This window comes from Magnolia sinica, chromosome 3 (genome assembly GCF_029962835.1).
Source record: "Magnolia sinica isolate HGM2019 chromosome 3, MsV1, whole genome shotgun sequence".
Classification (NCBI taxonomy): domain Eukaryota; kingdom Viridiplantae; phylum Streptophyta; class Magnoliopsida; order Magnoliales; family Magnoliaceae; genus Magnolia; species Magnolia sinica.
This window is the reverse complement of record NC_080575.1, coordinates 106,213,852-106,285,940: the sequence shown is the minus strand read 5'-3', so window position 1 is coordinate 106,285,940 and position 72,089 is coordinate 106,213,852. Positions and strand designations below refer to the sequence as shown.

At 40.3% G+C, this 72,089-nt stretch overlaps 2 protein-coding genes, 1 long non-coding RNA gene and 1 other non-coding gene across 4 annotated transcripts; all 4 read right to left on the bottom strand.

Moving 5' to 3' along the window:
- Positions 1-18,758: 18,758 nt before the first annotated feature.
- On the bottom strand, positions 18,759-46,413 carry LOC131239040 (probable leucine-rich repeat receptor-like protein kinase At1g35710). The gene is made up of 5 exons (XM_058236601.1): positions 46,242-46,413; positions 21,113-21,583; positions 20,969-21,040; positions 20,342-20,758; positions 18,759-20,252 (listed from the first exon to the last, which is right to left on the bottom strand). The coding sequence occupies exons 1-5, from the start codon at positions 46,411-46,413 to the stop codon at positions 19,273-19,275; spliced, it is 2,112 nt and encodes a 703-aa protein (XP_058092584.1). The 3' UTR covers positions 18,759-19,272.
- LOC131241573 (small nucleolar RNA R71) lies at positions 27,034-27,140 on the bottom strand. The gene has a single exon (XR_009169133.1). It is a non-coding gene; the product is annotated as a small nucleolar RNA R71 (small nucleolar RNA).
- Positions 46,414-48,057: 1,644 nt separating the features above from the next.
- On the bottom strand, positions 48,058-51,786 carry LOC131240570 (uncharacterized). The gene is made up of 3 exons (XR_009168813.1): positions 51,711-51,786; positions 48,602-48,703; positions 48,058-48,468 (listed from the first exon to the last, which is right to left on the bottom strand). It is a non-coding gene; the product is annotated as an uncharacterized LOC131240570 (long non-coding RNA).
- Positions 51,787-53,344: 1,558 nt separating this feature from the next.
- On the bottom strand, positions 53,345-67,844 carry LOC131239039 (MDIS1-interacting receptor like kinase 2-like). The gene is made up of 5 exons (XM_058236600.1): positions 67,763-67,844; positions 66,785-66,844; positions 62,823-63,293; positions 60,756-62,468; positions 53,345-53,460 (listed from the first exon to the last, which is right to left on the bottom strand). The coding sequence occupies exons 1-4, from the start codon at positions 67,842-67,844 to the stop codon at positions 61,033-61,035; spliced, it is 2,049 nt and encodes a 682-aa protein (XP_058092583.1). The 3' UTR covers positions 53,345-53,460; positions 60,756-61,032.
- Between the last annotated feature and the right edge of the window lie 4,245 nt (positions 67,845-72,089).

The following is a 72,089-nucleotide window of genomic DNA, read 5'->3' as shown; positions in this document are numbered from 1 at the left end:
TGGAAGCTGGATTACAGAAGATAACACGCTTCATATGCAGTTTACGGACAACAATTCAGGACAGAGTTCAGATGCACGCGGTCAGGACCGCGGATGACGTGGTTCAATTGGCAGGTAGGGCGAGAATGCAGCTTTCAAGAGTCCCTAGTCAGCCCCCTATTACAAGTCGCACACAAGATTTAGTGTTGGCCAAATGAAAGGAACCAATAAGAGGGCATCTTCAACCTCTTACAACCGCAAACTGTGATACAGCGAGTGGTCCATATAGGCTTCAATGTGCAGCACCCATGCTGTTAGATGAAGAATCAATTAGAACTATCTATCTAGTTTTCCGTGCTCTATATGATTCAAAACACACACCCATCAAATGATTTTAGACATCCAATTGATGGCTTTCAAAGCGATTGTTTGAAAGAAAGATAATTGACATCCATAGCGTCTAATTAAAGAAAAATGTTACACAGAATTTTCTAAATCCGTGGGATTTCTAGAGCATAGGCCTGAAACCACGTACTGTAATCACGGTTTTAAGGGACAACTCTAGCTCACTCGCTTGATTTTGAATCAAGTTGCAATTCAGAGAACCTGGTAGTGAATTGGCTGGTTAGGCAAAGTCACCAATATTTTCTGCGCAGACAACTTCTGAATTGAATCAGATGCGACCCAGCGGATCAAGTCCACCCAGCCAAATCGTCAAGCCAACCTGGACATTTTATGGACCATACATAAATAATTGTGTTGTCCGATCATATTCCATTGTTTCCTGTAACGGAGCCACCTGAGTTTTGGATTGGCATAATTGTTTGCCTCTGGTCATAACACAAAGAGGCATGATTGATGAACGTGAATCAAGGTCGCGAACATGTCACCGTGGACTTACTGAGCATGATAGTTGCATGCTCTACCTGCAATAGGTGTTGCACAGGATTTTAGTCCCTTGGATGGCAATGCCCCAGTCCTCAATCGCAATTTTGCAGATCCCTTACCCAAGACCCCCAAGTAAAATGAGAAATGAAGGTCGCACCTGCTCAACTGAGGTTTGAAACTGCCCCCAATTCATGCATAGAAGTGGGTCACATGTGTAAAATCAGATCCACTTACCACAAGATCATCACTGTGTGAGTTCCATGCATCTAAAATTACGAAAATATATTGAACACATGATTTGAACCATTGGACTTTTTCTAATAACCATTCATTTCATTTCGATAGTATTACCCACCTGATGATCAATCGGCCATGTTTTTAAGACATGGAAACCATGTATTGTTAGGACAACCTGAGGAGTAGCTACACTCTCACGTGAGGTATCTAAAACGATACAAGTGAAGTCATGCAATGGCAATAAGATGAGCTTTGATGGAAAGAGGCAAAGACAACTTTTGTTTTCCCCTCCTGTTGGGTACAACTCCCAAGAAGACTTAACTGGACCTCCCAATATCTCAAGACTTCTGAGGCTCATTTGGATAGCTCACTATGACCTTAATTATAAATTATAAAAATGATGCATTATAGCATAATGCTTATGTTAATAAGGGAGCGTTTGGATAATAAGTTGGTTAAGATAATTAAGCTATTTATTGCACAAGTAACTTATTTTAGTTTCTACTATGTTTGGCAAACAGCATACTAGCTTCTCCTCTCCTTTGTCTGTCTCCTCTCCTCTCTTCAGTCCAAATCAGTGATTGAATCTTAGAATCATCACGCACCTCTCCTTTTTCCTCATCCACTGATCGGATGGTTAAGACAATCAATGCCAGACTTTTAGAGTCAAGTGTCCTTTTTGTTGGGTGAGTGGGCCCATGAATTTATGGGTTTGATTCTGATTGTAAGCTAATTTGTTTGGACTTTTCAAGCTTAGTCTATTATAAGGTTTTATTTTGCCTAGCCCACGCTTAATGAGACCATTAAATTAGAGACAGCTATGGTCCTAGACTTTGTCAGCCCATAGGACGGATGGCCAGTACTAGGCAGTCACGTACCATGAGTCCTGTAGATTCAGTCAAATGTAAGACTTACATCAGCTGCACCACAGGGAAGAGGGTTTTTCACCATAGGTAAAGGTGTAAAATCATTCCTGAAAGATTTTAATTCACACGGTTTAGACAACATGAGTATTAGGAGAATTTACTAATCCTGTTATGAAACCTCAGATGAGTGGATTGGATGGTCTATACACACAAAAGTGGACACCACATGTAACTTGGAGTATTATAATAATGAGACCTCTTATCTCAGTTATTTCCCATGGTATGTACCTACGGTTGAATCAGCCTGATTTTTGGCCATGGTCCAAATAAAGAGCAGCACACTTGATTGATGGATCGGATCTCATCCACATGAGCTTGAGCCAACCAACAGGAAAGAGTGTTCAAACATTCAGAGGGTCACAGGGTGTTCATGACAAATCTATTCAGTCCATCTATTTTCTTATTGAATCCCTCATAAATAAGGCCGGCTTGAAGCTCAAGTGAGCCACATCACAGGAAACAGTTAGATTTAGCGCTAGCGTCCATACTTGAAATATCTGGGGGCCATTTTGAGCTTCGGATCTGCCTCATTATTTAGCCCATTCCCTCAGATTGACATAAAAATGGATGGATTGAATGAATTTCTCATGAACATTAAGGTAGTCCCCAAGTACATTTTGAGTTAGGATGGCAACGTCAATCAAGTCCGGTGGGCATTTAAGCATAAGGGGTGGGCCGGCCGGGTTGCTTGACTGATGGTGGGGCAAACAATCACATTGGTGACAAATACACTCTATCTATGTAGTTTTCCACCTCATTTTAAGGCATGGACCCAAAAATGAGGCCCATCTAAAGCTCAAGTAGGCAAAACGAATATGAAAGTATGGGAATATAATTAATGTGAGAGCAAGAGGTTGGTGGACATTTATGTCTGAGGGTGAGAGTTGCTAGACTATAGGTAGGATCCACAATAATGTTTGTGAAATCCGCTCAATCTATCTATTTTGCCCCCTCATTTTGAGGCAATTGACAAAAAATAAGGCTGATCAAAAGCTCAAGTGGGCCAAACAAACATGGAATAGTAGAATAAAACTACCACCATTGAAACATTAGTGGGGCCAAACGATAAAAACAGTGGATGGAATGCTTACCATTAAAACATCTTGGAGGCATCTTGGGTCCATTTTGAGCTTTTAATGTGCCTCATTTTTAAGCCCGTGACTTAAAATGAGCTGCGAAAATAAGATGTATGGGCCAATTTCTTAGAAATATCAAAGTGGTGTTGTTGTCAGATATCTTAAATCTAATTATCATGGCTCGATGACATTGAGCAGGCTTTGATGTCATCGAAGCCAGTTGATGCCATCGAGTATTTTTCGATTTTCACCTCTGGTCGCTAGATAGATTTGGTCATTCTTCGATGACATCGAAAGATGCTCGATGACATGAAAGTTTTGTGCACAAACTTTGCGGAAACGCAGATTTTGCGAAATTTCTTTTCGATTTTGTTTGAGATTCTTTCTAAAACTATATATATGGGTGTAAACAGGATTGAGAAGTATTCTAAGGCTTCTTAAACTATTTCGAAGGGTTTCTAAATAGTTATAAGGTTTCAAAGGGTGTAACAAGAGTGAGATTTGAGGATTGATGAAATTGGGTAAGTCTTCTCTCTTTGTAATTTCTGCTTTCATAGTAGATTTTTATCGCTTTGTGCCATGATTTTTTCCCAAAAGGGTTTTCCATATTAAATTATTGTGTTCTCTTTGTGTTTGCTTAGTGCTTTTGAATTGCAATCCTAGATTCATCTCTGTGTGATTCTACCGTTTTTCCTAACAAGTGGTATCAAAGATATCATCAGGGCGTAGGCTTGATCTGCAGGATTAGTATTAATAGGAAACATTAGGTATGACATTGAGAAGTACTCAGGTAAAAATAATTTTGAGTTATAGAAGATCAAGATGATCGGTTTCTTAACCAAGCAAGGTGAAGATGGTGATCTTGAGGAGTGACAGTCGACTATGAGTGATGATGAATCTTGATAAAATTAAAATGCCTTATCCTCGATTCGTTTGTGTCTCATGGATGATGTTCTCTATAATGTTTTGAGAGAGAAAACTGCAGTTAGTTTATTGGCGAAGTTAGAGGTTATTTATGCGAAAAAATCTACTGCAAATCGCCTACACTTGAAGCTACAGTTGTTCACCTTCAAGATGACAGAAGGTGGAAATGTAGAGGCCCATATCATTTACTTTAATAAATTGATTTGCAAGTTGCTGGATATGAAGGAAGTGGTAAAAAATGAAGATCAGGCATGCATGTTGTTGAATTCTCTTCAAGGATTGTATGAGTCATTCTGTGACACACGCATACTTATAGACTTCATGTGCCATGATCTAGACTGTCATTTTAGGCTTATGGACCGTCTGCAGTTTGTAACAAGATTTTCCAGATTGAGTTATCCCAGGCCATCACTCTGTGAGTTCCATGCATAAAAAATCATGCAAATATGATCATCATTGAGGGCACGTGATTTGAACCTTTGGTCTTTTTTTTTTTTTTAATAACCATTCATTCCCTTTCAATAGGTGGTCACACCTGATGATCACATGGGCTAGTTTTTCAAGACATGGACACTAGGTGTTGTTAGGACAATCTGACAAGCAACGCCTGTCTCACATGAGTATGTCTTGTTTTCATGGGCGAGGTACTCGAATTACCAATCCAAAAGTAAACAGACCCGAGTTAAGTCATGCAATGATGATAAGATGAGCTGTGATGGAAATAGGCACAGATAGACTTTTGTTTCTCCTTTGAGTTGGATAAAGCTGATGTAGAGTGGGTCGCAGACACTTTCATTGCAAAGAGGACCAGAAAAGGCATGATTGGAGGCGAAAGTGATCATGACTGTCAAAATCTTTAAAGAGTCGTATTTCACAAACTGAAATAAGTTTTTCGACATATCATATATGATTTTGGGGTAGAAGAAGCTACTTTAGACAACAAACTCTACTACGTTGGGTTGCCCATGCTGGTTTTGCCTAGGGCTGTACATCGAGCCGAGCCGAGTCGAGTCGAGGTGGGCCAAGCTCAGCTTGACTCGTCCATGCTATACTCGAGTTCGAGCTCGAACTCGAGCTCTTGGCTTGTTTGCCAAAGCTTTCGAGTCGAGTTCGAGTCGAGCTAGTGGTTCGAGTCGAGTCGAGTTTACCTTAGTAGGGTAAGGGAAAGAAAAAGAGGGAATGGGGACGGGTAGGGTCGGGTAGGGTTTTTTAATAAAAACTTTTAAGTTTTAACTTCTTCTTTTTTACTTAAATATTATATATATATATAATATTAATATAATATATATTATTAAAATATATTACTCAAGCCGAGTCGAGCTCAGGCTCAAGCTTCGAGTCGAGTCGAGTCAAGTTGAAATACACCATGGTCGAACTTGGCTTGAGCTCAATTCGAGCTTTAGTAAACAAGCTTGACTCGCCTTGAGTCGGCCTTTCAAGCCGAGTCAATCCGAGCTGAGTCGAGCCGAGTCGAGCGAGCTTTTCGAGCTAGCTTGACTCGTGTACAGCCCTAGTTTTGCCAGATTCCATCATATCGATAGTCAAAAGTCCATTTTCTTTTTGATTTTACTATAAATAAATAATTAAGTTTTAATTCGATCATAGCGTTTAATCTTTTGACTTTTAAGAGTCATGCCCAACATGAAAAGGGCTTACAAAAATTAGGAGAATAACTTGATTAGGACAAATGGGACACTTATTATTTTTGGCCGAAAACCATAAGCTTACTATTTATAGTAAGTCATGGTGGTTGAGTTGGAGTTTGAGTCTAAACTTCATCCTAGGGTTGAGCTCATTATTTAAAGGACTGTAATTTCATTTAACTTTTTTAAATCATGAATCAATTTATTTTTGAATTTATTATAAATCATTTCTATTTTATCCCTCATGGATTCAAGGAAACTCTGTGAGGAATCTAGAGAGCTCAGTGGCTTCAGAGTAGTTATTCTTGAGGAAGACGGTGATCGATGTCATCACATCCTTTATTGCATCAATTGGTACCAGAGCGAGGAATAGACTTGGGCCGATAACAACTAACGATGGAATGGACCAAAGACTAAAATTTTGTGGTCGGTGATCCAAGGATTCATTATCTATCAGGAAGAATGAAAGTTTTCCACTAGAAAAGTCAGTTGACCATTCAAGGACTGCAGGTAACTCTTAACTATATTGCGGATGTACTAATTTTGCTCCGATCCCAAGACGATGCTCAGCCACTTGTGATCATTTGCGACACAATCCCAATTTTTATAGAGTGTTTTCGGAGGTGAATCGTTGAGCTACTCCAAATGAGTCGAGCTCCAACGACGAGGATGTCGGTGCCCGACAAGCGATTCATGGAGATGATTGAATAAAATCGTACTAAAAGAGACTATCGAGATAAAGTTGAACTTTCTACTTTTTAAGAATTATTGCGTATAGAAGAATTCCTCAATTGGTTAGCCGAAGTAAACTGGTATTTTGATTACAAAGACATGCTGGAGCATAAGAAAGTAAAATTGGTTGCGTTCAAATTAAATTCTGGTGCTTCTACATAGTGGCAGCAATTACAACTCTCATGTACATAACATAATAAGGCATCTATCCGATCATGGCCACATACGAGACGCCTTCTTCGATCATAATTCCTCCCCATTGATTACGAGCATGTATTGTTTCAGCAATACCAAAATTTCCAATAGGGGAATATTCAAACTTTCATATATTACACCGAAGAATTCCATCGGTTAGTAACACAGAATGACTTGTTGGAGGCTGAATTGCAGAAGGTAACACAGTTCATATGTGGTTTACGATTGGCAATTCAGGACAGAGTTCAGTTGCACCTGGTCGAGACCACAGATGAAGTGGTTCAATTGGCATGTAGGGCAAGAGTGTAACTTATAAGAGTCCCTAGTTAGCCTTATCCTTCGACTCAGCCCCCTATTATAGGTCGTACATAAGATTCAGTAGGAGGGCGTCTTCAACCTCCTACAACCACAAACTATGACATGGGGAGTGGTCCATATAGGCTTCAACATGCAGCACCCATAATAACAGGTCTGAGTAATATTCTAAATACTTATAGTCAGCCAAATTTGAACAATTGTTACTACCGTGGCCAACCGGGCCACTTATCAAACACTCGTCTTCAATGCCCCGCAGCCCACTTCGCCATTAACGAAGAGGGCACTGAAGGCATTTGAAACACTGGTTAAGATCATAATCTAAAGGTATTATGCATGCATGATGATTTATTTCCACAATTTTTAGAAACATAGGAATTGTAGGCTCACATCATTTTCACGTACTCTCTTCCTCTATGTTGTTTTCTCTCATCTCCCATCTCTCTCATCCTCTCTCCAGTAGACCCCACAGTCCAAATCAGTGATTGAATCTTAGAATCAATACGCACAATCAATGCTAAAGACTTTTAGAGTCAGGTGTCCTTTTTGTTGGGTGAGCGGGGCCATGAATTTATGGGTTTGATTTTGATTGTAAGCTGGGCTTTTCAAGCCTAGTATATTACAAGTTTTTATTTTGCATAGCCCACGCTTCAGGAGACCCTTAAATTAGAGCCAGCAATGGTCTTGACCCTGTCAGCCCATAGGACGGATGGCCAGTACTCGGCCTCAGTTCATGCACTGCGTTGTGCTTTATTTTTACCCTAAAACTATTAAGTATGCACATGGTTTAGAAAACATGAGTATTAGAAGAATTTAATAATGTTGGTATGAAATCAGATGAGTGGATTGCATGGTCTATACGCACAAAAGTGGACATCACATATAACTATAATAATGAGACTTCTTATCTCAGCTATTTCACATGGTGTGTACCGAGGACGCGGATTAGATACTGACAAGTTCAGTAGCCAAATTGCTATTGAAATGACGTCACCAAGCTTTGTGCACCACACCATAATGCATGTGTTGCATCCATACCGTCCAACCATTTGTAAGGATCGTTTTATGGCATGAGAAAAAGAATGAGATTGATCTAAAGTTCAAGTGGACTCACCATAGAAAACCGTGGGATCAGTCACACCCACCGTTGAAACATTTATAGGGGCCCAACATGATGTATTTTTTAGATCCAACCTATTCATAAGTTAACATAGAGATAGATGAAGTGAAAAAAAAAATATCAGCTTGATTGGAAACTTCCGTGGCCCCTAAGAAGTTTTGAATGGTGGATATCACTGTCCCCACTGTTTTCTATAGTGGGGTCCACTTGAACTTTAGATCTATCTCATTCTTTTTCTCATGCCATAGAATGATCTCTCCAAATGGATGAATGGTATGGATACAACACACGCATCATGGTGGGTTCCACGGAGTTTGGTGATGTTACTTCAGTAGCGATTTGGCTACTGACCTTGTCAGTATCTAATCCACGGGGTGTACCGACGGTTGAATCAGCCTGATTTTTTGCCCGGGTCCAAAGAAAGAGCAGCACACCTGATTAACGGGGTGGATCTCATCCACATGAGCTTGATCCAACCAACAGGAAAGAGTGGAGATTGAACATCTCCTGTTGAAACATTCATGACGAAGACACAGGTGTTCATGACAAATCTATTCAGTCCATCTGTTTTCTTAGTGAATAGCCAAAAATGATGCAGACCGAAGCTCAAGTGAGCCACATGACAGGAAATGGTGAGATTGAACGTCCACCCTTGAAACATCCTAGAGCCATTGTCAACTTCAGATCTGCCTCATTTTTTGGCCCATTCCCTTGGATTGACTGAAATATGGATGGAGGGAATATTGGACTTCTCACGAACATTAAGGTAGGCCCCAAGTACAGTTTGATATAGTATAGCAACATTAATCAATGGGCCAACCAGAGGTCCGGTGGACATTGAAGCATATATGGTGGGGGTTGCTTGACCGTACAATGATGTTGGTGACAAATCCACTTTATCCATCTATTTGCCACCTCATTTTAAGGCATGGACCCAAAAATGGGGCCCATCTAAAGTTCAAGTAGGCAAAACGACTATGAAAGTATGGGAATTAAACGTCCGGCTGATGAAATAATCACAGAGTCGCATGATGTTTTTGACAAATCTTTGGAGTCCATTTATTTTGGCAGCTCATTTTATCGCATGGCTCTAACATGAGGACGATACCAATCTCCAGTGGGCCCACGATAAGAAACGGTGGTATGGAATGCTCACCATTGAAACATCTTGAGGCATCCTCGGCCCATTTTCAGTTTTTGATCTGCCACATTTTTAGGCCCACGACCTAAATGAGCTGGAAAAATAGATGTACCAGTCAATTTCTCACAAACATTAAAGTGGCCCCATGTACAATCAAGACTAGGTTAACACGACAATCAATGTGAGAGTGAGAGAGATTGGAGGGTGAGAGTTGCTTGACTATAGGTGTGGTCTACAATGATGTTTGTGACAAATCTGTTCAATCCATCTATTTTGCCACCTCAATTTGGGGCATGGGAACAAAAATGAAGCTAATCCGAATCTCAAGTGGGCCAAACGAACATGGAATATGCTCGGATTTTACTTTTAGATTCAAGTCTCCTCTTTTGCGGGGAGCATCAAGATTTCAAAGAGTGAGCCCTAGAACCATATGAGTTTTGGCTCAGATTCTACTATTAGAGTCAAGTCTCATCTTCTATTAAGAACATTGAGTTCCAAGCAATGGGCCTCGGGACTGGATTGGCATGGGCCCATTTTCTACTTTATAGTCAAGTCTCCTCTTTGTTGATATGATCTGGAATTTGGACATGGATTTTAGAGTCAAGTCTGCTTTTTTACATTAATGTTGCCAAATTCTAAGTAGTTGAGCCTCGGACTTGATACAAGCCCACAATTTTTACTGTTTTGTTTGAGCTTGTCATGTCAAAGTCTAAGTTTTTATTTTACACAGCCCAATCTCATGTAGAACAATAAATTAGGCTGGCAATGGGCCTGTGACTCTAGTCAACCCTTTAGCAAACTAACCAAGCTTGCTTCTAACTTGGGCTCAGGTGTACTTATTGGGTTATGCTTTGGTTTCAGCATGAAAACAAAGGCTATTAAGGTAAATAAATCAGGCTATGGCTGACTCATTCCTATATCAAACCGTTTCTAGGACGCAAGTGAAGTGTTAAGAAAAAGTTCCAATTCCCAAATATTACAAAGTTATTAATGGGCTTGAAATACAAGCCCTTAAGTAAATGGGTTGAAGGAGTGGTGCTTGGGCCTTATGATTTGTTATCAAGTGGGACTACATGTTAAATTCTAAATCCAATTAGTAAACGGAGGTTGATCGGGTCGGGTCCATGGGTTGTACCTCTGTTTGGGGTTTGAATGTTTGATATGTTTTGTAGAGGGCCACTAACCCCAAACTAGTCCCTCCCTCCACCACTCCGCATAAATTGTGGATGTGTTTGATCTTTGTAGAGGTGATGGTGATGATGACAAAGAGGAGATGAGCTCTCCAAGATGCCTTCCTATCATCACTTCGAGTACCACGACACCCAAGCTATATACGTCGCATTTTTCAGTCACCCTCATCGTATATGCAAGCTCTGCAAGAAGGAAGACAGTTTAGTCATGTTCTTTCTCTTTGTTAATCATCAATAACTACACTCTTAAGCATATATCAAACTCACAGGGGTTTCTTAATCTAGGTTTCATATCTTCTAGGTTATTTTGCTTGTTAACCCCAAGGCATCTCTACAAATTGTGCATATGCCAACTGCCATGTGTGTGGCACATATGGGAGTTGCATAAGATGTGCTGAACTTTTAGATGATCTTGCTAGTAAGTTAGGATGGTCTACTTATAAGGCATGCCACATGCATACATATGGGAGTTGCATAAGATGTGCTGAACTTTTAGATGATCTTGCTAGTAAGTTAGGATGGTCTACTTATAAGGCATGCCACATGCATACATTGAGTGCGTACTATTGGCATTTTTTTTTCTCAAAACTGTCCATTGTTTTCATGAGTTGGTGGCCTGCCTGATAAGAGGACCAGATTAATCATTGTGTTGGGTCATTTGCATGGTTAGGCCTACCTTTATGTATGCGTCATATATCCCAAACACATGAGAAGTTGGCATGTGTAATCTAGAGTGTATTGATGCATCTATCGGTATCGTTGTATCTACACATTTCATTGGCAAGGATTGGGTGATATGGGCGTGTTTCAAGAATTTCCAATCTTGGAACTTCTTTTGTTTGTGTGGGGCATTCACTGTGTGCGGCATCACATCAACAGTTTGGATGATAGAGATGTCTAACCCTTATGCAAGGGAGTAACCCAGCCCTTATGCATCATTTTCACATTTACTCGTATGGGCTAGAAGCAATGAACTTTTTCAATCATTTATTAAATAGTGATGACTCATCCATCTATACTTGGTATCCATGTAAATCTATCCAGACCATCTGAAAATATGGCCCGAGCATATCCCAAAATTACACTTATTGGAGGATTCTATACATCCAATTGGTGGCCAACAAATGGACAGTTATGGAAAATGGAGAGCGCCACGGATTTAATAGCTGATAACATATGGTTAAGTTGGTTGGGTAACATGAATCCTGGTCGTCTTACCATGCAGCCACATTACTTTCAACATGCATTATGTAAAAAATGATGGACATCAAGTGCCGCAAAGGAAAGACATTCTTAACAGTATCTTCATTAGCATGGTTATATATTAGTTTTAAATACTCACAGATGCTTTACAATTTTTTAGTTAAACAAAGTTGGGGATTTGAACAATACAATCCCTTTTATGTTTCTTTGCAAGGCCTCTTACGACTGTTGGATTAAGGAAGCTTCCAGTTTCCCTAGAGTGCCACATTTGACAACAGTATGATAACTCATGCACAAACTTTACTATGTAATTTCCAACAAAAAATAGAAAATCTTACGAAAAATAAAAGACCAGTTGCTAATAAAACTATTAAAGCATGGAGAATGAATTAGCAACTAACCTGGAGCGATGTATCCATAACTGCCTGCAAGCGTGGTCCAATTGGACGAATCGGGTATCAACAATCTGGCAGTGCCGAAGTCAGGGACACAGGCCTCAAATTCTGAATTCAACAGAACGTTATTGCATCATAGGTCTCGATGGACAATTGGCCGAGTGCAATCATGGTACATGTATGATAATGCATGGGCGACACCTTTAATAACCTTCACCCTTATATTCCAGTCCAACTGTGCAGCTAATTCATCGTTGCTTAGGATGTTAGCCAAGCTTTCCCTTTCCATGTAATCATAAACTAGAAATGAGAATTGAGCATGAGAAAAAAACCATAAAGCTTCACAATGTTGCGATGGCAGATTTCTGTTAATACTCGAATCTCATTTCTAAAACTTCTTTGATCAATTTGATCTGCACCTTTGAAGGGATGAAGTTTCTTCACAGCTACTTTTTGGCCCGATGGTAAATTTGCTTTGTAAACTTTTCTATACCCTCCAGTTCCGACGCAGTATTTGTCGTCAAAACCCTCCGTTGCTTCCACGATGTCTTCAAACATATCAATCCCATCATAATTCCATATTAAAAATGGATTTCCGCTGCTCCTTTCAAGAACCCCTCTTTCTATTTTTCTTCTTATTTGATAATAAATGGAAGAAAAACTGATGATTACAAATAAAAGAAACAAGACCACCAAGAGAGGAAGAACAATGAAGATGACAACTTGGCGGACTTTTGTTGCATCACCATTGCTTGTTGAAGGAGCATTGCAGGGTCTCAAACCTTGCACTTCACCACATAAGCCTTTGTTTCTTATGAATGCCTCCGCGAGAGCCTTCTGAAAGGACTTTCCAGGGTTCTGCTGCTGCTGCTGCTGCTTCTTCTTCTTCTTCTTCTTCTTTTCTTAATTTATCCAAGGCACGTAAGAGGATTGACATAGATGCGCAACGACTGATCGGGCTTTTCAATTATCCAAGGCAACTAAATTATATTCTCAATACCCTCCATTATAAGCGGTCAAGGGTCAGGATTTTGTGTTCAGAACAACTCTCGGGATGGTGAAGATTGGCAGATTTGGGATGCTAATCCTAACTGAAATAGTTACAAAGCTGTCATTTCAGGCTATTTATGGTAGCAGCAGGCCTGACTCAAGTTTCAGACCTCGTTTAGTTTAGTTTAGTTTTATTAATATTATTATCAATTTTGGAAGGTAGTTTCATGGAAAGTTGATTCAGATGATCAATTATCTCACTGATCTGATGTTCTAACTAGCTGATTCATTTACATCAATTGTATGGCTAAAGTGAAAAATAATCAAATTCATCCAGAAACCATAAGAGGAAGAAAAAATATCACATTAAACTAACTTGATCAATGACGAGCTCCCAGTTTGATTAGCCTCAGCAATGACTGGTGTTTACTTACCTGGAATGGACCAGACTGTCGGATTGGTTGGGATCAGAACTCATCACTGAAACAAGATGGGTTTTGGCTGGGACTGAAACTCCTCAGTGAAACGGGTCAGTTCACTAAAAACACAAGTCAACCATTTTATTAAGAACATGCAAGTTCACCAGTCAAAGCTGAAACACAACCTGCATTTGTAAGCCAAACATGCTAGAAGGATAACATTGCTAGTTGTTACTAAATAATTTTATCTATAGCAGATTCCTAGGCCAGAATAGGTCAGGAAGTCAAAACATCTATTAGGAAGTTAATAACCAGGCAACACGTGAACATCAGATTGATGTTTAACAACAGCATCAGTTATAACTTGTAAATGCATTAGGTATATAAAAAGTATGTAATACTGACAAAAAGACGAAAAGCGACAATTGGTTAAAGTTCATAGAATTTGCAACATCTTGCAGGCCCTAAACCCATGATTTGAGTAGCGAAATGAAAGATGATGCATCTAGTTACAAATGAAAACTCAATTCTAAAAATATTAGGTAAGACACAATCTGTCACTGAAGGTTTACCAAGATCGTGAACATTCAACATAAGACCAGCAAACCTATTTTTGCTCTTTCTGATCTCTTGGGCATTAGGTCTATCAAAAGGGTCAACAGATATCCTCCTACTTGAGCTGGAAACTGCAACTGGCAAATATACAGAAAAGGAAAGAATGGCTTATGCCAACATCAAAACTTCATGTTTATACCAAAGAATGGTTTATCCCAATACAAAAACTTCATGCTTATTCGGCAATTTAAGATGTCAAAAAGTCTATTCTCTATAGAAGATAGCAATATCTCCAGTGTAAAAGAACCTAATTGATAAAATTCAACAAGATCAAATACAGGAACTGGATACTTGAGACATGCCCCAAAACTGAAGCAATTCCTCTATGCAGCAGCAGTTGTCTTCCTCGGAGCCGCTTGGGTCCCTAAAAAGGAGAAAATCAGTCTCAAAAGCTATCAAACTGCTAGGCACCAAAAAGAAAGAAAGAAAGAAAGAAAAAAAAGAAGTTCAATCTTGACAAAGATGGAAGAAGCAAAGACTACCTTCTCTGAAATTGCACTTGAACCTTTGAGGCACATGATGTAAATACCTCATCCTTCTCGTTCCGGTTGTCTTCCTCCTAATGGCCTTCACACTCCAGTTATCTGTTTCTTTAAGATAATCAGTAAACAACATACTTACAGAATCTGCTAAAACTATATACATTACAAGAAGATAAAGAAAGGAATAAAAAACTGTGACCCATGAAATGGTCCATATGCCAAATGTTCTGAGTTTTTCCCATTGAATGTGGACATTTGCTTCACCCAAAAGGCCACGAAATCTGGCTGACCAAAGACCTGACTACTCCAACCATCCATATTGTCTTGATTGATGATCTATGCCTGATCCAAAGTTTGATGAGATGAACAGCCAGATATATATTATGGGGCCCATGGAATCAAACAAATGGTCCTCGAATTCATAGGATTTATTTATTTAAATTAATTTTTAGGGTTAGACTGAGTCCATATTGATTCAACAAGTTTCCCTTTGGTATTTCGTCACTTTTTGGTGGGCCACTTTCTGGGCATAATAATATTAGAACGTCATGAAATTGGTCACTATCGAGCCAGCTTCAGAATGATTCCATGATCATACAATTCTGATACAGTTTAAGTGAGGTACAACCAATTTAAGATAAGCCTATATGTTTGTGATGAGATTCAAGGGCGTTTTGGTCATTTCTTATTATATTAGGTTGATAACTGCCTCTTTGGCTTTGCGTGTAACAGCACATTGTGGTTACTTTTATTAAAATTTCGTGCTTAGCGTGTGTTGATTCCCTTTTGGCATGTGTTGCCTCTGGTTGAAACTGAGGAGATTGATTGATCAGTAGTTTTGACCAGTGGGCTGGTGGGGAATCATTTCCACAGCAAAAAAAAAATGCATGAAAAATAATAATCAAAGAATGATTAAGCAGAATATCCAAACCCAACTAATGCATAAAAACCGAATTGAGCTTCCAAAATTGGAGAAATATTAAAAAAGCAGGGGTCGGTAGATTACGTACGCTTGTGGATACGGCTAGCGGTATAAGCGCAAGAAGCACATCTGCTCTTCTGAAGATGAAAGTTATGGCGCCCGCACCGCACGCAGAGAGTGTGTGTCTTGTTCCTTCTCTTCCCAAAGCTTCCCGTCCCTTTCCCTTATAAATTAAAATGGAAATTCATTATTTTCTTTCTTTCTTTCTTTTCTTTTTTCCTTACATGAGGAAATGGAAGATGATGAGATTAGAGTTAGAGATTAGTGAAATTACCATATTAGGCTTCGATGAAACTGTGTTCTTCTCGGTCTCCCCATTGGAGTGGGAGATGAGAAACCTGCAACCTTTCTCCAACCCAACCACTCTGATGCTCTGTTTGGCCGTTTATATTTTGGTGTCCAAAGCTCTGTTGGGCCTCGGGCCAGGCTCACTTTCGACTCAAACTTGGTTTGTCTTAGCCGGGTTTGGGCTGGGCCTATACTTATGCCATGGCCCGTACCAGCCCAGCAGAGAAACCAAAAGCTGAGCTCGAAAATTGGCTAGGCCCGACTCGATCCTTCCCAGCCCAAATTTGATAAAATCACTATTTTGCATTTAAATGTTGTTAATCCATCTGTTGATCAAGTGGGGCACACATACACAATGAAATATATGTCCAAAGAAGCGAAACCAGCTGTATGCATTCATGGAGAATGGGTTGTTGTCTAGGGGATGACTAGAGTGGGATACTTATAGGAGCAAATGAAATTAGGTGAGTCTAAAATGACTTGAGCCCAGGACCAAACCAAAAACTGAAAGGCCCAAGCTTTGCCCATGGACCAAGCTAGTATTTTAAAGCTGGATTCAAAGTAGAAATGGGCTCATGGAGCTTATGCAAGTCACCTTAATTTAAATATTAGGAATGTGGTCCATCTTTGTTGTGAAATTATGTTATTCTTGAGTGACTCATGTGTCCTTATAACTTTACATAATGGGTGAAGAAAGCAGGCTGCATCAGCTCTCAAATCCTACCAATTATTCATGGAGTAGATTTAGGGCCTGTTTGGCCGGCTGGATTAGATGGGCTTAGGTGGGATGGAATTGCATCCGGTCATGTGCCAATTCCACTCCATGTTTAGTAGACACTTTGACTTGAGGTATAGTATAATTATCTTGAGTCACATTGCCGGAGTGTGAAGTCGTTGCTCTTTTTTCTTTCTCTTTTCTTCTTTTCCTTTTCAATTAACAAAACTACAATTGGTACCTTCTCTCGCTAATAAATATACCCATTCTTCTCCTAATAATACGTTAGTAGAAAACTATTATTTCAAAAAAGTATAACATCTCCTAAAAGGTAAATTCTTTGGTTTAGAAGACATTCAGTTAGAATATAACCATCACACATACAATGAAACATTTTTATTCTTCCAACATACCTTTATAACATTTGGGTTTTGATCACCAATCCCAGAAGTCTACTATTTTTTAAGAGAAATGTAGGAGCACACCACCTATAACTTTACTTATACAATAAAAACGATATACAAACATTCAAGTGGGAGCCACAAAGAAAGAGAAGCTTCACCTGAAAATCTACATTTTAGATAAACAGCAATTCCACACACTAAAATTACGTACATATCATAGCAAGAAAAATACCTTCTCCACATACGATGATTTTCATACAATAAACACACAGTAATAATGTTCTTGCCACTACACACCCTCAACCTTGATGATTTTCATCCACCCAACTATACCTCAAGATCCATGAGTTGATGTAATGTAAGTGCGTGGAATGGCCCTAGAGAAAAGGAAGACCCACCAATAGATAACTCTTGAGCCACATGGTGCATGGTTGGCCGAGAGTTTGGATCCAGCCGAATGCATGAAAGTGCCATGGACACCACAAATATGACTTCGTGTGCAACCACAGCTGTGGGGTCTGGGAGACGTTGGTCCAACATATCCTTTAGCAGTGTATCTTGTCTACTTGGTGGTGTCAAAGAGGAGATGAGCTCCCCAGGATGCCTTCCCATCATCACTTCAAGTGCCACAACGCCAAAGCTATATACGTCACATTTTTCAGTTACCCTTATTGTATATGCAAGCTCTGCAAGAAGGAAGATGATTCAGTCATGATCATTTCTCATTCTTAATCATTAATAGCTAAACTCTTAATCATATATCAAACCTACCTCTATTTCTTAATCTAGATTTCATATCTTCTAAGTTTTTGTGCTTGTTAACCCCAAGACATCTCTATAAACTGTGCATATGCCAAATAAGACATACTCAGCACATCTGAGAGGTGCAGAGAATTGGCCAAAGTTTTGGATGATCTATCGAAAAAGTCTGGATGGTCCATTGTTTCGTATACATTGTGTACTGTTGGCAATTTTTTCTAAAATTATCCATTGTTTTCACATGGTAGTGGCCCGCTCAATAAAAGAACCAGATTAATCATTGTGTTGGGTCATCTGCATGTTTGGGATTACCTTTATATGTGCCTCGGGAATCCCAAATGCATGAGAAGTTGGCACGTGTAAATCAAGTCATTGATGTGTATGTAGTTATCATTGTAATTGCACATTTCATCGGCTAGGATTGGGTACTTTGGGCATTGTTTCAAGGATTTTCGATCTTGGAACAACTTTTTTTTTTTTTATAGTGTGGGGCATTCACTATGTGGGACATCACATCAACCCTTGTGCAATGGAGGAAACCCAACCATCCTCTGGGATCTCTTGGCTGAGCATTGAAGGATGCCTTATTTCCGTATGCATCATTTCCACATTTATTTCCTTACACATCATTTTCACATTTACTCGTATGCCAGAAGTAACGAGTTTTTTCAATCATTTCTTAAACAGTGATAACACATCCATCTATACACTTGGAATATCCATGTAAATATATCCACACCATCTAAAAGCATGGCCCATATTGTCGATGGAATAGGTTCCAAAAATTATAGTTATTGGAGGATTCTATCCATCTAATTGGTGGTCAACAAATGTATAGTTAAGAAAAATGGTCAGCATCACAAATTTAATAGCTGATAACATATGCATAAGTTAGTTGGGTAACTTCAACAATGGTTAGTCTTATCATGCAACCACATTATCTCTACCATGCATAATGTAAACTGATGGACCACAAGTGTAGCAAAGAAAATACATTCTTACTTTTATCTTCATTTGCATTATTATATTAGTTTTGACTTTGGGGATTGTAAAAATACAAACCCATGTATGTTTTTTTACAAGGCCTCTTACAGTTGTTGGATTAAGGAATCTTCCAGCTGCCCTAGATTGCAATATTTGACAACCGTATGTTAACTTATGCACAATCCTTAGTATGTAATTGCCAACAAAAAATAAAATAAAATAAAAGGGAAAGCTTAAGAAAAAATAAAGACCAATTGCTAATAAAACTTTTATAGTGTGGAGAATGAATTAACAGCTAACCTGGAGCGATGTATCCGTAAGTGCCGGCGAGCATAGTCCAATTGGACGAATCAGGTATCAACAATCTTGCAGTGCCAAAGTCAGAAACACAGGCCTCAAGTTCCGAATTCAGCAGAACGTTGTTGCTTGATAGGTCTCGATGGACAATTGGTTGGGTGCAATCATGGTGCATGTAAGATAATGCATGGGCCACACCTTTAATAACCTTCGCCCTTAGAGTTCAGTCAAACTCTGCAGCTTCTCTGTCGTTGTTTAGGATGCCAGCCAAGCTTCCCCTTTCCATGTACTCATAGACTAGAAATGAGAATTGAGCATGGGAACAAAAACCATAAAGCTTCACAATGTTGCGATGGCGGATTTCTATTAATGCTCAAATCTCATTTCTAAAACTTCTTTGATCGGATTGATCCCCACCTTCGAGTGGGTGAAGTTTTTTCACAGCTACTACTTGGCCTGATGGTAGATTTGCTTTGTAAACTTTTCCATACCCTCCAATTCCGATGCAGTATTTGTCATCGAAACCCTCTGTCACTTCCACGATCTGTTCAAATGCATCAATCCCATCATAATTCCATATTGAAAATGGATTTCTGCTACTCCTTTCAAGAACCACCTTCTCTTTATTTCTTCGTCTTTGGGAATAAATGGAAGAAACACCGACGACTATAAATAAAAGAAACAAGGCTGCCAAGAGAGGAAGAACAATGAAGATGACAACTTGGCGGCCTTTCCTTGCATCACCATGCCTTATTGAAGGGGCGTTGCAGGGTCTCAAACCTTGCACTTCACCACATAAACCTTTGTTTTTTATGAATGCCATTGCAGGAGCCTTCTGAAAGTTTTTGCTGTTGGGAAGAGGACCTTCCAAAGCATTGTATGAAAAATCAATAGATTGCAAGCTGAACATTGCTTCAAAAGAAGGTGGAATGGAGCCCGACAACATGTTGTGGGAGAGGTTTAACTTTTCCAGCACATGCAATTTCCCAAGTTGTGGTGATATCTCTCCATTGAGCGAGTTATGACTGAGATCTAGTAAATCCTGTAAGTATACCAGGTTACCAATTTGCAATGGAATGCTTCCATTCAAATCGTTTTCGCTCAATTTGAGATATCGGAGTTTGGAGCAATCCCCTAATTGAGGTGGTATTGGACCACTTAGGTGATTCATTGACAAGTCAAGAACCTCCAAATTGGAGAGTTTTCCAATCTCTTTCAGTACCTGACCAGAAAGTTGGTTATCATTTAAACTCAAATTGAACAAAGAAGTTAGCCTCTCAAATTCCTTTGGAATCTCTTCTTCTAGAAGGTTTGAAGAAAGACCAAGTACTCTAGCTGCTTCAACTGCCCAATCTCGGGAGGAATTTTACCAGTGATCCTGTTCCCAGATAACTGTAGCCTCGTCAAGTTTTTGCATTCTCCCCAGTTTGGTGAGAGTTCACCAAACAACCTGTTGTTGCTGACATCCATGAAATAGAGATGCTGGTATACACCAAAGACTTCTGATACATTTGCAATGAGCTGGTTTCCCTCCAGTCGAACTCTAGTTAACCTAGTGCAATTTCTAAAGCTTTTTGGGATCTCACCATTTAAATGGTTGTCAAATGCAGAGAAGCGTTCAAGCTTGGTAAAGTTTCCTAAAGAGGAAGGGATAGAACCTGTTAGAAGGTTACTAGCAAGCTCAAGCCCATTGGGATTTACTAAATTCCCAATTTCTAGAGGAATTGAACCAGAAATTTGATTTCTTTGGAGTTGGAGGTTCATCAGTTTTGTCAAGTTCCCTAAAGTGGAAGGAATAGAACCTGTTAGAAGGTTGTCTGACAGCTCAAGATGGTTCAGATTCATTAAATTCCCAACTTCTGGTGGAATTGAACCAGAAATTTGATTGCTGTAGAGGTACAAAAGTGTAAGGTTTCTCAAATTACCTAAAGCAAGATGGATTGGACCACTCAGATTGTTACTTGACAAGTCCAACTCAACCAAATTCTTGAGATTTCCTAATAGTGCAGGAATTGAACCAGAAATTTGATTGCTGAAGAGGTACAAAAGTGTGAGGTTTCTCAAATTACCTAAAGCAGGAGGGATTGGACCCGTCAGATTGTTTTGTGACAATGCCAACTCAAACAAATTCTTGAGATTTCCTAATTGTGCAGGAATTGAACCAGAAATTTGATTTTTAGAGAGGTAGAGGACTGTCAGGCTGGTCAAGTTACCTAAAGATGGAGGAATAGGCCCAGTTATTTCATTAGACCAGATGTCGAGCTCTGAAAGGTGAGAAAGGTTAGCAATTGAAAGAGGTAGAACTCCAGAGAGATTATTCATAGAGATATTGAGGGAGACGAGTCTGGAAAGAGTGCCGATATCAGCTGGGATGGTTCCAGTGAGTGTGTTGTCACTGAGATTGAGACGGAGGAGGTTTGGAAATGACGAGAAACTCAAGTTATGAAGCTTACCTTGTACGCCTGCACTGGGTAAGCTTATCTCTATTACGCTTCCAAGGCCGTTGCAGGAGATCCCATACCATTTGCACGGAGAGATTGTGTTGGCACTAGCATTAGCAGATGGAAGTGACCATGAATGGAGAGCTTGTGGTGACAAGAGGGTGGCTTTCCATTCCATGAGAGCCTCTGCTTCTCCAAGTGTGGATGCTGGTGCTGTTGTAAAGGCATTGGAAGAAAGAAATTCTAAAAATAAAAGAAGAAAAGCAAGAGAGAGAGATTTCTGTATGGCCATGGCTGTTGTTGCTTATGCTCTGTTACGAACTTACGAGGATGGGTATTTATAGAAGGAGGTTGATGTTACTCTGAACAAGAACAGCTTGTCTTACACTAATGAACAAAAAACAAAAAAGAGTTACCCACGACATTGATGATTTTTTTTTTTTTTTTGGGTATATCCACGCCATCCATCCATTTCTCCAGATCATTTTAGATGGGATTACAAAATTTATCAAGAATCAAATCTCAGGTGGAACACTCATAGGAAACAGCGTGATTGAGTGCCTCACCGTCAAAATTACCAAAGGGCTATTGTAAGGTTTTCGTAATGTTTATTTGAAATCTGAGATGTTAATAATGTCAAGAAGATCTGTATGAAGGGAAAATATAAAGATCAGCTATTTAATGTTTTGTGGCCCGCAAAAAGCTTTTAATGTCATTCATCACTATTTCTAGTGATACAGTCCACCTGAGATTTGGATCTTCTTAAGGTTTGGGATCGGGTCCTAAATGAGATGGAAAACATATGGACGGCATGGATATACAACAAATACATCAAGGTGAGATCACATGGTTGATCCATGGATCCTATGGCTTGAAAGTCAAAGCCTACACTGATCTGATTTGCTACGTGAATGGTTAGTGGACATTTTATGGACTGGAAATAAATAATCTTGTAGCCCAACTATATCCCATTGTTCCCTGTAGTGTGGCCCATCTGAGTTTTGGATTGGCCTAATCGGTTGAATCATGTTGTAACATGAGGTGGCATAATTGATGAATGGAGTCAATATCACAAACATGTTACTGTGGACTCGCAGAGCTTGATAGTTGCATGCTCTGCCTACAACAGGTATTGGAGAGGATTCTGATTCCTAGGTATTGTTAGGACAACCTTAGGAGCAGCTCCAGTCTCGCATGAGTATGGCTTGTTTCCATGCCTGAGGTACTCAAATTAGCAAAACTAAAACAATGCAAGTGAAGTCATACAATGGCAATAAAGATGAGATTTGTTGGAAAGAGGTAAAGACCACTTTTGTTTCTCCCTTGAGTCGTGTAAACTTCCAAAGTAGACTGGACTGGACCTCCCAACACCACAGTGTACAAGCATGTTAATAGGTTTTAAAACACAGGTGAATCACAATAGGCACATTTCTGCAAGTATTTGAGGCCTCAACTTTCAGATCAGACTGCTTGACGGAGATTGATTTCACACCCAGCAATAATTTCAGGACTTCTAGTCAATTCCATTTTTTGTTGGGTTTTACGAAATTCCAATACAGGCTGTGACTGAATGGCTTTGGGCCCAAATTCTTAGCTGGTTTGTTTGGTCAAGCCAAGTGTAATTTTTTTATTTATATTTTACACGGCAAATGCTCAAGTGGACCACTAAATTAAGGCTAGAAATGGATCTGTGACTCTGGTATCAAGCAAGTCCAGTATCAAGATCCATTTGCCCATTGATAGGACCATCAACTCATCAGGTGAGTAATCTTTGGCAGTGTCCATTTGGAGTAGCACCATATATAAGAAAGGGTAATCTTTGAGTGATCCACACAATTCATCTGTTGGGAATCTTGGAACCCATTTAATGGGTGGAACCGCAAAGATTATAACCATTCAAATCTAAGCCTACATGTTGCTGTTAACATTGAAATAGAGCCAATGATTTAAGGAAAACAGGTATGGGAATTAGATAATTGAGGGTAACATGCACGCTTCAGATACATGCATACATATAGACTGCATGTGCCATGATCTAGACTTTCATTTTGGGCTTATAGTCCATCCGCAGTTTGTAACAAGATTTCCACGATCCCATATATATGATGTCTATATTCACTAACATGGATGATATCAGCCGTCTATCAATAAAGACAAGTGGGGAATGTGAATGCTATCTTCTGCTGGCCTAACTTCAATCCGGTTAGATGTGGCTGCCAAATGAGACATGGCTCAGATGTGAGTCCTGCTTGTGCTCAAGCTTGCATTTGTGCTCCTCTAATGAGAAAATTAATTCCTAGTAAGCTGACAGGGTAGAGCCAGTGACATGGGAATACAGTAGATTCATCTCTCCACAGCACATGTGTTGAGGGTCAAATATTGCATATCAGACCCAGTTATTGCCTGGATTTATGAACATGGTACCGTTGAATAGCTCATTTTAATCATGTTTGTGTTGCAAGGTGGAATTGCGAGCTGAGACTGGATCGGGATGCTAAAAGCACGGATTTAACGTTCAGAATGCACCAAGGCAAGGGACGAACTCCAGGGGACCAAGATCGACGGAATTACATGCCAGGGATCCGCAAAAATTGAGAAACTGAAGCTCAAGCGGCCTGAAAGTCAGCCAGAATGCAAGATCACTGGGTTTCCATCATCTGTTTGGCTCGAAACTTTATACATGGCTCGAGGACCAAAAACTAACCGTACACGTCAAATTTCAACCATTGGATCCTCGTGAAAGTGGCTGAACTAACAGATCAGTCCATAAAATCCTGATTTAGGGCCCACCCGCTGTCCAGATACGCTTTAACTTCGGCCCCCACGGCTCAAATGAAATGGGGAACAAGATAGATGGTGTGGATTTCTCATAATCATCATACAGTGTACATAGTACACTTTTTGCACTAAGAGTGCATGGCAACACAGGGACGTCTCTCTTCAAAAATAGAACTCTGTTTCTGTTTCATAACAGAAACTGCGGATGATCTCAGTGGGCCATCATCATGGTCCAAATGCTCAATCCGAGCCGTCCATCATGCAGAGGGGCTCGATTTAGCCAAACCCATGTTGACTTTATGCACTCATGCACGCACACGTGTTGGTTTCAATGGTCACAAATGGACTGCCCTACAACTATTGCAACTGATTTCTTCCGTGAGTTACGCCGAATCTGATCCAAAATCCATCCCTCTTACCAAAATTTTGTCACGAATCTTATGGACGGCGTGGATTCATCAAACGACAGGGGATTTGGGCCCCACCAGTTACGCAGAGAAGGCCTTACGCATGTATTACATCCGGACGTCGTGGGGTGTTGTACGGCCCATATGGCGATCGGATTTCTGATCCGAACCGTTTGAATGCTAACTCAGGAGGTCTTGATCCTAGACATGCAGCCAAATGCAGGGTTAAATCAGCAACGGGACCGGCTTTTGGGCGGGAGCAAGTTTTTGCGAAACGCTTCGCAGGTGGTTCTCAAACGTGATACGCACGCTGTTGTGCGTATTATCCACCGCCGTTACACGCAGGTTGGCCCTGACTATAAAAGCAAAAGAAGATGGAGAGAGAAGGGAGGAAACGAGAGGCTGGAACGGGAGAGAGAGAGCTCAGTTGGAGTTTGGCAGGGACGTGGGCAGAGGCGGACGTGAGGAGCAAGACAGGAAGGAAAGTTTTCTTATTTCCTTGGATTATTTTTCTTTTCTTTCTTTCCCTTTTGTCTTCTAAGGATTTAGCCTAATCATGCTTGCCTAAACATCTTAGCTAGGGCTAAGAGGTGAAGCCTGTAGCGAGATGGGAGATCATATTTTGTTCCTGTAATTTAAAATTCATAAACTGAATGTGATTTTAGTTAATTATTAAAGGAATATTTTTTTTAGTCTTTAATGGTCTGTTGTGACTGAAATTAATTACAATGGGTTTGCAATGGCTTTGAGTATTTCTTTCCTTTTTTTTTATGTTATGAAGTCAGGAAGCCCTGTTGTTCATCATTGTTCCATGGGCATGGTCGAATGGCGGTATCCTTCCTAACTTTTATGCATTGATGATTGGTTGGTAATTAGTTTAATTCTGTTGTTTGCTCTGTCTCCTGGGCATAGTTTGATGATGGAATCCATTCTAATTCAGATACCTTTCATCTCTTGAAAACCAGATCAAGTAAGTTCAGTTTGAATTCCATAGTCCTTGATGCAAGCATAAGATCTCCCTGATCTCTACAAGTGGATCCTCTAAATCCCTAGTTTCCTTCCTCAGAATTCCTTAAAGTTTTACATTAATCTCTCACCATTATTCATCAATTCTATTTTGTTTAGATCAAATCTGAGTCTAGTTCTAGTTTTACTTGGTTTCAGATAACGTACAGGTATCAGTCCCTGTAGATTCGACCTCGGTCTTACCGAGTTTATTACTACATCACAACCTTATACTTGGGGAGTGAACAAGTTTTTGGCGTCGTTACCGGGGATTGACGGCTACGTTTTTCTGAAATTAATTAGTCTTAGAATTAGGTTAGGATTAAGATTTTACTTACTTTAGGATAAAAGTTTTTATTTTATTTTATTCTATTTTTAGAACTTAACCTGTTTTCCTGTTTTGTAGGATCCTGACATAAGTTCTTAAATTGGTAATTCCTTCCTAATTTCTCTACTTTTTCTGTTTTTAGAATTAAGGTTTAAATCTTAGAAATTTTCTAACTCTAGTATTTCTCTATTTGTAGGAAATAGTTTATTTTTAGAAACTTTCCTCTTTTGTTTTTAGAAGGTTATTTATTTCCCTTTTTAAAGATTAACCTTCTATTTTTGTAAGCCTTTAAAATAGAAATTTCTCATTCGGTAAGCTCCTTCTCTACTTCCTATTTTTCAGTTCTCTTTTAGTAATTTACTTTCTAGTTTAGGACTTTCCTAATTTATTTTAGAAGTTTCCACTTTCTTTTAGAAATCAGTTTACTACTACCTTTCTTTTAAAAGATTGTTCCTCTCCTTTTTAGAATCTAACTTATTTTGTTTTATTTTGCAGGTCCTTAACTTAGGGGCTTCAATTTGGTAATTTCTTTCCAACTCTCCCTCTCTTTCTTTTTAGATTTTTTTTTCCTTTCTTAGGATTAGGCTTTGAATTTAGTTGAGGGCTGTGAGTGTTTCATGCCCAAGTGGGCCCATGACGACACTTGACGTCTTTTGACGGAAGGAGGATTGGTTGAGGGGTTGACTATCCATCGCAAGACTAGACACCACTCGAAATCCCCTGAGTTAATTGAAGTTATGGCTGAAGACCAACCTCCTCTACTTCCACCCAGGGTAGAGGATACCCAAGATGAGAATGAGGTTCAACAGGCACCCCCGCCTCGTACTTTACGAGATTATCTACAACCGGCGGGAGTGAGTACGCCCTCATGCATGATTTTTCCTGAAAACACAGGACAAATAGACATCAAGCCAGGAGTTATCCAACTCCTTCCCAAAATCCATGGACTTGAATCAGAAAGTCCATATTTACATTTGAAAGAGTTCGATGAGATTATAGCTACATTATGTTTTCCTAATGTATCTGAGGATACAATCAGGCTGAAACTCTTTCCTTTTTCCTTAAAAGAGAAAGCTAAGACGTGGTTACATTCACTGCATCCTAGATCCATTGGCACATAGAAAGACATGCAGAGGGAATTCATAAAAAAATTCTTCCCACATCATAAAACGATTACCCTCAGAAAAGCAATCATAAACTTTGCCCAAAAGGAAGATGAAACATTCTTCCAATGTTGGGAAAGGTTCAAAGATTTGGTCAGTTCATGCCCACAACACGGATTTGAAACGTGGCGCATTACAAATTTTTTCTACGATGGACTGACATCTTCCATGCGCCAAATGCTCGAGACAATGTGTAATGGAGAGTTCATTAATAAAGATGTCGACGAGGTATGGGACTACCTCGACAGTCTGGCTGAAAAAACACAATCTTGGGACTATTACCCAAAGTCGAACACCACGTCTAGGCCGACTCAATTAAAGGAGAAAGGTGGATTATATCTCTTGAAAGAAGAGGATGATCTCAAGTGTAAAGTGACTACGCTCATAAGGAAAGTTGAGGCCATGGAAGGAAAGAAGGATAAGATTAATGAAATTGTTTGCGGCATCTGTGATTGCAACATTCATACAACTGAAAATTGTCCTACAATACCCGCCTTTCGAGGAATGTTGAATGAACAAGCCAATGCCGTAAACAACTATCAAAGACCTTTTACCGGACCTAACTCCAATACGTACAATCCTGGTTGGAAAAATCATCCAAACTTTAGTTGGAGGAATGGACAAATGGCTACTCCTCCAGGTTTCTTCAATCAAAATCCAAACCAAGTGAAACCTCAAGAGGAACCGGTTCAAAATTCCATACAAGAGCTGGCTCAAGCAATGCGGGGAATTACAGATTTTATGCAAAAGATAGATTCTCATATGACGGTTATAGAAAAGGGGATGCTTCCTGCACAACCTCTCCCCAATCCTAAACCGCAGTACGAGATTAATGATCCCAGCTCTTCAAATCAGATGGGGCACGCTAAATCCATCACCACTCTTAGGAGTGGAAAGATCATCGATAAAACTCTTCCGGTTAGACCCGAAAAACCTCAAGAACCAGAAGAGGACAACAATGATGGAGCTAGTGATGCCCCACAAAAATTAGAACCGGAACTTCTAGAGAAGTCAGTTGCTTCGTTCCCCCAACGGTTGGTTTCACCAAAACCTCTCTCTAACTCTCAGGATATTTTAGAGGTGTTGAAACAAGTGAAAGTCAACATTCCTCTACTTGATGTCGTGAAACAGATTCCTTCATATGCCAAATTTCTGAAAGACTTATGCACGACCAAAAGACGGCAAAGTATTCAAAAGAAAATTTTCTTGACTGAGAAAATGAGTGCTATCCTAAAGCAAGACGTGCCACAGAAATTCAAAGATCCCATTAGCCCAACCATATCATGTGTAATCGGGAACCATCGAATTGATCACGCACTTCTTGACTTAGGAGCGAGCGTCAATCTGATTCCCTACTCGGTATACAAACAGTTAGGTTTGGGTGAATTAAAACCCACCCTAACCACACTACAACTTGTTGATCGCTCTGTTCGTGTACCAAGAGGGATAATCGAGGATGTGTTGGTCAAAGTTGATAGATTTTACTACCCTGTAGATTTTATCATCCTGGACACCGAACCCATCAATAACATAAGCACTCAGATCCCCGTCATTCTTGGCCGCCCATTCCTTGCCACTTCAAATGCAATTATCAATTGCAGGAATGGTGTCATGACTATGTCTTTTGGGAATATGACATTAGAGTCAAACATCTTTTTCAATAACGGCAGAAACTTAGAGGAGGATGACGATTTCCACGACATTAACATGATTGACTCTTTAGTGGAAGATACGACACCTCTGACCTTATCCTCTGACTCTCTAGAGACGTGCCTGGCCCACTCCCATGATTTTGATGATGACATGATTAGGGAGACGTGCGCCTTGCTTGATACTGCACCGGTACTTGAAGTTAACCGGTGGAGGGCACAATTTGAAGAATTGCCACAAACCGATGCAGTGCCTCTACCATCTAACCTCAAGCCGCCGAAGCTTGACCTAAAACCTTTGCCCTCTGATTTGAAATATGCCTATTTAGGTCAAGATGACACATACCCGGTGGTGATCTCTGCCCACCTGGAGAAAGAACAGGAGAGTATGCTCATATCTACTCTCATTGAGCATAAAGGAGCCCTGGGATGGACGATAGCGGACCTCAAGGGAATCGATCCCTCGATTTGTACTCACCACATATATCTTGAGGATAATGCAAAAACCGCTTGGCAACCACAACGTAGACTAAATCCAAACATGAAGGAAGTGGTTAAGGCCGAGGTTCTTAAACTATTAGACGTGGGTATCATATACCCTATATCCGATAGTCAATAGGTGAGTCCAACTCAAGTGGTCCCTAAGAAGTCCGGAATCACCATCGTAGCCAATGCTAATAATGAACTCGTGCCAACTAGAGTCACTACTGGTTGGAGAATGTGCATTGACTACAGGAAGTTAAATACCGTCACGAAGAAAGACCACTTTCCTTTACCATTCATTGATCAAATCCTAGAAAGGTTAGCTGGTCATTCCTATTATAGTTTCCTTGACGGGTATTCGGGCTACAACCAGATAGAGATAGCCCCTGAAGACCAGGAAAAGACCACATTTACATGTCCCTACGGCACCTTTGCCTACCGAAAGATGTCATTCGGGCTATGTAATGCCCCTGCCACCTTTCAGCGATGTATGCTTAGTATCTTTTCTGATATGGTGGGGCAATATCTAGAGGTCTTCATGGACGATTTCTCTGTTTACGGTCCATCTTTCAGTAAGTGCTTAGAAAGTCTTAAATGTGTGCTGAAAAGATGTGAAGAAAAGAACTTGGTACTTAATTGGGAGAAGTGTCATTTCATGGTTCAGAAGGGAATTGTCCTTGGGCATATCATCTCGTCCAAGGGAATCGAGGTAGATAAGGCAAAAATCGATCTTATCTCTAACCTACCTCCACCCAAGAACATCAGAGACGTGCGATCCTTCTTAGGACACGCAGGATTTTACAGGCGATTCATAAAGGACTTTAGTCTCCTCTCTCGTCCTTTATGTACTCTTCTTCAAAAGGATGCTCCGTACGAGTAGACTGAGCAATGCCAGGAAGCTTTCACTAAGCTTAAGGGCACGTTAACCACTGCACCTATCATGAAGCCACCTGACTGGAGCATTCCTTTTGAACTTATGTGCGACGCTTCTGATTATGCTCTTGGGGCGGTCCTAGGCCAGAGAAAAGATAAGAGGCCCTACGTTATTCATTATGCGAGTAGGACTCTAAATCCTGCCCAAGTGAACTACTCGACTACGGAAAAGGAACTCTTAGCTGTAGTGTTCGCCTTGGACAAATTTAGGTCCTACTTGATCGGATCCAAGATCATTATCTACACAGATCATGCGGCACTTAAGTATCTTCTTTCTAAGAATGATTCTAAGCCCCGTTTGATACGATGGATCCTTCTACTCCAAGAATTTGATTTGGAAATTAAAGATAAAAAGGGAGTAGAGAACGTAGTGGCCGATCACCTTTCTCGCCTTAATACCTCTGATTCCCATGAGGCGACCCATATCAATGATATGTTCCCTGATGAACAACTGTTTAGAGTCTCTCATTCTCATTGGTTCGCTGATATTGCTAATTATCTTGCCACAGGTTCCATACCGACACAGTGAACTACGCAAGATAAGAAGAAATTCTTCACCGAGGTGCGCAACTTTTTCTGGGATGATCCTTATTTATTTAAATATTGCCCAGACCAAATCTTAAGGAGATGTGTACCAGATGATGAGCATCAGAGCGTCATCTCCTTCTGTCACTCACAGGCCTGTGGTGGTCACTTTTCTGATAAAAAGACCATATCCAAGATTCTGCAGTGTGGCTTTTACTGGCCCACTATGTTTAGGGACACTCATGAGTTTTGCAAAGCTTGTGAGCGTTGTCAGAAATTGGGAGCATTGTCCTGACGAAATATGATGCCTTTGAATCTCATCCTTATCATTGAAGCATTTGATTGCTGGGGCATCGATTTCATGGGACCATTCCCTCAATCGTTTGGAAATCTGTATATTTTGCTCGCCGTGGATTATGTCACTAAATGGGTCGAAGCGATTCCGTGTCGAACTAATGACCATCGCACGGTCATTAAATTCCTAAAAGAAAACATCCTTTCTCGATTCGAAACGCCTCGAGCCATCATTAGTGATGGGGGCTCACACTTTTGCAATAAACCATTTGATAGCTTAATGAAGAAATACAGTATCTCTCATAAGGTGAGCACCCCATATCACCCACAGACAAGTGGGCAAGCTAAGATTTCTAATAGGGAAATTAAACACATTTTGGAGAAAACGGTTAATCCTGATCGTAAGGATTGGTCAATCCGATTGACCGATGCCTTATGGGCATACCGTACTGCCTTTAAAACCCCTATTGGAATGTCTCCCTTTAGACTTGTCTATGGGAAAGCTTGTCACTTGCCTGTGGAGCTAGAACATAAAGCATACTGGGCGATCAAAAATCTTAATTTCAATCTGGACAACGCTGGCTCGCTACGCAAACTTCAATTGAATGAACTGGAGGAAATCCGGAATGATGCGTACGATAATTCGAGAATTTACAAGGACAAGATGAAAGCATTTCATGACCAACACATTTTGCGAAAATCATTCACGCCTGGTCAGAAGGTCATTTTGTACAATTCTCGATTACATCTCTTTCCAGGTAAGCTTCGATCTCGTTGGACCGGCCCTTACATTGTTGTTACTGTTTTCCTCATGGGGCCGTTGAGATAAGAGATCCCGACAATGGCAAGGAGTTTAAAGTCAATGGACATCGATTGAAACCATTTGTCGAGAAATTTGATTCAGAGGACATGTCCATGCCTCTGACTGATCCTGTTTACCAGGATTGATCTCCTAGTCTGATGGAGGTATAGGTAGGTTTCCTGTTTTCTTAGGACTAGGGTAGTTGCTTTATTTGTCTGGCTGAAGACGGTAAACTTAGCGCTCCCGGGAGGTAACCCAGTTCTTCATTTCATTTTGTTTTTTTTTTTATTTAGTTAGTTCAATGTTTGTGGGTAACATTACTGCAAACCCTCACGAGACTACAACTCGTCCACTCGGGGCAACCTAGGGGTTTAAAGGCTTGTTGCATACGCTAAATGCAATCGAGAGCACATACAAAAGTGGTATAGGTAGGATTTTATTTTTGTTATTTTTGTGATGCCTTCTCTCTCGTGCTGACTGACGCCCATGCTGCGATCTCTTGGAAAGTGTCTCTCGACTCATCATCCAGGTACTATCTTCCCATCACTTCATATTCACTTTTCGTTGTCCCAAGTGCATTGCACGCTCATATCTTTTACATTGAGGACAATGTAGATTTTAGGTTGATGGTGGGAGATTAGGTGACCTAATCAGCATTTTCTTGGTCTTGAACAAAAGTTGTGAAAGTTGTGAAAATTTTAAAAATTTTCTGACATTTTGTTGAATTCGAAGCGATTTTGATAACCATCTTGGATTTAAAATTACAAGATAAGTGAAGTTGGTAATTTATGACTCTTAGATTCAGTTATCTATTATATTAGATTTCACAGTTAAGTTTGAAGTGTTAATCTATAATTAGAAGTTTTAAACATTGATTGAGTTATGATTTCACATGTCACATCTCGCTTTCACATTAAGATTTCAGTTTGATATTAAAGGGTTAACTTGGTAATCACTAAGCATGTAAGGAACCAGCTTGGAAAATTTGCCCGCCATGATCAGTTCAAAAAAAAAAAAAAAAAAAAAAAAAAAAAGAAGAGATACCTTTGGAAAAGGTTAGGCGAATAATCTTCACCATAGGTTTGCTCTCTATAGGTGCGGATTCGATTCTCCTCTCCCTCGATGAAAAAAAAATCAAAAGTGGGAAGAATAAAAAAAAAAAAAAAGAACTGTAAGGCAAATTCTGGTTTAGGTTTTGAGTGTCCTAAATACTGTTTTGATTATCAATGTTATCATAGAAATTATCTATTGGATTTCTTAATGATGATAAGCCGAGATTTCATTATACACTCATGATACTCATTGTTTAGAATTGTTCTAATTAATGCATAAATACTTTAAAGTTGATTATGAAATTTATTGTGCACTTGATTCTAGGAGGAAGTAATGTCCAACATTCATGCATCTTAGAATTTTCGAATCTAGATTGCTTTTTTTTTTTAAAATAAAAATAAAAATCACTTGAGTTCGTAAAGATTGTCCTGTAATTCTCAACTTATTTTTTCGCATACTTTGCTCGAGACTAGCAAAATGCTGGTTGGGGTTGTGTTGAGGTTCAAATATTACATATCAGACCCAGTTATTGCTTGGATTTATGAACATGGTACCGTTGAATAGCCCATTTTAATCATGTTTGTGTTGCAAGGTGGAATTGCGAGCTGAGACTGGATCGGGATGCTAAAAGCACAGATTTAACGTTTAGAATGCACCACGGCAAGGGACGGACTCCAGGGGACCAAGATCGACGGAATTACACGCCAGGGATCCGCGAAAATTGAGAAACTGAAGCTCAAGTGGCCTAAAAGTCAGCCAGAATGCAAGATCACTGGGTTTCCATCATCTGTTTGGCTCGAAACTTTATACATGGCTCGAGGACCAAAAACTAACCGTACACGTCAAATTTCAACCATTGGATCCTCGTGAAAGTGGCTGAACTAACAGATCAGTCCATAAAATCCTGATTTAGGGCCCACCCGCTGTCCAGATACGCTTTAACTTCGGCCCCCACGGCTCAAATGAAATGGGGAACAAGATGGATGGTGTGGATTTCTCATAATCATCATACAGTGTACATAGTACACTTTTTGCACTAAGAGTGCATGGCAACACACGGACGTCTCTCTTCAAAAATAGAACTCTGTTTCTGTTATGAAACAGAGACTGCGGATGATCTCAGTGGGCCATCATCATGGTCCAAATGCTCAATCCGACCGTCCATCATGCAGAGGGGCTCGATTTAGCCAAACCCATGTTGACTTTATGCACTCATGCACGCACACGTGTTGGTTTCAATGGTCACAAATGGACTGCCCTACAACTATTGCAACTGATTTCTTCCGTGGGTCACGCCGAATCTGATCCAAAATCCATCCCTCTTACCAAAATTTTGTCACGAATCTTATGGACGGCGTGGATTCATCAAACGATAGGGGATTTGGGCCCCACCAGTTACGCAGAGAAGGCCTTACGCATGTATTACGCACGAACGTGCGTCCGGACGTCGTGGGGCGTTGTACGGCCCATATGACGATCGGATTTCTGATCCGAACCGTCTGAATGCTAACTCAGGAGGTCTTGATCCTAGACATGCAGCCAGATGCAGGGTTAAATCAGCAACGGGACCGGCTTTTGGGCGGGAGCAAGTTTTTGCGAAACGCTTCGCAGGTGGTTCTCAAACGTGATACACACGCTGTTGTGTGTATTATCCATCGCCGTTACACGCAGGTTGGCCCTGACTATAAAAGCAAAAGAAGATGGAGAGAGAAGGGAGGAAACGAGAGGCTGGAATGGGAGAGAGAGAGCTCAGTTGGAGTTTGGCAGGGACGTGGGCAGAGGCGGACGTGAGGAGCAAGACAGGAAGGAAAGTTTTCTTATTTCCTTGGATTATTTTTCTTTTCTTTCTTTCCCTTTTGTCTTCTAAGGATTTAGCCTAATCATGCTTGGCTAAACGTCTTAGCTAGGGCTAAGAGGTGAAGCCTGTAGCGAGACGGGAGATCATATTTTGTTCCTGTAATTTAAAATTCATAAACTGAATGTGATTTTAGTTAATTATTAAAGGAATATTTTTTTTAGTCTTTAATGGTCTGTTGTGACTGAAATTACAATAGATTTGCAATGGCTTTGAGTATTTCTTTCCCTTTTTTTTATGTTATGAAGTCAGGAAGCCCTGTTGTTCATCATTGTTCCATGGGCATGGTCGAATGGCGGTATCCTTCCTAACTTTTATGCATTGATGATTGGTTGGTAATTAGTTTAATTCTGTTGTTTGCTCTGTCTCCTGGGCATGGTTTGATGATGGAATTCATTCTAATTCAGATACCTTTCATCTCTTGAAAACCAGATCAAGTAAGTTCAGTTTGAATTCCATAATCCTTGATGCAGGCATAAGATCTCCCTGATCTCTACAAGTGGATCCTCTAAATCCCTAGTTTCCTTCCTCTGAATTCCTTAAAGTTTTACATTAATCTCTCACCATTATTCATTAATTCTATTTTGTTTAGATCACATCTTAGTCTAGTTCTAGTTCTACTTGGTTTCAGATAACGTAAAGGTATCAGTCCCTGTGGATTCGACCTCAGTCTTACCGAGTTTATTACTACATCACAACCCTATACTTGGGGAGTGAACAACATGCTGTTAGATGAAGAATCAATAAGAACCGTTTATCTAGTTTTCTGTGCTCTATATGGTTCAAAACACATACCCATCAGATGATCTTAGACATCCGATCCAAAGGATTGTTTGAAACAAAGATAGTTAACGTTATCCGCATTCAATTGAAGAAAAGTGATGCACAGGATTTGCTAAATCTGTGGGACTTCTGAAACATAGGCCAGGAGCCACATATTGTAATCATGGTTTTAAGAGACAACTCTGGCTGACCTGCTTGACTCAGAGTCAAGTTGGAACTCAGCAGACTTGGGAGTGAATTGGCTGGTCAAGCCGAGTCACCCATATTTTCTGAGCTGACAACCGTTCATCTGGATCAGACTTGACTCAGTCCAGGTCGACCCAGTGCAACTGACCTAGACAAGTCAATCCAGCTTGGGCTCAAGTCATATAACCCTGATCCATCCTGCCTAGCCCAGCCCGGTCTGACTTAATTAGCAAGTATTTTATCCTATAAATATACATTCCCATTACAGGTTAGGCAATACATGCATATTGCACCTAAATAGCTAGTTTTCATTCTTCCAATGTTAATTTATCTATGCATGTGAGACCCTCCCTGTAAATGTTTGGAATAGGTATTTCATTTTCTGGTTAGGCGGGATCAGATCGCAATGAACTTGGGCTTGTGGTGCTATGCTCATGCCAAGGTCAGGCTTTGTGCCCAGTCTAAACCTGACCCATTACCTCCCCAAATCACAGCACGTGTGCAAGATCCAATCATTATGGGGGGCCAGCAGAGAGGGATAATCCAATCCATTAATCAGGTGGGCAAATTTTTAATTCCATAAAACTTCTAAATGCACATTGAAGTTACCATCTAAATCATTTTTCGTGCCAGAACAGATCACTATTACTTTGGGTGACATACCAACTTTTGGACTAGCATGAAAATTGTGCGGGGCATCTATGCCATGAAAAAAAGTAGACACCACCATGAAGATCGCCCTTCTTGAAAATCAATTTGATTTACTCATTAGGTGGGCCACACTTAATGTTGAGCCAAACCATCAATTGCCTGGTGGTACTGCTACTGGCTTATCTGGTTAGCAAACCCATAATTTTATCTACTTTACCTTTTCTTCTTCCATATATTTAGTGATTTTGATCCATCCAAGATAAGTTTACTTCTTGATGTTAACAATAGAAAATAATAAACCGTCAAGTCGCTGTCTGACCACCCTAGTGGGCAGGGTATCCCATCTCCACTGGACAATGCATGTGGTGTGATTTGTACATTAGGCAATTGTTACTGTGGTCCTACGATTGCTGTGTGGGCCATATGAAAGCTTTTGATTGTTCTCTTCTCTATCGCAGGAAAATCCTTTTCAACTCAGTAGTCCAAATAATGACAAATGTGGCTGTGCTACACTTAGAAGGCAAAAGATAAGATAAGGACTGCATGAGCAAGCTCATCCTAGCATTTTTATTTTATTTTTCCGTTAACTAAGCCATGTGGGTAGAACTTCATGAGATGTGAAAGAGTATAGTTTTGTAGAATGCTCAATAACCTTAATTAGGGTGAGATGATGTATTATATACTCAATAATTATAAAAGTACTCTTAGGCTGATATATACTTTGTTGTGTATATGTCATATGTGTGTGTGTGTGTATATATATATATATATTCTTGCAAACTAATGATTGCTATGGTGGCATTGGTTTATCTTTGAATAAAAGAAACTGAGAAACATCAGTAGAAAATGTAGGATCCTATAAGTATGGCTTGATTCCATGTGCGAGGTGCTCAAATTAGCATTCCTATATGTAAAACAGATGAGAGTGAAGTCATGAACTGACAATAAAATGAGCTTTGATGGAAAGGCAAAGAAAGAACCTTGTTTCTCCCTTGAGTTTTGGGTAAACTTCCAAAGCAGAGACTTAACTGGATCCCACGGTAATTTCAAGAATTCTAGGCCCACTTAGATAGCCTGTTATGTACCTAACTATAAATTTAAAAAATGATGCATTATGCTTAACCATTTGGAACACACATTAGGATTATAATCATAAGGTATTATGCATGCATCATGACTTCTTTTCGTCATTTTTAAAAACCTGAAGTAGAATTCTGAGCTTTAAGTCATTTTCATACTCTCTTCCTCTTTCTCACATCTCTCTCATCCTCTCCCCAGTGGTATCCAGACCATGTTTAGTCCAAACGAGTGATAGGATCTCCCCTGTTGTAATCAATATGTACTGCTCCTTTTTCCTATCCAGGATCGGATGGACAATCAACTTTTGTAACTTTTAAAGTAAAGTCTCGTTTCTTTTGTTGGGTTTTGCAAATTTTGAAGGAATGGGGCCCGAGAATGGATGGATTAGGTCTAGATTTTAACTGATTTGTTTGGGCCTGCCTAGTCTATTACAAGGTTTTATTTTGCACAACCCAAACTCAAGGGGACCATTAAATTAGAGCTGGCAGTGGTCATTGACTCTGGTCAGTCCATGGGCCAGATGGCCAGCAGTTATTCTCAAGTCACGCTTATTGCCTTGTACTTCATTTTAAGCCTTAAAACTGTTTAAGTAAACTAAGAGATGTGCGTGCAACAACGTGGAGAGAAGAAGGAAGAGAGAAATCGGGACTACAATGGCCTGAATTGCATAGGCACATGGAGAGGATGGCTTGCACTAGCTAACTAATCACTATATGTGGACAAACATGCATCAGATCCACCTGTTCCATCAGTTGGACCATTGCATTTTCACCATGTATTCTAGAAATTCGGAGAAATTTAAGACTTGCATTAGCCGCACTCTAGGGAATGGTGTAAAATCATTACTAAAAGCTTTAAATTCACATGGTTTAGCCAACATGAACATTAGAATGTCCTTATTTTTGGAGAATCAATTAATCCTGGGGTGGAATGTGAGATGAGTGGATTAGATGGTATACACACACCACGGTAGACCCCACATGTAACTTGCAGCAGTTTAATGATGAGACTTTTCGTCTCAACTTTTTCCCATAGTATGTACCACTTGAGTGTTGAAGCAACCTGATTTTCGGCCCCTGGTCCAAACCAAGAGTGGCAAACTTAATTGATGGGGTGGATACCATCCACACGAAGTCCTTCCATCTTCTTCAAACAAAAGTCTTGATGTCCACACAAATTCACAGGCTGCATTTTAGAAATCAGAGAGAGAGACTCGGGTGGAAAGACTTTCGCGGGTAGAAGATAAGGTATTAGTTAGCTTTTGCTGGTGAAATCTGCGCTGTCATTCGGTTAGCGGCTATATTTTTAAGTTTCTAAAATACTCCCACCTTTAATTAAAAAGTTTTCTTATATCCTTTGTATATTGAAACCCCTGAAACTAATTATAGGAGCAGAAATGTCTAAATGCTTCTCATGTCATATATAGTATAGATGGGCCAACCTATGGCTTCTCAGCTATCCGTCTAAAACCACTTCTAGGAATGGTTCAGTCCTAAAAAGAAAAAGTCACTAACGAGCCACTTAAGTAAATGAATCAAAGAGTGGAAGTTGGGCGTAATACTCTGTTTATGAGTGGAAAACATGCTTAAGTTCTAAAACTAATTAGTAAATAGGTGAGGATTGGGTCATGGGTCATGAGCTACAACATGGGGTAAGAGTTTGAAATGTTGGCCTGTTTGGAAGATAAGTCACCCATGTTTTCAGTGCTGACAACCACCAAATTAGATCAGACTCAACCTTGTTCACTTGGACCTACACAAGACCTTAATCCAGCTTGGGCTCAAGTCATATTTGCCTGATCCATTCTGCCTAGCCTGGCCTTAGCAAGTGTTTTGTCCTATAAATATACATTCCCCTTGCAGGTTAGGCAATGCTTGCATCTTGCACCTAAATAGCTGGTTTTTATTTTTACAATGTCTATATCACCTTGCATGTGACACCATTCTCTCAACGGATGCATTAGGAACATTTGGCATCAATTTTTAGGTTGGGCAAGACCGATCCTAGTAAAATTGGGCTTGTGGTGCTAGGCTCATGTCAAGGTCAGGCTTTGTGCCCGGTCCAAACTCGACTTATTGACACCCCAAATCACAGCACACGTATGCAAGATCCAATCATTAGGTAGAGCTAGCAGCAAAGAATAATCCAATCCATTAATCAGGTGGGCATACCTTCAATATCATAACACATCCAAATGCACCATTGAATTACGTAACATCCAAATCATTTTTTCACACTAGAACAGATCACAACAACTTTTGGTGACATACTATCTTTTCAATTAGCATGACACTCATATGCGGCATCCGTCGCAAGATTCCAACAAGTGGGCGCCAAATTAGGTGCATTTTAGGTTCTACTTTTACAGTCAAGTTTCTAATTTTGTTTGGAGCATTGATAATTCAAGGAGTGGCCCCGGGACCGGATAGTTTTGGGCCAAATTTTATTGTTATAGAAAAGTCTCTATTTTGTTGGTTACTACTGTATTCCAACCAGTGGGCCCCAAAGTAGATACAGTTTAGATTTTAGTTTTAGAGTTAAGTCTATAATTTTGTTTGGAGCATCGACAATTCAATCAGTGGCCTCAGGATTGGATAGTTTTGGGCCAGATTCTATTCTCAGAGCTAAGTCTCCATTTTGTTTGGCACCGTTGTATTTCCAATGAGTGGGCCCTAAATTGGATATGTGCGTTTTAAATTCTAGTTTTTAGAGTCAAGTCTCTAATTTTTCATGGAGCATCAACAATTCAAAGAGTGGTCCTAGGATTGGATAGTTTTGGTCCAGATTCTACTCTTAGCATTAAGTCTCAATCTCCATTTTGTTGGGTACTACTATATTCCAATGAGTGGGGCTCATGTATTTATTGATTCATTTGTACTTTTCAGGAGAAAGTCTATTTAAAGTTTCGTTTTGCATGGCCCAGGCTTTAGTGGAGCACTAAATTAGGAAAGGCAATGGGCTGGCAACTCAATTTGATCAGCCCATGGGCCACCTTGTTGGGTCAGCTTCTAAGTCAGGCTCCGGTATACTTACTAAATTGTGGCTGATAAAGTAAATGAGCTAGGCTATGACTTACTCCTGTTTCAAACTGTTTCTAGCATGCACCTAAGTATTAGCAAAAGGTGTCATTGCCCAAATCTCACAAATGTTACTAGTGGGCTTGAAATCAGAGCCCTTAAGTAAATGGATTAAAGGAGTGTTGCTCGAGCCAATTAATTTATTGATGGGTGGGATCGTTTGTTAAGATCGTAAACCCAATTAGTAAATGAATGAGTTTTGGGTCAAGGGTCCATGGGCTGTGACTCTGGGTTGGGGTTTAAATGGTCCATTTCTTTTGTATTGGGCCAATGACCCAAACTAATCCCATACCCTCTGCCCTTCTGCGTCAATAGTGGATGCAGAGGAAATGTGTCAATATAACAGTAGCATTATCAAATATTAGTAGCCAACTTGCCATACCATTGGATACGTTGAAATGGTTTTTAGTAGCCAACAGTAAGGTGTTTATAATTTTTCTTATTTTTCTTTAAGCTGTAATCTATTTACAGTAAACTTTTCTACATATAAAGAACTTGTTAATTATTTACTGCTTGTAATTGAGTATTCACACATGATAGAGCTTGGAGTGATACATACATCCTTTAAAAATCATCAAATGACATAAAAAGTCTTCATTTAAGATGGATCATTGAGATAAGCCCACTCAATAAAGCTATAGCTGATCCTTGTGATAAATTAATCATTTGATGGGACATAGAAGTGAGTCCACTAATTCAAATTCCCTTTTATAACAAGAAACTGTTGAATGTAAACAATCAACTATTAATTTACATGCACATGTAGTGTACGAGCAATGTGTACAGTATGCTCCACATGTACAGTGGCCCCTATATATGTTGGCCATGCGTACATGGCCGTACGTGTGAGATAGACATACATGCATAATTAACCCATGTGTATAACAGGCCATATAAGATGCAAAGAGAGATACATGATACAAAGAGAGGTACAAAGATGGATTACAAAGTAGGCTATGCATGATACATGACTACATGTATAGTGGGACCATAGATGGATGATCCCACGTTTACAGTGAATCAGATTAAATATAGATGGATGATACACATAGAGAGAATTGTGGGCCATCATTTTCAACTGTCTGTTGCTTTCATATGGTGGTGGCCTGTCTGATGGTACATGTAGTAATAATTCTGCTGATCAGAAATCCTAGCCTTTTAATCAGAGGCAAGCAAGTAGATGGTCAGAAAAGAAAATAAAGCAAACAGTCCTTATTCAATATTCTAAAAATAAAAAAATAAAAAATGAAATAGATTCAATGGATAGGATCTTCCAATATTGGGTTATCTTTTGGTGCATGACCATCCACTGTTTGCAACATCATATCAGCTATTTGGTCCACCAAATCATTGACGCTTTACAAAATAAAAGAGAATCAACCATTGCCATTGGTTAGAAACTACAGCTATCAATGGCCTGGGCTTGGACTGGGCAGAGTCCTGTCCACGCTCATCCACAAAGTAGAACCTAGGCCTGAGTGCAGCTTGGTCTTATGATAGGCCCCAGTAAACAGATTCAAGCCCAGCCTGCGATATTATGCAGGATACCAAGCCATGGTGATTATGCATGACCTCATCCCAAGGTGGCTCCCGACTACCCCCTTTTGTACAAGATTTGGTATGTTCGTATAATGCATCTCATCATGCATGATATATGACAAAATTTCCCTTGAAATTCTAGAAGGGCTGGGCTAGGCTAATGGGCTCCTGAACAGAGCTTGAGCTTGACCCAATTATTAAACAGGTTTAACTTTTAAGGCCCAGACCTGAACCTCGTGCCTAGTGGGCCACCCCAAGCCAGGCCTTAAGTGGACCAGCCGGGCTCATTGATAGCTCTACTAAACTTTTAAGCCGAGCATTGCATGACACCACCTCTCTAAGCAGTGTACCCAACCATGCCTATTGCTATCCCTGTTGGGGATGTTTTTGGATTACTTGACCAGATAAAGGCAGGGGAATAATTCAATGCAATGAAATGTGTAGTAGTCACTGAACAAGGCGTCTTACAACTACTGGATTGGGGAATCTTGGAGATGATTGGAGTGGGAGAAGAGAAACCTGCAACCTTTCTCCAACCCGATCACTTTGATGCTCTCTTTAGCAGTTTATATTGGTGTCCAAAGCACCGTTGGGCTTCAGGCCATGCCCACTTTAGACTCAAATTTGGTTTGTGCATAGCCGTGTTTGGGCCGGGCCTACACTTATGACCTATGGCCTACACCAGCCCCAGCAGAGTAACTCAAACCTGAGCTTGAAAAACTAGTTAGGCCCGAACTCGATCCTGCCCAGCCCAAATTTGGTAAAATCACTATTTGCCACTTAAATGTTGCTAATATATCCTTTGATCAAGTGGGGCACACATACACAATGAAATAGATGTCCAGAGAAGTGAAACCAGTGAGAATGGGTTGCTGTCTAACGGATGGCTAGAATGGGATATTTATAGGAGCAAATGAAATTAGGTGAGTCTAAAAAGACGAGCCCAGGCCCAAACCAAAATCTGAAAGGCCAAGTTTTGCCCATGGGCAAAGCTAGTATTTGAAAGCTGGATTCAAAGTAGAAATGGGCTCAAGTGTCCTTTTTGTTGGGTGAGTGGGGCATGAATTTATGGGTTTGATTTTAATTGTAAGCTGGTTTGTTTGGGCTTTTCAAGCCTAGTATATCACAAGGTTTTCTTTTGCATAGCCCGCGCATATTAAATTAGATCCAGCAATGGTCTTTGACCCTGTCAGCCCATAGGACGGATGACCAGTACTCGAAATATGGGCACATGGAAGGGATGACTTGCACTAGCTAACTAATCATTATGTGGGACAATCATGCATCATATCCGCCCCATCCATCAGTTGGGCCGTCACATTCTCACCATAAGTCCTGTAGATTCAGTGAAATCCAAGACTTACATCAGCTGCACCACATGGAAGAGGGTTTTTCACCATAGGTAATGGTGTAAAATCATTCCTGAAAACTTTAAATTAACATGGTTTAAACAACATGAGTATTAGAAGAATTTAATAATCTTGGTATGAAACGTCAGATGAGTGGATTGGATGGGCTATACGCACAAAAGTGGACATATCACATATATCTTGGAGTATTATAATAATGAGACTTCTTATCACAGCTATTTCACATGATGTGTACCGACGGTTGAATCAGCCTGATTTTTGGCCCGAGTCCAAATAAAGAGCAGCACACCTGATAGACCGGGTGGATCTCATCCACATGAGCTTGAGCCAACCAACAGGAAAGAGTGGAGATTGAACATCTACTGTTGAAACATTCATGATGAGGACACAGGGTGTTCATGACAAATCTATTTAGTCCATCTGTTTTCTTAGTGAATGGCCAAAAATGAGGCAGACCGAAGCTCAAGTGAGCCACATGACAGGAAATAGTGAAATTGAACGTCCACCCTTGAAACATCCTAGAGCCATTGTGAACTTCAGATCTGCCTCATTTTTGGGCCCATTCCCTCAGCTTGACTGAAAAATGGATAGACGGAATATTGGACTTCTCACTAACATTAAGGTACGCCCCAAGTACAGTTTGAGATAGGATGGCAACATTAATCAATGAGCCAGCTAGAGGTCCGGTGGACATTTAAGCATATAGGGTGGGGGTTGCTTGACCGTACAATGATGTTGGTGACAAATCCACTTTATCCATCTATTTTCCACCTCATTTTGAGGCATGGACCCAAAAGTGAGGCCGATCTAAAGTTCAAGTAGGCAAAACGTACGACTATGAAAGTATGGGAATTAAAGGTCCGATGAAATAGTCATAGAGTCGCATGATGTTTTTGACAAATCTGCCGAGTCCATCTATTTTGGCTGCTCATTTTATCGCATCGCCCATTCTCAGTTTTTGATTTGCCACCTAAATGAGCTATTAAAATAGATGTACCAGTCAATTTCTCACAAACATTAAAGTGGCCCCATGTACGATCAAGACTAGGTTAACACGACAATCAATGTGAGAGCAAGATTTTGTTAAGAACATCCAGTTCCCAGCAATGGGGTTGTCATGTCAAAGTCAAGTTTTTATTTTGCACAGCCCAATCTCAAGTAGAACGATAAATTAGGCTGGCAATGGGCCCGTGACTGTAGTCAACCCTTTAGCCAACTAACCAAGCTTGCTTATAACTTGGGTTCAGGTGTACTTGTTGAGCTATGTTTCGGTTTCAGTATGAAAACAAAGGCTATTAAGGTAAATAAATCAGGCTAGGGCTGAGTCATTCCTATATCAATCCGTTTCTAGGATTCACGTTAAGTGTTAACAAAAAGTTCCAATTCCCAAATATTACAAAGTTATTAATGGGCCAGAAATACAAGCCCTTAAGTAAATGGGTTGAAGGAGTGGTGCTTGGGCCTAATAATTTGTTATCAAGTGGGACTACATGTTAAATTCTAAACCCATTTAATAAACGGGTGAGGATCAGGTCACGGGTCCATGGGTTGTACCCCAAACTAGTCCCTACCTCCACCACTCCGCATAAATTGTGGATATGTTTGATCTTTGTAGAGGTGATGGTGATGATGACAAAGAGGAGATGAGCTCCCCAGGATGCCTTTCCATCATCACTTCAAGTACCGGGACACCCAAGCTATATACATCGCATTTTTCAATTTTTCAGTCACCCTCATCGTATATGCAAGCTCAGCAAAATGGAAGACAGTTTAGTCATGTTCTTTCTCTTTGTTAAACATCAATAGCTAAACTCTTAAGCATATATCAAACTCACAGGGGTTTCTTAATCTAGGTTTCATATCTTCTAGGTTATTTTGCTTGTTAACCCTAAGGCATCTCTACAAATTGTGCATATGCAAATTGCCATGTGTGTGGCACATCTGGGAGTTGCATAAGATGTGCAAAAACTTTTAGATGATCTTGCTTGTAAGTTAGGATGGTCTACTTATAAGGCACGCCACATGCATACATTGAGTGTGTACTATTGACATTTTTTCTCAAAACTATCCATTGTTTTCATGTGTTGGTGGCCTGCCTGATAAGAGGACCAGATTAATCATTGTGTTGGGTCATTTGCATGGTTAGGCCTACCTTCATGTATGCCTCATATATCCCAAACACATGAGAAGTTGGCATGTGTAATCTAGAGTGTATTGATGCGTCTATAGGTATCGTTGTATCTACACATTTCATTGGCAAGGATTGGGTGATATGGGCATGTTTCAAGAATTTCCAATCTTGGAACTTCTTTTGTTTGTGTGGGGCATTCACTTAGTGCGGCATCACATCAACAGTTTGGATGATAGAGATGTCTAACCCTTGTGCAACGGAGTAACCCAGCCCTTGTGCATCATTTTCACATTTTCTTGTATAGGCTAGAAGCAATGAACTTTTTCAATCATTTATTAGCAACTTGTATGGAGAGCGCCACGAATTTAATAGCTGATAACATATGGTTAAGTTGGTTGGGTAACATGAATCCTGGTCAGTCTAACCGTGCAGCCACATTACTTCCATCATGCATAATGTAAAAAATGATGGACATCAAGTGCGGCAAATGAAAAACATTATTAACAGTATCTTCATTTGCATGGTTATATATTAGTTTTAAATACTCACAGATGCTTTACAATTTTTTAGTTAAGCAAAGTTGGGGATTTGAACAATACAATCCCTTTTGTTTCTTTGCAAGGCCTCTTACGACTGTTGGATTAAGGAATCTTCCAGTTTCCCTAGAGTGCCACATTTGACAACAGTATGATAACTCATGCACAAACTTTACTATGTAATTTCCAACAAAAAATAGAAAATCTTACGAAAAATAAAAGACCAGTTGCTAATAAAACTATTAAAGCATGGAGAATGAATTAGCAACTAACCTGGAGCGATGTATCCATAAATGCCTGCGAGCGTGGTCCAATTGGACGAATCAGGCATCAACAATCTGGCAGTGCCGAAGTCAGGGACACAGGCCTCAAATTCTGAATTCAACAGAACGTTATTGCACCATAGGTCTCGATGGACAATTGGCCGAGTGCAGTCATGGTACATGTAAGATAATGCATGGGTGACACCTTTAATAACCTTCACCCTTATATTCCAGTCCAATTGTGCAGCTCATTCATCATTGCTTAGGATGTTAGCCAAGCTTTCCCTTTCCATGTAATCATAAATTAGAAATGAGAATTGAGCATGGGAAAAAAAACCATAAATCTTCACAATGTTGCGATGGCAGATTTGTAGTCAAAACCCTCTGTCGCTTCCACGATGCATTCAAACATAGCAATCCCATCATATTGAAAATGGATTTCCGCTTCTCCTTTCAAGAACCCCTCTTTCTATTTTTCTTCTTATTTGATAATAAATGGAAGAAAAGCTGATGATTACAAATAAAAGAAACAAGACCACCAAGAGAGGAAGAACAATGAAGATGACAACTTGGCGGACTTTTCTTGCATCACCATGGCTTGTTGAAGGAGCATTGCTGGGTCTCAAACCTTGCACTTCACCACATAAGCCTTTGTTTCTTATGAATGCCTCTGCGAGAGCCTTCTGAAAGGACTTTCCAGTGTTCTGCTGCTGCTGCTGCTTCTTCTTGTTCTTCTTCTTCTTCTTCTTTTCTTAATTTATCCAAGGCACGTAAGAGGATTGACATAGATGCGCAACGACTGATCGGGATTTTCAATTATCCAAGGCAACTAAATTATATTCTTAATACCCTCCATTTTAAGTGGTCAAGGGTCAGGATTTTGTGTTCAGAACATCTCTCAGGATGGTGAAGATTGGCAGATTTGGGATGCTAATCCTAACTGAAATAGTTACAAAGCTGTCATTTCAGGATATTTAAGGTAGCAGCAGGCCTGACTCAAGTTTCAGACCTCGTTTAGTTTAGTTTAGTTTTATTAATATTATTATCAATTTTGGAAGGTAGTTTCATGGAAAGTTGATTCAGATGATCAATTATCTCACTGATCTGATGTTCGAACTAGCTGATTCATTTACATCAATTGTATGGCTAAAGTGAAAAATTAATCAAATTCATCCAGAAACCATAAGAGGAAGAAAAAATATCACATGAAACTCACTTGATCGATGAGGAGCTCCCAGTTTGATTAGCCTCAGCAATGACCGGTGTTTACTTAACTGGAATGGACCAGACTGTTGGATTGGTTGGGATCAAAACTCATCACTGAAACAGGACGGGTTTTGGCTGGGACTGAAACTCCTCAGTGAAACGGGTCAGTTCACTAAAAACACAAGTCAACCATTTTATTAAGAACATGCAAGTTCACCAGTCAAAGCTGAAACACAACCTGCATTTGTAAGCCAAACATGCTAGAAGGATAATATTGCTAGTTGTTACTAAATAATTTTATCTATAGCAGATTCCTAGGCCAGAATAGGTCAGGAAGTCAAAACATCTATTAGGAAGTTAATAACCAGGCAACACGTGAACATCAGATTGATGTTTAACAGCAGCATCAGTAATAACTTGTAAATGCATTAGGTATATAAAAAATATGTAATGCTGACAAAAAGACGAAAAGTGACAACTGGTTAAAGCTCATACAATTTGCAACATCTTGCAGGCCCTAAACCCATGATTTGAGTAGTGAAATGAAAGATGATGCATCTAGTTACAAATGAAAACTAAATTTCTAAAAATATTAGGTAAGACAAACTGTCACTGAAGGTTTACCAAGATCGTGAACATTAGACATAAGACCAGCAAACCTATTTTTGCTCTTTCTGATTTCTTGGGCATTAGGTCTATCGAAAGGGTCAACAGAAATCCTCCTGCTTGAGCTGGAAAATGTAACTGGCAAATATACAGAAAAGGAAAGAATGGTTTATCCCAACATCAAAACTTCATGTTTATACCAAAGAATGGTTTATCCCAATACAAAAACTTCATGCTTATTCGGCAATTTAAGATATCGAAAAGTTTATTCTCTATAGAAGATAGCAATATCTCCAGTGTAAAAGAACCTAATTGATAAAATTCAACAAGATCAAATACAGGAACTGGATACTTGAGACATGCCCCAAAACTGAAGCAATTCCTCTATGCAGCAGCAGTTGTCTTCCTCGGAGCTACTTGGGTCCCTAAAAAAGGAGAAAATCAGTCTCAAAAGCTATCAAACTGCTAGGCCCAAAAAAAAAAAAAAAAAAAACACAAAGAGAGAGAAAGAGAGAAAAGAAGTTAAATCTTGACAAAGATGGATGAAGCAAAGACTACCTTCTCTGAAATTGCACTTGAACCTTTGAGGCACATGATGTAAATACCTCATCCTTCCCATTCCGGTTGTCTTCCTCGTAATGGCCTTCACACTCCGGTTATCTGTTTCTTTAAGATAATCAGTAAACAACATACAGAACCTGCTAAAACTATATACATTCCAAGAAGATTAACAAAGGAATAAAAAAACTGTGACCCATGAAATTAATGGTCCATATGCCAAATGTTCTGAGTTTTGCCCATTGAATGTGGACATTTGTTGCACCCAAAAGGCCACAAAATCTGGCTGACCAAAGAACTGACTACTCCAAGCGTCCATATTGTCTTGATTGATGATCTCTGTCTGATCCAAAGTTTAATGAGATGAAAAGCCAGATATATATTATGGGGCCCATGCGATCAAACAAATGGTCCTTGAATTCATAGGATTTATTTATTTAAATTAATTTCTAGGGTTAGACTGAGTCAGTATTGGCTCAACAAGTTTCCCTTTGGTTTTTGGTCACTTTTTAGTGGGCCACTTTCTAGGCATAACAATATTAGAACGTCATGAAATTGGTCACTATCAAGCCAGCTTCAGAATGATCCCATGATCATACAATTCTGATACAGTTTATGTGAGGTACAGCCAGTTTAAGATAAGCCTATATGTTTGTGATGAGATTCAAGGGCATTTTGGTCATTTCTTATTATATTAGGTTTTTCTTTAGTTGCCAAAGGATAACTGCCTCTTTGGCTTTGTGTGTAACAGCTCATTGTGGTTACTTTTAATAAAATTTCGTGTTTAACATGTTGATTCCCTTTTGGCATGTGTTGCCTCTGGTTGAAACATAGGAGACTGATTGATCAGTAGTTTTGACCAGTAGGCTGGTGGGAATCATTTCCACAGTGACTTCATCTTTGGAGACTATTCTACGACATTTCTAGCTAAAGATGTCAAAGGAATATGGATCCAGATCAGTCCATCACGTACGCATTTGCTTTAACAAATGCATAGTTTTAGCTCAACATGGTGACAAAATTATCCATATTCAGACCACTATTGGAATGGCTATCATAATCTTGTCATCAGGATTTTTGTGCTCATAAGTCCTATCCACATGATGGCCCACCAAATCTATGATCCTGATCAATGCACAAAAGTGTCAAAAGTGTGATGGAGTTTTTTTTTTTTTGGTCAGTATTGACATCATGAAATTCCAGGAAGCATGGATGTCATAGAAAACATTTCTCATACCTCTTGGTGGGAAATGGGAAACAGAATTCCTCCTTTGACTTCTCGAATACAATCACCAACAAATGCATATTAAAAAAGTGGGGAAAAAAAAAAGATCCCAAAGAAAAGGAAAATGTAGTTGTCTCATTAAGCTTGCTAAATTATGCTCGCTAAATTATGCTCTCATGCAAAGCGCACAAAGTGGTGGACCAATCGACTCGCCTGACCTAAATTCTGATTTCACAAGAAAATTGCCATGTCACAAGTAGACAATCCACTTGGCTGCATTAAATTTTATTTTTTTTCAAAAGCAACTTGGCTGCATTTTAACGAAACTGGAAACCAAAAGGATTGCTTTCTTCATTGGGCCTGAGTTTTTCAACATCAAACATAGAGCTTGCGAGTCAATTACACTTTGGACATTATGTGCAGGAGTGAATGATAATGACAGAGGGGAGAGAAAAATGCCATGACAACAGCATAGCCATTCATAAAAGCTAATGCATGTGTACATGTTCGTGCACTTTTCTATGCATATGCGTTTGAACAGAATATTCAGTCTCTCCAAATTCCTAAACATTAATTCGCAGAGACACAAAACAGTTAATACGTTAAACAGGAAAGAAAGGCCCTATGTCAACAAGGAAAAAGAGGTTATCGAATCCATGCACCATGCATGATGTTATGTGTTAGGCTGTTAGCTACCAAATGGATTGGCAACGTAACAAAAATATTACTGGTTGGACAATCTTAGCTGTCCAACTGCCCACCTACAAATGAGTGGTAGAAAAAAAAATTGTGGAAATGGACAGCACTCCTTACAAAATAGTTCAATTGGAAAGGTATAGATTCATCTCATCTAGCAAATTTTAGGATATGATCCATCCATGGTGGGTCCATGAGATGAACAGTCCAGATCAAGGACTGGTATGACCTCTCCAATTAGTGTTATTACACCAGATAAGGAAATTAGTGTGCTGCACACAGGTTTCATTTCTCCCATAAGAAAGTGGCACAATAGGAGACATAAAAAAAAATAAAAAATAAAATAAAATAAAATAAAATAAAAACACATAACTTAGGGGGTGTTTGGGAACATGGAAACCCTGGAAATGAAATTGCTTTCCATGGAAACCCGCTTTTTCTCCATTTGCGAAAAAAGAAAAAGAAAAGTAGCGTTGCAAACTAATTTCCGTTTCTCAGATTTTCCTTGAAAAACTGTGCAGATTCATCTCTCCCAAAAAAGAGACATTGCTGACTTCTGAGGCAAAGAAGATAACATGAGGTGACAGAACATCGAATCACTGTAAAATTGGAATCCAAAACAAACAAGGGAGAAAAGAGGAAACCATGGTTTCAATTTCTTGATGATTTCAGGTTACATTTTCATACCCCCCCTTTTAATAGTTATCCTTCCATTCAAACACATGAAAAGAAAAGGAAAACAAATAAAAACTAGAAGCATAACATGAAAACGAGACACAATTATTTCCACAGTATACAGAAACTTTCATTTCTAAAAAGATTGTCCCAATTGTTCAGCGATCTATAGACCATTGGCGTGTTGCAGCCCCCAGTCAATGGACCATGCACCCCTTAAAAATAAAAATAAAAATATAAAAACTCCTCGATTAGATGATCCCCCGCTATTAGGCTTGGAACTTGCCTTAGTCAGAATGTGAACTATTGCTGTAATTCACTTCTTAACCGTCTATTTATACCTCACAAATATCTAATCCACAACGAATGTAGAGATTGCACGAAAACGCAAGAAAAATAATAATCAAAGAATGATTAAGCAGAGTATCCAAACCCAACTAATGCATAAAAACCGAATTGAGCTTCCAAAATTGCAGAAATATTAAAAAAAGTGGGGGTCGGTAGATTACGTACACTTGCGGATACGGCTAGTGGGATAAGCGCAAGAAGTGCATCGGCTCTTCTGAAGATGAAAGCTACGGCGTACGCAGAGAGTGTGTCCCTTTCCCTCATAAATTAAAATGGAAATTCATTATTTTCTTTCTTTCTTTTCTTTTTCCTTACATGAGGAAATGGAAGAGGATGAGATTAGAGTTAGAGATTAGTGAAATTACCATATTAGGCTTCAATGAGACTGTGTTCTTCTCGGTCGCCCCTTTGGAGTGGGAGAGGAGAAACCTGCAACCTTTCTCCAACCCAACCACTCCGATGCTCTCTTTAGCCGTTTATATTTTGGTGTCCAAAGCTCTGTTGGGCTTCGGCATAGGCCCACTTTCGATTCAAATTTGGTTTGTCTTCGCTGGGTTTGGGCCGGATCTATACTTATGACCCATGGCCCGTACCAGCCCAGCAGAGTACCCAAAATCTGAGCCCGAAAAATGGTTAGGCCCGAACTCGATCCTGCCCAGCCCAAATTTGATAAAATCATTATTTTGCATTTAAATGTTGTTAATCTATCTGTTGATCAAGTGGGGCACACATACACAATGAAATAGATGTCCAAAGAAATGAAACCAGCTGTATGCATTCATGGAGAATGGGTTGTTGTCTAGGGGATGACTAGAATGGAATACTTATAGGAAATGAAATTGCGTGTCTGAAATGACTTGAGCCCTGGCCCAAACCAAAACGAAAGGCCCAAGCTTTGCCCATGGGCCAAGCTGGATTCAAAGTAGAAATGGGCTCATGGAGCTTATGCAAGTCACCTTAATTTAATGGGTGAAGAAAGCAGGTCGCATCAGCTCTCGAATCCTACCAATTATTCATGGAGTAGATTTAGAGGACACTTTGACTTGAGGTATAGTATAATTATCTTGAGTCACATTGCCGGTGTGTGAAGTTGTTGCTCTTTTTTCTCTCTTTTCTTCTTTTCCTTTTCAATTAACAAAACCACATTTGGTACCTTTTCTCACTAATAAATATACCCATTCTTCTCCTAATAATATGTTAGTAGAAAACTATTATTTCAAAAAAGTATAATATCTCCTAAAAGGTAAATTCTTTGGTTTAGAAGACATTCAGTTAGAAGATAACCATCACACATACAATGAAACATTTTTATTCTTTCAACATACCTTTATAACATTTGGTTTTGAATAAAAACGATATACAAACATTCAAGTGGGAGCCACAAAGGAGAAGCTTCACTTGAAAATCTACATTTTAGATAAACACCAATTCCACACACTAAAATTACATACATATCATAGCAAGAAAAATACCTTCTCCATATAGGATGATTTTCATACAATAAACACACATTATTAACGTTCTTGCCACTACACACCTTCAACCGCGATGATTTTCATCCACCCAACTATACTTTAAGATCCATGAGTTGATGTAATGCAAGTGCATGGAATGGCCCTAGAGAAAAGGAAGACCCACCAATAGACAACTCTTGAGCCACGTGGTGCATGGTTGGCCGAGAGTTTGGATCCGGCCGAATGCATGAAAGTGCCACGGACACCACAAATATGACTTCGTGTGCAACCGCAGCTGTCGGGTCCGGGAGACGTTGGTCCAACATATCCTTTAGCAGTGTATCTTGGTGTCAGAGAGGAGATGAGCTCCCCAGGATGCCTTCCCATCATCGCTTCAAGTGCCACAATGCCAAAGCTATATACGTCACATTTTTCAGTTACCCTCATTGTATATGCAAGCTCTGCAAGAAGGAAGATGGTTCAGTCATGATCATTTCTCATTCTTAATCGTTAATAGCTAAACTCTTAATCATATATCGAACTTACCTCAATTTCTTAATCTAGATTTCATATCTTCGAAGTTTTTGTGCTTGTTAACTTCAAGACATCTCTATAAACTGCGCAAATGCCAAATAAGACATACTCAGCACATCTGAGAGGTGCAGAGAATTGGCCAAAGTTTTGGATGATCTTGCGAAAATGATGCAGGGATGAACGTGATGAGGATAACTACTCCGAATCCACGGAGCTTCTCTGGACTCCTCACAGAGACTTCTCGAATTCACGAGGAAAGAAAGCAGAAAATAGAAATAAATTCTAATAAATTCGAAATTGATTAATTGATGACTAAAAATGAGTTCATAACCCTTTAAATAGGGGTACCAAGCAATGGGAAAGAAATTAGAATCAAACTACAACTCAAACTCCTAGAATCCGCGACTTACTATAAATAGTAAACTTACTATTTATAGACGGTCATGATGTCATCTAGTGCGCAAGGTTTTCGGCCAAAAATAGTAAGTGTCCTATTTGGCTTCACCAAACCGTTCTCCTAATTATTCTAAGCTCTTTTCACGTTGGGCGCAACTCCTAAAGCCCGACGGATGAAGAGTTATAATCAAACTAAAACTTACTATTTATAGTAAAAACGAAATTAAAACAGGGAAACGACCGTCGATCCAGGGGTTTTTCACAATTTCGGGCTGCGCAACCCAGCATAGCTGGGTTGGTTGGCTTCAGTAGCTCGTTCTACCCCAAAATCATATATTTTACGTCAGATAACTCATTCCGGATTGCAAGATACGCCCGATTTAAGGTTCGATGGTCTGGATCACTTTTGTCGTCGACCGGGCCTTTTCTGATCCATCTTGGCCATGTAACTGTCCGCGACCTGCTCTACATCAATCTCCTCCACTTCAAAAGAACTCGTTCTTGAGTTCTCGTCATGCTCTGATTCATGATACTCGGTCAGGTCCGCGACATTAAAAGTCCGTGCGATTGTCATGTCATCTGGAAGATCAATAATATAAGCATTGTCATTGATCTTTCGGATGATTGGGACGGGTCCAATCTTCTTATTTTTCAACTTGTTGTACATCCCGGTCGGAAATCTCTCTTTGCACAGATGGACCATAATGCGGTCGCCCACCTCGAACACTTTTTGTCACTGATGCTTGTCCGCTTGTTCCTTATACTTCTCGTTCGAGGCATGTAGCTTGGTCTGTACTTCTGCATGGATGCCCATGATTTTGTCTGCCATATGTTCTGCTGCAATGCTCGTGCCTAGGTGCTTCGGTAGAGGGACCAAGTCAAGTGTGTGGCGAGGCACTCGTCCGTAGATAATCTGGAACGGTGATCTCTCTGTCGAGCGGTTCACCATGTTGTTGAATGCAAACTCTGCTTGGGACAAGGACAAATCCCACTGCTTCGGTTTTTCTCCTAAAATACAGCGAAGGAGGTTTCCCAATATGCGATTCACAACTTCGGTCTGCCCATCAGTCTATGGGTGGTAAGCACTGCTGAATTGAAGTCGTGTATCGAATCGATTCCATAAAGTCCGCTAAAAGTGGCTAACGAACTTCGTGTCACGAACAGAAGTAACGGTCTTGGGGACCCCGTGTAGCCGAACGACCTCCCGAAAAATATATTCGCTACATGTGTTGCATCGAGGGTCTTTTTGCATGGGATAAAGTGTGCCATCTTTAAGAAACGATCTACCACCACGAACACCGAATCCATGCCGCGTTGTGTTCATGGGAGACCAAGCACGAAGTCCATTGATAAATCCTCCCAATGACTGTTAGGCACAGGTAACGGGGTGTAGAGGCCCGTATTCTGAGATTGTCCCTTGGAGGTCTGATAAACATGACAACGTTGTACAGTTTTTCCCACATCGCGTACTACCTGCGGCCAGTAATACTGTTCTTCCACAAGAGCCCGCGTCTTGTCTCGTCCCAAGTGTCCACCAAGGCCACCTCTATGTAGCTCCTGAATAATCTACTCCCTCAGAGAACTTTAGGGGATGCACAATCGATTCCCTTTGAAGAGAAAATCGTCCTGTATATGAAGGTTACTGGGGTGACCTTCTTGACATTTCATCCAAGAATCTTTGAAGTCCTCATCCTCGGCATACAGCTCCTTGAGACAGTCGAAGCCGACTACTTCGTTGCTCATTGTAACTAGTAGTGATGCACGACGGCTAAGTGCATCAGCCACCTTGTTCTACTGCCCTAACTTGTGCTTCCGAACGAACGTGAATTCCTGAAAAAACGCAACCCATCTAGCATGCATACGATTCACGTTAGTCTGACTATTAATAAACTTTAATGCTTGATGGTCAGTGTATAAAACAAACTCTCTTTGACTCAGATAATGCCGCCAATGTCGCAGCACCTGAACAACTGCGTACAACTCAAGCTCATAAGTCGACCACTTCTTTCGGGTTTCGCTGAGCTTCTCGCTGTAGAAGGCTACCGGCCTGCCTTCTTGTGATAATACTCCTCTAATTCCGACGTATGAAGCGTCACACTCAACCTCAAATAATTTGTCAAAATTAGGAAGCACCAAGACCGGTGTTGTAAACAAACGATGCTTGATCTCATGAAAGCTCTTATCAGCTTTATCGGTCCACTGGAACGGTCCTTTTTTCATACAATCTGTTATAGGCGCGACTATGGTGCTAAAATCTTGCACAGATCGATGATAGAAAGTCGTCAACCCGTGAAAACTCCTCACCTCATGAATGTTTGTCGGGATCGGTCATTCCCTAATAGCTTGCACATTTTCATCGTCCACACGAATGCCTGTGGACGTTACAACAAATCTTAGAAACAATAAGCTGTCAGTTAAAAAACTACACTTCTTCAAGTTGAGGTACAACTTGTTAATTTGTAGACCTGTAGCACCTGCCTGAGATGTTTCCTGTGCTCCGCCTCATCTTAGCTATATATCAGTATGTCATCAAAATATACTACCACAAATCGGCCAGTGAACGGTTTTAGAACTTGATTCATCAAACGCATAAAAGTACTTGGTGTGTTCGATAGGCCGAAGGGCATGACCAGCCACTCATACAACCCTTCCTTGGTCTTAAATGCCATTTTCCACTAATCACCGGGTCGAATAGGAATCTGATGGTACCCGCTCCTTAGATCTAGTTTAGAGAACACCTTAGTCCCTTCTAACATATCGAACATGTCGTCCAACCGTGGTATTGGAAACCGATATTTGATGGTAATTTTATTGATTGCTCAGCTGTCGACACACATGTGCCAGCTTCCATCTTTTTTTGACGTTAATAATGCTGGTACGGCACATGGGCTCATGCTCTCTCTTAAGAGACCCTTACGGATCAATTCCTCCACTTGCCCCTGAAGTATCTCACACTCCTTCGGACTCATCCGATAATGAGGGCGATTGGGCAGGCTAGCCCCAGGGACGAGGTCTATGTGATGTTGGATGTCCCTCATGGGGGGCAATCCATCAGGTAAATTCTCAGGCCAAACTTCTTTGAATTTATTTAGCAACAGTCTTAAACTTGGAGGGTTCCTCTTCCTCGCCCTTCACTACTACGGCGTATACCTCGCCAGTTTCCTTGGATTCCTCCATGAAATCCCGAATGGTCAAGAGGGAACTCCCCTCCACTTTAGAGGCTTCAGGGTGGTTCTCTGGTGCCATAGGGGCAAGGATTATTTTTAGACTATCCTTGACGAATACGTAGACATTATCTCATCCCCGATGGGTCGCATCACGGTCCGACTACCAGGGTCGACCAAGAAACATATGACAAGCTTCCATATCGACTACATCACAAAGAATTTGATCCTTATAATTTTTGCCAATTGAAAACGAGATAGTGCATTGTTCAGTTACCTTGGTCTCATTCACCTTTTTTATCCAGCCAATTGAGTATGGGAAAGGATGTTTCATCGTTAGTAACCGCAACTTGTCCACCATTACTCTCGAGACGATGTTTTCGCTACTACCACTGTCTATGATCACATCACAGACCTTTCCGTTGACGGTGCACCGAGTACAAAATATATTGTGTCACTGTGGATGTAATTCCTTTCGTGGGGCATACAGTAATCGTCTCACAACTAGAAATTCGCCACGATCCTCGCCCGTCACTTCATCGCCACCTGCTATTTCTTCAGTGGTGTGTTCATGTTCATCAAAGCGATGGTCTTCTTCTGCGGCCTCATCTTCAGTGTCCCCTTCCTTTATAGTCAAGTGCATGCGCTGTGGGACGTTGAGGACAAGTGTTCGATAAGTGGCCTGGTTGGCCACAACGGTAACAATTGTTCGACCTTGGCCGAGTATAAGGATTTGAAATCCTACTCGGACCTTCTGTTATGGGTGCTGCACGTTGAGGTCTGGATGAGCCGCTCCCCGTATCACGGTTTGCGATTGTAGGAAGTTGAGGTACTGGATCTTTTCTTCGTGGCAGCACTGGATCCTGCGTGGGACTCGTCATGGGGGGTCGATTTGAAGGATATGGACGAGCAGGAGCTCTTGCAAGTTGTGTTTCTGCCCTACCCGCCAATTGAACTGCTTCATCCACGGTCCCGACTGGGTACATCTGAACTCGGTCCTGAATTATCGGTCGCAACCCACCTATAAATCTTACCACCTTCTGTGACTCAGATTCTGACAGATCGTTTCGTGTAAGCAACCGTTGAAATTCTTCGGTGTAATCTGTGATAGTTCGATTTTCTTGTCTGCAATTTTGATATTGCTGGAATAATATTTACTCATAATCACTAGAGAGAAATCGTGATCGAAGAAGACGTCTCATCCGTGGCCATGATGAGATGGGCACCTTATTCTGGCGGGCTCGTGAGAGTTGTAATTGTTCCCACCATGCAGAAGCACCAGATTTTAATTTAAACGCTTCCAATTTTATCCTTTTATGATCTGGCACGTCCATGTAATCAAAATATCTTTCTACTTCGGCTAGCCAATCGAGAAAATCTTCTATACCTAATAAACCGTTAAAATTAGGAAGTTCAGCCTTACCTCGATAGTCTCTTTCAGCACGATCTAGATGATCACCTCCATGGATTGGTCGTCGAGCAAAACCCTCATTAAGGTCCTCGTCGCTAGAACTTGAGTCATCTGGTGTAGCCCTACGGTTTGCCACTGGTAGTGCTCTACGAAAATCGGGATTGTGTCGTACAGCAACTATGGGTGGTGGAGCACCGCCTAGGGCTCGGAGCGGAAGTAGCGCATACGCAAGACGGTCGAGAGTTGCCTGCAGCCCTTGCATGGTCAACTAACTCTCCCGGTGGAAAGCTTCCATTCTTTCTGAAAGATAACGAATTTGTGGATTACCATCCACAGGATTTTGATTCATACCTTCGTTGTTTGCCATCGGCCCAAGGAGAAACCTCGCTTTGATACCAATTGACGCAGGGATGAACGTGATGAGGATAACTACTCCGAATCCACGGAGCTTCTCTGGACTCCTCACAGAGACTTCTCGAATCCACGAGGAAAGAAAGCAGAAAATAGAAATAAATTCTAATAAATTCGAAATTGATTAATTGATGACTAAAAATGAGTTCACAGCCCTTTAAATAGGGGTACCAAGCAATGTGAAAGAAATTAGAATCAAACTACAACTCAAACTCCTAGAATCCGCGACTTACTATAAATAGTAAACTTACTATTTATAGATGGTCGTGATGTCTACTAGTGCGCAAGGTTTTCGGCCAAAAATAGTAAGTGTCCTATTTGGCTTCACCAAACCGTTCTCCTAATTATTCTAAGCTCTTTTCACGTTGGGCGCAACTCCTAAAGCCCGACGGATGAAGAGTTATAATCAAACTAGAACTTACTATTTATAGTAAAAACGAAATTAAAACAGGGAAACGACCGTCGATCCAGAGATTTTTCGCAATTCCAGACTGTGCAACCCGGCGTAGCGGATTAGTTGGCTTCAGTAGCTCGTTCTACCCCAAAATCATATATTTTACATCAGATAACTCATTCCGGATTGCAAGATACGGCCGATTTAAGGTTCGATGGTCTGGATCACTTCTGTCGTCGACCAGGCCTTTTCTGATCCATCTTGGCCATGTAACCGTCTGCGACCCGCTCTACATCAGAAAAAGTCCGGATGGTCCATTGTTTCATATATATTGTGTATGTTGCCAATTTTTTCTAAAACTATCCATTGTTTTCACATGGTAGTGGCCCGCTCAATAAAAGAACCAGATTAATCATTGTGTTGGGTCATCTACATGTTTGGGATTACCTTTATGTGTGCCTCGGGAATCCCAAACGCATGAGAAGTTGGCACGTGTAAACTAAGTCATTGATGTGTATATAGGTATCATTGTAATTGCACATTTCATCGGCTATGATTGGGTACTATGGGCATTGTTTCAAGGATTTTCGATCTTGGAACTATTTTTTTATTTTTTTGGTGTGGGGCATTCACTATGTGGGACATCACATCAACGGTTTGGACCATAGAGCTGTCGAAACCCTCGTGCAATGGAGGAAACCCAACCATCCTCTGGGATCTCTTGGCTGAGCATTGAAGGGTGCCTTATTTCCGTATTCATCACTTCCACATTTATTTCCTTGCACATCATTTTCACATTTACTCGTATGGGCCAGAAGTACGAGTTTTTTCAATCATTTCTTAAACAGTGATTACACATCCATCTATACACTTGGAATATCCATGTAAATATATCCAGACCATCTAAAAGCATGGCCCATATTGTAGATGGAATAGGTTCCAAAAATTATAGTTATTGGAGGACTCTGTCCATCTAATTGGTGGCCAACAAATGTACAGTTAAGAAAAATAGTCAGCATCACAAATTTAATAGCTGATAAAATATGCATAAGTTAGTTGGGTAACTTGGAACTATGGTTAGTCTTACCATGCAACCACATTATCTCTACCATGCATAATGTAAAATGATGGACCACAAGTGTAGCAAAGAAAATGCATTCTTACTTTTATCTTCATTTGCATTATTATATTAGTTTTGACTTTGGCGATTGTAAAAATACAAACCCATGTATGTTTCTTTACAAGGTCTCTTACAGCTGTTGGATCAAGGAATCTTCCAGTTGCCCTAGATTGCAATATTTGACAACAGTATGTTAACATATGCACAATCCGTAGTATGTAATTGCCAACAAAAAATAAAATAAAATAAAAAGGAAAGCTTAAGAAAAAATAAAGACCAATTGCTAATAAAACTTTTAAAGTATGGAGAATGAATTAACAGCTAACCTGGAGCGATGTATCCGTAAGTGCCGGCGAGCGTAGTCCAATTGGACGAATCAGGTATCAACAATCTTGCAGTGCCAAAGTCAGAGACACAGGCCTCAAGTTCCGAATTCAACAGAAAGTTGTTGCTTGATAGGTCTCAATGGACAATTGGTTGGGTGCAATCATGGTGCATGTAAGATAATGCATGGGCCACACCTTTAATAACTTTCACCCTTAGAGTCCAATCCAACTCTGCAGCTCCTCTGTCGTTGCTTAGGATACTAGCCAAGCTTCCCCTTTACATGTACTCATAGACTAGAAATGAGAATTGAGCATGGGAACAAAAACCATAAAACTTCACAATGTTGTGATGGCGGATTTCTGTTAATGCTCGAATCTCATTTCTAAAACTTCTTTGGTCGGATTGATCCCCACCTTCAAGTGTGTGAAGTTTCTTCACAGCTACTACTTGGCCTGATGGTAGATTTGCTTTGTAAACTTTTCCATACCCTCCAGTTCCGATGCAGTATTTGTCGTCGAAACCCTCTGTCGCTTCCACGATCTGTTCAAATGCATCAATCCCATCATAATTCCATATTGAAAATGGATTTCTGCTGCTCTTTTCAAGAACTACCTTCTCTTTATTTCTTCGTCTTTGGGAATAAATGGAAGAAAGGCCGACGACTAGAAATAAAAGAAACAAGGCTGCCAAGAGAGGAAGAACAATGAAGATGACAACTTGGCGGCCTTTCCTTGCATCACCATGCCTTATTGAAGGAGCGTTGCAGGGTCTCAAACCTTGCACTTCACCACATAAACCTTTGTTTTTTATGAATGCCATTGCAGGAGTCTTCTGAAAGTTTTTGCTGTTGGGAAGAGGACCTTCCAAAGCATTGTATGAAAAATCAATAGATTGCAAGCTGAACATTGCTTCAAAAGAAGGTGGAATGGAGCCCGACAACATGTTGTGGGAGAGGTTTAACTTTTCCAGCACATGCAATTTCCCAAGTTGTGGTGATATCTCTCCATTAAGCAAGTTATGACTGAGATCTAGTAAATCCTCTAAGTATACCAGGTTACCAATTTGAAATGGAATGCTTCCATTCAAATCATTTTCGCTCAATTTCAGATATTGGAGTTTGGAGCAATCCCCTAATTGAGGTGGTATTGGACCACTTAGGTGATTCCTTGACAAGTCAAGAACCTCCAAGTTGGAGAGTTTTCCAATCTCTTTTGGTACCTGACTAGAAAGTTCGTTATCATTTAAACTCAAGCTGAACAAAGAAGTTAGCCTCTCAAATTCCTTTGGAATCTCTCCTTCTAGATGGTTCAAAGAAAGACCAAGTACTTGTAGCTGCTTCAACTGCCCAATCTCGCGAGGAATTCTACCAGTGATCATGTTCCCAGATAATTGTAGCCTCGTCAAGTTTTTGCATTCTCCCCAGTTCGGTGAGAGTTCACCAAACAACATGTTGTTGCTGACATCCATGAAATAGAGATGTGGGTAGACACCAAAGGCTTCTGATACATTTGCAACAAGCTGATTTCCTTCGAGTCGAACTCTAGTTAAACTAGTGCAATTTCTGAAGCTTTTTGGGATCTCACCAGTTAAATGGTTGTCAAATGCATTGAAGAGTTCAAGCTTGGTCAAGTTTCCTATAGTGGAAGGGATAGAACCTGTTAGAAGGTTACTCTCAAGCTCAAGCTTATTGAGATTTACCAAATTCCCAATTTCTAGAGGAATTGAACCAGAAATTTGATTGCCGTAGAGGTACAAAAGTGTAAGGTTTCTCAAATTACCTAAAGCAGGAGGGATTGGACCTGTCAGATTGTTATTGTGCAACGATAACTAAACCAAATTCTTGAGATTTCCTAATTGTGCAGGAATTGAACCATAAATTTGATTTCTGTAGAGGTACAAAAGTGTAAGGTTTCTTAAATTACCTAAAGCAGGTGGGATTGGACCTGTCAGACTATTATTCTGCAATGACAACTCAACCAAATTCTTGAGATTTCCTAATTGTGCAGGAATTGAACCAGAAATTTGATTGTCAAAGAGGTAGAGGATTGTCAGCCTGGTCAAGTTACCTAAAGATGGAGGAATAGGCCCAGTTATTTCATTAGATGAGATGTCGAGCTCTGAAAGGTGAGAAAGGTTAGCCATTGAAAGAGGTAGAACTCCAGAGAGATAATTCATGGAGATATTGAGGGAGACGAGTCTAGAAAGAGTGCCAATATCAGCTGGGATGGTTCCAGTTAGTGTGTTGTCACTGAGATTGAGACGGAAGAGGTTTGGAAATGAGGAGAAGCTCAAGTTATCAAGCTTACCTTGCAAGCCTGCACTGGGTAAGCTTATCTCTATTACGCTTCCAAGGCCGTTGCAGGAGATCCCATACCATTTGCATGGAGAGATTGTGTTGGCACTAGCATTAGCAGATGGAAGTGACCATGAATGGAGAGCTTGTGGTGAGGAGATGCTGGCTTTCCATTCCAAGAGAGCCTCTGCTTCTCCGAGTGTGGATGCTGGTGCTGTTGTAAAGGCATTGGAAGAAAGAAATTCTAATAATAAAAGAAGAAAAGCAAGAGAGAGATTTCTGTATGGCCATGGCTGTTGTTGCTTATGTTCTGTTACGAACTTACGATGGATGGGTATTTATAGAAGGAGGTTGATGCTACTCTGGACAAGAACAGCTTGTCTTACTCTTACGAAAAAGGAAAAGAAAAGAAAAAAGAGTTAATTGATACAGGCGTTGAAAAATATGAATTCCCGTAGAAATGCGTACGTACACGATCTAAACGCTCCAATTTGTGGACCCTAACTTAGATAAGGAATAATATCTGAAATTAGATCCGTTGGACCTAGGGTTGTCAATGGGCCGGATTAGGTCCGTCCATCCATCCATCCGGGCCGAGCTCTGTCCAAGCCCGGCCTCTAATTATGAACCAAGCCCAAATCTAGCTCGGGCCCATGACGGGATGAAATAGCCCAGCTCGAGTCCGGCCCAGGACAATTTCACAAAGCCCGTCCTGAGTCCGCCAGAGCCCAAGCCCTCAATATCTCTCCAGATAAATGATATTTGGTGTGCCTCATGTGTGAGAGAGAGGGAGAGAATGAAAGAAAAGGAGAAAAGTTGTTGGGCTGCGCTGGGTTTATGGAATTTGGAGAGCTAAGCCCAAGACCGGTGTGATTTATAATTGGGCTCTTAATTTAAGCCCAACCTCACCGTCCGGCCTGATACACTACCCCAAACCCAGCCCAAATGGGCCAAGCCCAAAGGCCAATCAGGTTTTCGCGGCCCATTACAGCCATAGTTGGACCTATCTCGCCTCTGTATGGATGCGTATTGCATACCAAGGACGCGGATTAGCTACTGACGCTGCTACTGGCTACTAGTCGGTGCTCTCTTGGTCCCACCATGATGTATATGTTTCATCCATGCTGTCTATTTTTTTATTGTATGAGCCTACAAATGAGTAGATCTAAATCTTAAGTTGATTGACCACATCACAGGAAAAATAGGGTTGATTGAATCCCAAAAATTTTGGGTCTAGTTAATATATATTTTTTTTTCATTCATCCAGGTTTGTATGACCTAATCAATAGGTTGGATGTCAAATAAATAATACAGTAGGCTTTAGAAAGTTTTTAATGGTAGACATTCAATTACTACTATTTTCTTGTGATGTGATCCACCTGAGATTTAAATCTGCCTCATTTTTTGAAATCAAGCCCTAAACTAATCTTATAAAAATGAACGAACAACATGATAAAGCACATACATCGTAGTGGGGACTCAGAGAACCGACCAGCAGCCAACCGCCTGCTAAAAGCCTTTACGTGCTACCCGGGTAACAGGGTATTACGCATACTGTGGGCTCACATTGATGATTTTTTGTATATCCAAACTATCCATCCATTTCTCCATAGCATTTTAGGATGGTATTATAAAAATTACCAAGATCCAAATCTCAGGTGGGCCACTCATAGGAAACAGCGGTGATCGAGTGCCTCACCATTAAAATTACCAAAGGGCCCATCGTAAGGTTTTCATGATGTTTATTTGAAATTTAACATATTAATAATGTCAGTAAGATCTGGATGAAGGGAAAATATAAAGGTCAGCTTGATCCAAAAATTAATTTTGTGGCCCGCAAAAAGATTTTAATGGTCATTCATCGCTGTTTCTAGTGATACAGTCCACCTGAGATTTGGATATCATTAAGGTTTGGGATGAGTACTAAAATGAGATGGAAAACATATGAATAACAGCAAATACATCACGGTGGGGACCACACAGCTCGATTTCATGAGAAGTTCTCATGAGCACGACGGCGTAGAACCTTTTCCCGTATATATATATATATAGAGAGAGAGAGAGAGTCATGCTCCCCTGCGCACCTACGGACGTGCGCACCTTTGCACACGTGTCATGGGTGTCTAATCTGAACGGTCCATGTGATGCGGAATCCCATAAAACCGCATGTGACAAATTTTCACCCTGATCTACTATTCTGGTGGGCCTTAGCAAAGAGAAATGCAAATCAAGGGAGAAAACTGTTTTCATTTTTCATGGCCCATCAAAGATTTAGATCAAAGTAAAACTTAGGCCCAGGGGATTTCAGGAGGTGCTACTTCACATGAACGGTTCAGATTTTGGATCCACATCACATATGATGGGTTCTCAAAAAAGTTCGTACGTAGTATGTATGAACTGGTTCCCAGGTGAGCATTTCCGTGTGTGTGTGTGTATTAACCAAGCCATGTGTGTGTGTATATATATTAACCAAGCTATGGCTTTTACCCATCCGTCAAAAGCCACTTCCATGATTGGTTCAGTTCCCAAACCTTGAGAAAAAATCATTAATGCATCACCTAAGTAAATGGATCAAAGAGCGGCTTGGACATAATAATTTATTTGGGGGGAAGTGAGCTTAAATTCTAAGATTAATAAATAGTTGAGGATTGAGTAATGGAAGTTGATCGTGGTTCTTCTGCAAGTCCTTTCCAGCTTCTTTTTTTTGTTAGCTTGTTAGTACACCCCACTGTCGGTTGACGCTTCACTGTTAGCCACCCCCACTAGGGATCGATACCAAGATCTCAATGTTGAAACGAGGTATCTTTCACTAGTCTACCACTTTAGCCATGGATAAGGGTGTCCTTTCCCGCAAACATAGTCTATAAAAGTTGCGCATGACATTAACTGACATATGTGTATGGCGTCCAACCTCTGCTACAGAGCCATTCCATTGGATGCCCCCAAAAAAAGCCTATCAACTGTCACATGGGCCCCAACTTAAATTTGAAGGCCTTTAGGTGGTTGACATTGTTTTCCATGGTGTGGCCAGCCAAATGGTTGGATAGGCCTGTTTTCAGGGGCATTCCATCATCATGTTGGTTTTCATTTAATACATGGGTTGGATGGCATTACGCAATATATTTGACCCACACATGCAACAGTGTACAAGCATGTGAATAAGTTTTTAAACACAGGTGAATCATAATAAGCTCATTTCTACGAGCATTTGGGGCCTCAACTTCCAGATCAGGCTGCTTGAGGGAGATTGATTGCACGTACACCTAGTAATCATTCCAGGATTTTCACAGTCAATTTCATTTTTTGTTGCGTTTTGCAAAATTCCAATAAGGAACTGTGACTGAATGGCTTTGGGCCCAGATTCTTAGCTGGTTTGTTTGGGCAGGCCAAGTGTAAATTTTTTTTTTTAAAAAAAAATAAATTTTGCACGGAAAATGCTTAAGAGGACCACTAAATTGGGGCTAGAAATGGATCTGTGACTCTGGTATCAAGCAGGTCCAATAAGAAGATCCATTTGCCCATTAATAGGACTGTCAGCCATTGACATCAGAAAAATGGATTGTTAAAAATAGAACCTGCATGCATGACCCGTAAACGCATGCCCTGTCAATCCCCTTAACATATCTGGCGTGAATTGTCTTGGCAGTGTCCATTTGGAGTAGCACCACATATAAGAAAAGGGTATAATCTTTCGATGATCTAGACAGTTCATCCGTTGGGAATCTTGGGACCCACTTATTGGGTGGAACCGCAAAGATCTCTGGCATCGAAGAATGTAACCATCAAAATCTAAGCCTGCAAGTTTCAGATAACATTGAAATACAACCAATGATTTAATGAGAACGGGTCTGGGAATCAGATCATAATTGAGATTATGAAAATGGGTAACATGCACACTTCAGCTACACGCATACATATAGACTGCATGTGCCATGATCTAGACTTCCATTCTGGGCTTATAGTCCAAAACCTATCATAATATAATTAGAATAGATGATCTAAGAAAATCAGATCTAGTGTTCATCGCAATTTGATCATTATCTCGTAATAAGTCCTTTTTTGAATTTCGTAGTTTCCTTCTAATGTTCTTGGGTGCTGTATATTCATTCGGATCCTTCCTAACATAACAGATAGATAACTAAGAAACCTTAAAGAAGTATACAGAGTAGGATTTTGGAAAGTCAAAGTCGGGTATGAATTTCCAAGAATACTTGGCATGCCTAACAAAAAATGGGATTTTGAACCGTAGGGATTTAGATCCAAAACTCTAAATGGGTCACACCACATGAAAAGTAGGGACAAAAAGGCTATCATTGGGCCTACTATCAATGCTATCAACCGGTCAGGCTTGGGGTTGGCTTCGGCCTGAATTTTGAACTGTTTGGAATGGAATTATATATATATATATATATATATATATATATATATATATATATAATTGATGGCCCGATCAATGTGATGGTTATATTCAATCTAATCCATTCATTACACGACTCCCAGAAAGATGATGAAAGGAAGACACATATTAGCCTCAGACAACTTATTGTAGGCCTGGAGAAGGTTTAGATGGTAGGCATTCAATCCATCTTTTTGGTGGACCAATTAAGGTTTGGATTTGTCTCATTTTTTTGGGCCACCTAATAACATGAGAGGGAGAAACTAATGAATGAAGGGGTGTCACACAAATCTCATTGGGCCCATGCTTTGGGTTACATGGCTCCGTGTAAAAGGGATGACCCCGTAGCAAGAAACGTGCCTGCAAGTAGCCAAGATGGCCTGCAGGGCTGTTGGGCATGGTCTGCCTTGGGTCAGACTTAGGCTGGGGTATAATCCTGAGGGTTAGGTTTGGGCTTAAAATTCAGGCCCTTTTTCAATTGGCCCAGGCTTTGGACCGTCTACAACCTAGCCCAAATCAGCTATTAAGGTGGCCCACAACAAAGAAAACTGTTAGGAGAGAGACGTCCACCCTTGATTTTTACAAGGTCCACCATCATAATTATATGAATTCCGCTCCAACCAGCATATGATATAACAAAACTTGACTTTGGACCCAAAAAAAATCAAACCCACACGTGATTTGAGTGGGCTACACCAAGGGAAACAATTTGGAGGGTGAGCATTATCTTATATATTGTTTCTAATTGTTTGGTTCACCGAATCACGAATGGAGCTTATCTTTGGTCGTTGGGCCTAACATAGGACGACATACCTAATGGTGAGGGTGGATTTCATATAAATACCATGGTGGGGCCAACTTGAGCCTACGGCCCCTTCTCTCTCCCCACCCTGAACAACTCACTCCTTTCACATCTCTCTCCCACAACGGCTCCCATCCAGTGCTATAAATGCAGCGGGTTCGCTTCATTGGGCTTTCAATACTAGCTGGCCTTGGGCTAGACTTGGGTGGAGTATTAGGTCAAATGGCTGGGTTGGGCTTGGGCGTTAAAATTAAACTGCTTTCCAATCGGATGGGCTTGGCTTAAAAATTAAGCTGGTTTTCAATCGGCCGGGCTTGGGCCATAAAGAAAAAATCACGAGTTGGCCCAAATTTCGCCCACCTAGCTCATTACGGTTGCATTGGCAGGTGAATTTACAAAAACTACAATGATTTCCAGAAGACTTGCGAAAGATGAGTGACCGCTTACTCATGTCAGCCTTACTATAATGTTTGCGTGAAATTCATGTTGATCGTGAGCTGCTTCACCTCATGTTAGGCCTAACTCTCAAATATCAGCCCTATCCTTACACAAATACACCGCGCGCTAAAAATCAAAGTAAAGCACAATACTTACTCTCCATTACGTGAATTGCTCATAAGCTTGGTTTTGAACCATATACCTAAATTTTAGTTGGCGTAGATTTATATAATCATCACATGGTTCATGTAAAAATTATGTATAGAGATCTATTTTTTAATTATTTCTTTTGATGGAATTATAAGTTAGTCTGATTTTTTAGCCCCCAGCCTAATAGGGGAATACACATCTAATGATTAGAGTGGATTGCAAATACAAATCACCGTGGTCCTGTCGAAAATCAAAGGTGTGTACTCTTTCAACTATTAAAAGGTACATTTCAACATTTTATGCTACGCTACTCTTGATTTTTTAGGGCAGTGATATGTGCATGAAATCTACTCCAACAATTAGATATGTAATCCTAAGTTATGCACAGAACTATAAAATCAAGCTAACTCATGATTCATGTGGGCCATACTAAAGTCCATTTTGGATTGTTCCAATATGCAGTATACCAGCCTGGCGATGTTAATTATGCATGACCTCAGCCTGAGCCCGATCCAAACTACCCCTTTTGTACAAGATTAAGTTATTCATATAATGCACCCATCATGCATGATATATGACATAAATTCCCTTGATATCCTGAAAGATCTGGGCCCAGCTGATGGGCTCTTGAACAGAGCCTTAGCCCAACTCAATTATTAAACAGGTTAACTTTTAAAGCCTAAGCCTGAACCTTGTGCCTAGTGGACCACCCCAAGCCAGGCCTGAAGCAGGCCACCCGGGCTTATTGATAGCCTGACCAAAAACTCTTTAAACCGAGCATGGCATGATACCATCTCTCTAAGCAGTGTACCCAACCCTGCCTATTGCCACCCCTAATGATGATGTTTTGCAATTATTTGAGCAGATAAAGGGAGGGGAATAATTCAATGCAATGAAATGTGTACTAGTCACTGAACAAGGCATCTTACAACTATTGAATTAGGGGATCTTGGAGGTGATTGGAGTGGGAGAAGAGAAACCTGCAACCTTTCTCCAATCCAAGCACTCCGATGCTTTCTTTAGCTGTTTATATTTTGGTGTCCAAAGCTCTGTTGAGCTCTGGGCCACGCCCACTTTAGACTCAAATTTGGTTTGTGCTTGGCAGTGTTTGGGCCGAGCCTACACTTATGACCCATGCTCCGCACCAGCCCCAGCAGAGTAACTCAAACCTGAGTTTGAAAAACTAGTTAGGCCCGAACTCGATCCTGCCCAGCCCAAATTTGGTAAAATCACTATTTTCCACTTTAATGTTGTTAATATATCCTTTAATCAAGTGGGGCACACATACACAATGAGATAGATGTCCAGAGAAGTGAAACCAGTGGCATGCGTTCATGGAGAATGGGTTGCTATCTATCGGATGACTAGAACGGGATACTTATAGGAACAAATGAAATTGAGTCTAAAATGACTTGAGCCCAGGCCCAAACCAAAATCTTAAAGGCCAAAGCTTTGCCCACGGGCCAAGTTAGTATTTTCAAGCTGAATTCAAAGTAGAAATGGGCTCATGGAACTTATGCAGGTCACCCAGTCCATTGCTAGCCTTAATTTAAATATTAGGCATGTGGTCCAGCTTTGTTGTGAAATTATGTCATTCCTGATTGACTTATGTGTCCTTACTAGTTTACACATACCTAGCAAAATTTTTAATAAGGTCGCACTATTTTGATGTATATTCTCAAAATCATATATAAATTTAATTAGTTTAAAAGTATATTGAAAAAGTGAGCTCTATATTAAAATGTAATATTAGAGTACATTAAAAAAGTTTTCTCTTCATTGAAATGCTATGCTAGAGCATTGAGAGCACTAATAAGGCCACGTGGTCTTTCTAAATTGGATGCAGATTGCCTGATGACCCAACTTTATGGGGCCCAACATGATGTATGTGTTTTATCCGTGTGTTTCGTCTGTTTTGCCTGATCAAAGATTAAGTGAACCACTTCATAAGAAACAATGATGTCCATTGATGAGACCTTCTTAAAGCCTACTTTGATGTTTACTTGCCACCCCTGTTCATATGGTCACACACACTTGATGAAAGGAGAACACAAATATCATTTTCATCCCAAACTTCTGTCACCCCTATGAAACTTTCAATGATAGGTATTTAATCCTCATTATTTCCAGTGATGTGGTCCATTTGAGGTATGGATCTGCCTCATTATAGGCTCATGCCCTAAAATGACCTAGCAAAACAAATAGCTGTATGGATAAAACACATTATGGTAGGCCCCACATACTCATGTCCTGCGTCATGAGTCAATCCGCGTCCTTCAAAGTCACTTTTCAGATGCAAAATAAAAAAATTAAAAATCATCAAAAGCTGGAAGTGGATTGGCCTCCTCCCCAACCTGGAAAATAAGCCCACCAGGTAGGGGCTCTGTGTGGTCTATCATGATGTGTGGATTTTACTCACGCTATCTTTTTATTATTATTATTATTATTATAAATCATTGCAGTGTATTAGCAAAAAAAGAGGCCGATCCAAAGCTCGAGTGGACCACATGACAGGAAGCAGTGGTGATACTGACAGCTTGAAACCTTCTATTGGGCCATAGGGATGTTTTTTTTTTTTTTTTTTTTGGCCATCCAACCTATTCATAAGGTCATATAGATATGGATGGAGGGAAAACACAAATATCAGCTTGATCCATAACTTCTGCAACTCCCAAGAATTCTTTAACTGTTAGAGTTCAATCCTCACTGTGCGGTTCACTTGAGCTTTGAATCTGCCTAATTTTTTGGTACATACCCTAAACTGATCTTGCAAAATTGATAGATGGCATGGATAAAAGCCCTACATTATGGTGGGCCCCACAGAGCCCTGCTGGAACAAAATTATCATCTAGGATCATCTAGGCAGGGTAGGATGCAATCCGGTTCCCAGCTATCTATTGTCAAAGCTCTGTGGGCCCCACCATAATCTATGTATTTTATCCATGCCATTCATACATTTTTCCAGCTCATTTTAGGGCTGATTCAAAGCTCAAGTGGACCACACCATAGGGAACATCGTGGAGAGCTATGTCTATCACTGAAACCTCCCTGAGGCCCACGATAATGTTATTTTGTCATCAACCTCTTCATAAAGGTACAAAACCCATGATAAAATACCATGATTTATGTGTTTTATCCATGCCATCCATCCATTTTTCCAACTCATTTTCAGGCATAAGCCAAAAAATGAGGCAAATTCAAAGCTTGAGTAGACCACACCATAGGAAACAATGGAGAGAGCTATGTCTGCCATT

Coding starts and splice junctions, on each gene's coding strand:
- LOC131239040 (XM_058236601.1), bottom strand. CDS start 46,413: ATGTACCATGACTGCACTCGGCCAATTGTCCATCGAGACCTATGGTGC. Junction 21,584..46,241: donor TTATGGATACATCGCTCCAG/GTTAGTTGCTAA, acceptor TTTTATTTTTAG/AATTTCTTTCTTCCAATGCC. Junction 21,041..21,112: donor GCCTATTCCTCCATCTTTAG/GTAACTTGACCA, acceptor CTGCACAATTAG/GAAATCTCAAGAATTTGTTT.
- LOC131239039 (XM_058236600.1), bottom strand. CDS start 67,844: ATGCCCAACAGCCCTGCAGGCCATCTTGGCTACTTGCAGGCACGTTTC. Junction 63,294..66,784: donor TTTGCGGTTCCACCCAATAA/GTGGGTCCCAAG, acceptor TTTTATTATTAG/AATTTCTTTCTTCCAATGCC. Junction 62,469..62,822: donor GCCTATTCCTCCATCTTTAG/GTAACTTGACCA, acceptor CAATTCCTCTAG/AAATTGGGAATTTGGTAAAT.